Below are 72,089 nucleotides of genomic sequence, written 5' to 3' on the forward strand. Positions count from 1 at the left end.
TTTTTATAGCTAAGGAGAAAAAGACACAGATAATGAGATAGAAATCTTCCCCTAGAAATAGCCTTTCACCACTTCTGGTTCACTTTTGTAAGCTGAAGTAAGTCACATGACCCATCTTGACACTGCAGAGTAGAGGTAAATCTCACCTACAGGAAGCTGATTCAGGACATAGAGTAATATGCCAAGATATGCAACACTTGAGATAAAGAGGGAAAAAAAGAGAACCATAATACAATCAATCATACTTGCCATCACATGTGTCTGCAGGAAGGATGCTATTACGTTCCTTATTTTCTGAAACTACTGATATCTTCAAATCATGTCTTTTATGTTTGGATGTTACAGAAATTAGAGAACATTTTGATACTGAAACAGCATAAAATTTCAAAGAAAGTTGGAGTAATCACTTCAATACTACCTTTTGTTCTCCAAAAAAAAGAAACCATTTTATAGACAAAAATTTGTAATTTCTTACCTAGTATCTTATTTTTCCAGAAATGGATTTTGTTAATATATGTGACTATCCACCAGAATAAATGTCTTTATTTATCTGCATCTTGTGCAAACAGCAAGTCAATTAGATGTAAGTGGGAGTTCATCAGTAGCACTTTTTAAAAATGCAAAAATGTGGACAGGGAGCCAATATACATATTTTTCCACCATCACTTACTTCATCCTCCTTCTTCCTTCCTAAGAAACACACCCAATCAATAAAAAGGCATACATATTTGGTTCTTGACCTGGAAAGTGGAAGCAGAATGTTATGGATGTCTGGGATGACAGTTAATAGTGTTTTACATAATAATATCACATACAACAGCCCTAAGAGTCCAGCAGGTCTTAACACTACTTCCTTAGTGATGTGATCGGAATGTCAGCCTTACTGGACTTAGTATTGTTTTTCACTTCCTTTTCTACCACTTGGCCAAAATTGTAATACATATTAACCGAATGAAAAAGTAATGTCATCTTAAGAAATTCTTATTGCAACAAGACATTATGTCGAAAAAACAACTTTACAACTTTGGCGGTGGTTGGGGGGGAATCAGAGGGCAGGGATGGTAAGGGGAAACAAAGGAGGAGGCAAAAATGTTTGATAAGAAATGTACTCATTACCTTGCTCATGTAATTATAACCTCTCTGTACTGTATTTTCACACAAAAAACTTATGAATATAAAAAAAGAAAGTCATTTAGGGCTCTGGGAATGTGGTTTCATGGAACAGTTATTGCTTAGCATGCATGAAACCACATAAACAGAAAAAGAAACACTGGAAGTGGTGTTTTGCCTCAAGTGGTATAATGCTAGCCTCGATAAAAAAAAAAAAAGAAGCTCAAGAACAGATCCCTGGCCCTGAGTTCAAGCCCCAGGACTGTCAAAAGAGTCAGTTAGCTAGGAAATGCAAAATAAAGAACCCATACTTGGAATATATAATTGCTCCTTCCAACTGATACCTATCAATAGTCCTTAATTCATGTACTTTACCTATATTAGAATACTGTGTTGAACAAAAAAAAACGTTTTGTTAATAGGTCATGGCAATTAATACCAAGAATGTGCTTAGATATCAGTGAAGATTAATCCTGGAAATTTAAAGATTCCAGGCTCTTGAGTGGCCACTGCTAATCACAATCAGAAGGGTAGTATAAGTGAGATTTGAAAATCTTTTTGGTAAGTTATGGCACCAAAAAGGCAGAGGTTAATTGATAGTTTTGACAGAAGGAATAACTCCAGATGGAAGGAATAAATGATAATAATAACTAAGTTGTACCATAAACTGTTCTAGAGAACCATTTTTGATTATAAATAATCAAATAACTTAGGCTAGTTCGTAATCTCTGTGTGATAAGTTGTATATACTTCTATGCTGCTCTTTCATACTTGATCTCCTTTGCTTTCTACAAATCTGTCTTTCTCTATTTCTCTATGAACAATTTCTCATACTAAGTCCACATATGCAGACAACAGAGGATGCTAATGTAAGAGTCCCATAGGTCATGAGTCATTAATGTAAGAACATGGAAAAAGAGGACATATTTTTTGCTACCTTCATTTTATTGAAAAGCTGCAATGTCACACCATTTGATTCAAATTTCCATTCTTTGTCAACATAGTGTCATTAAGTGTACATAAATGCAAATATGAGCTGGGTGCTGGTGACTCACACTTGTAATACTAGCTACTCAGGAGGTTGAAACCAGAGGATTGTGGTTCAAAGCCAGCCTGGTCAGGAAAATCCATGAGAATCTTATCTTCAATTACCACCAGAAATCTGGAAGTGGTGCTGTAACTAAAGTGGTAGAGCCCTCAACTTGAGCTGAAATGCTGAGGGACAGTGCCCAGGATCAGAGTTCAAGCCCCATGACCAACAGAAAAAGTTCCTCAAAAGGCACGACGAAGTCAATACTAATCTTCCCAAGCAGAGAACATAATTCCAAAATAATTCAGTGCACCTACTTTTGCTGAGTTAAGTTATGGTTTCTTTGCTGAACATATCTCTTCTTTTAAAAATTTGTCGAATACTAGCTTTATAATAAACTTCATCTAACATGTCTTGGTTCAAAAGAGAAATCCATACAGTTGATCTCACTTGGATTTATTACAGTCTCAAAGCCAACAGACAGAAGAGTCTGTCAAACTCTTATCTTTAATTAAACACCAAAAAAGCCAGAAGTGGAGTTTTGGCTCAAGCAGTAGTGTACTAGCTATGGTGGCAGGAGGGCAGGAAGGACAACTGTTCAGGGACAGGGTCCAGACTCTGAGTTCAAGCCCCAGAACCAGCACAAACTAAACAAACAAGCAAGCAAAAAACGTCCACATATTTATTTTGGACCATCCTTAAAGCACTGGTTTGAAAAGAGGCTCCTTTTGCTGATCATACTCACTGGATCCTGCTTTTTGGAATCCTTATTGCTATGGTGAACTCAGGACCAGATTAAAGTAATGGATAACTGACTCCTGCAACAAGACAATCATGTCAGGAGTGAAATATCTAGGCACAAGTTACCTTTAAACCTACATGTCTTTGTTTCTTTGCAGCAGAACACTTTTAAAACAACGTTATTTCCTTTTTACTATGTTGGCCTTCAAATGACATATTGTTTCCTTTTGTAATACTCTCAACTAGAAATTTACAGACAAGTTTTATGTGAGTAAAAAACACACTCGAAAAAGTCAGGGACAGAGTTTCCTTCAAGCTTTGAATTCTTTTCTTGTACAGTAAAGCGAGCACACAAATTAAGTTGAACTTGTCATTGCTCTATGTTCAATTCCTCTCTTGGAATCAGTTTCCACTTCCAGTAACAGTTCCTTCCAGTTACTTCAAGTAACAATCTATGGTGCTGCTCCAGGTAAAATGAACGTTTTGTGGCTTCATTGAAATAGCACAAGTACATCTTTGTACATGAGATAAAGTGCTTCAGAAACAACTTAGTCATGAGAAAATACGGAATTTAAATCACTTATAAAACATTGTACATGTACATATAGCCATATAAAATGATGTTAAGTGAAATGGACTCCAAGATAGGACACAACTTGATTTTTCTTTATTGTTACCTAACAGGTACTATGTGATTTTTTTTCTCTTCTATTTTCTACCACCATGGTATAACCCCTGTTTTTACTGTATTTGATGTCAGTGATCTGCATCTTGCATATGCCTTTTTCTAATGTGTGTGGGGGGGAAGGGAAATAATAAAATGCTGAAACAAGGGTACAGTATGACCCATTGTAACAATGAGTTCTACAAGACACTATGTAGAAAATGAACTTTATAACTTGGGGAGGGGAAGGGGGATTTGGGGCGGCGAGGAGGAAAGGGAAGACGGGAAAAACAAAAGAAGAGGTAACAATTCTTGATAGATTATGTACTAATTAACTTACATATATAATTCTAACCCTTCTGAACAACATTTTTACAATAAAAAACATGAAAAACCATTATCCTGGAGTACATTAAGTTCAAATTTCCTAAGTGCTCTATAAATTAAGACCAATTTTAAGTGAGAAGAAGGTTCTCAGAAATATGTGTGTGTGTTGTACATTTTTTCACAAGTGTACATAAGTTAACAGTAGGAGAAACAATATGAATAATAGGAGAAAAAGAAGTTCTGTGTTTAAGTATGGTTGTTCAATACAGTATAGAAGACTCTGCAAATAAGACAAATTTGAAACAATAAAGCCAAGGCTAGTATGTATATCTATGGGAGTGATGTAGAGAAAGCATTACTACTCAGTGGAACATGAAGGATGAGGCCACTCTGTTTCTTCTTCTATCTTTAAATCATGGCAAATAATCATGCAAATTTGTAAAAACTAGAAAGGAAGAATAATTCTAGTTTCAAAGCAAGTCATATATAAGAGCATGGACTTAACTGGAAAAAGAAAGCCATGTGGAGAGAGCAGGAATTATACTAGCAATGAACTGGTGGCTAAGTTCACATATCTTTTATTTCTTTACTTTTCTTTTTCTTTGGTATTTGTGGGGCTTGAAGTCTGGGCCTGGGCACACTTCCTCTACTCTTCACCTTAAGGCTAGCAGTCTACCGCTTGATCCACAGTGCCACTTCCAGTTTTCTGGTGGTTAATTGGAGATAAGTGCTAGAAACGTTCCTACTTGTGCTTGATTTGAATTGCAATCCTCAGATCTCAGCCTCCTGAGTAGCTAGGATTATAGGCGTGAGCCACTGTCATCCGGCTTAAGATCACATATCTAGCAGTGTACACTCAATGTATGTAATGTGTATGGTCATCTATCTTTATATGAATTCTTAAGTTAAAAATCTGGGCTACAGGTTACACTTTACACTCACAAAACTGTTTCAAGTTTAAAAAATGATACTCCTGGAAAGATAAAACCTAAGAATGTAAAGGATTCTGGGAAGTTCAGTTTGCATCCAGCCTGGGAAAAAAAAGTATTTGCCACAATACCTATAATTAACCAGCCTAAACCTGCATTGTAAGAATGGCTGAAGTGATGGAATACTAGGTAGGAGCAAGACTGCTGAATAAGAGCTTGAGGTTTTGGCGTACATACACGCAAGCATGCACATACACAGAGGCACTTATATGTGTAAACACACATATGAAACAACTCTCAGAATGTGTAGAAAAAGTTGGAAAATAACAGTAAATATGTCCCGAGTAAGACTAAGACAAGTGATAATTTTAAATATTAGAAAGTCCTCAAGTGAACTTTCCCCCAAAAAGCTTGAGAATATTACAAAGATAGGGACCAGAGATATTAAGAAAGTCAAGTAATCATTATTAAAGGGATCAGATCCATGGAGGAATGAATCAGAGAACCCTGTAGGTGCCTCTGAAAATGTTCATATCCTGTGTCAAATGTTAGAACATCTTTGAAAATTGTACATAAACAGTCAAAGCAGTCAGTGTAGTGGATAAGATCATCGGAGAAGTTCAGAATTGCTAGCCTGTTTCTAGATTAAATAAACCAACAAACTATGGCAGGGCAATGTGATACAAGCCTGGAATTCTAGCACTCAGACTAAGATAGGAGATTAGAGAGTGGAATTACATAGAGATACCTTCCCTGGACCAGGTAGTATAATTTGTCTCAATAAAACAAGCCAAACAACAAGAAAGGAATACCCAGTTGGAAGTTTCGGCTAATTTTTTCACTATGTTTTGATAAGTCAAGTTTCCTAGTGAAATGCAACTCATATATCATCCTCACTTCTGTTTTACATGCTCTCTTCATTACAGAACATTGCTAGATGCAAAATAGCTCATGATTCCCAATCAAAGATTTGAGAAAGTAAGCACCATTCTGTTGGATTCTAAAGAAATGATGAAGGATTACAAAAGCTTAAGCCTGGAGAAATAGCAAAGTTCATCTAATGTAGGACTTTGGAGACCTGCCTAAATTAGAATTTAGATTTGAAATAAATGCTTTTTGTTTGTAATTTCATATTCTCTAGGATACTACAAAAATGTTTTCAAGTAGAAGATTTAATTTAGAAATTCACAAATGATTCTGGCATTCTAATTACCTAGAATATTCTTTCAAGTGAGATATAATTAGAAATTAGTTAATACATAATTCCAACAGTTCATGTATAACATGATAATCTGAATAATCTAGACAAAGTTGCCAACAAATGGATGCTATTAATATATAAATTTAGAAAAAGAGCAATTTTTTGAGGCTTTGGTGTAACATTGTATGAAGAGAGTAATTGTATGACATTTTTTTTCTTCTACCTATACATAACACAGGAAGAAATTTCCTTAAGTACCTCTTAATTACTCATACAATGAGGGAAAAAAGCTAGGTTTAATGCTTGTTTATATTTTGTTTTTGTTGTTTAGTTTATGCTAGGGCTTGACCTCTAGGTCTGGGCAGTGTCCCTGAGCCTGTTTTTGCTCATGGCTACTGCTCTACCACTTGAACTTCAGTGCCACTTGTGTCTGGCTATTCCTTATGAGTTTATTGGAAATAAGAATCTAAGGAAACTTGCTACCTAGGTGGGTTTGATCCATAATCTTCAGATCTTAGTGTTCAGATATTCTGATCTCCTGAATATCTATGATAGATAAAAATAATACATAATAAAATTAATATAAAATAATAATATAAATACTATTTGCAAGTGTTCTGATCTCAAGAATACCACTGGAGGGAAAATCATGCAGAAAAGTTTAGTGTAGTGTTCTTTGCACAATTGGGAGGGCATCACAGCAGAAGTGTAGTATTTTTTTCACAATAGTGATAAGCTAGTCATGATGTGAATTTAGGCAATTTTAAGGTGCGCCTTACAAGTTGCAAACTGTTGGGCTAGGATAAAAACTTGGGATTGATTGTCATAGAAACAATAGCATATTCTGATGAACAAATGTTTACTCTTCAGGAATTAATTATTATAGATAGGTCATAGTTTTATCTTCTACCAGAATGTGGCTATTTTTTCTATTCACTTTTACATATGTAACATCACATTGGAAATTTCATCTATTGCAGAATTAATTAAAATGCAAACAGATACTGTTTTAAATGTCTCTGGCATGGCATGATCAGAATTTGAAAATGATTAGTTAGTAGTCATCTGAATTTTGAAGAATACGTATATTCTGTCGTCGTAACAATTATTCAGTTTTAAAAGTTAGGAGTTTCCGTAGAATTAAACTTTTCTGCTTTAGTGTGAGGTAATGGTTTTTTCAACATAAAGGCAAATATATTGTGAAGATATTGTATAGTTTGATAACATTCAAGTTGATGACCCTCTGATAAAGAAAGGGGGAATAGAATGGTATTTACTGTACCAATACAGTGAAATTATATTTTATGTAAGTTATTTTTTAATTTAATTTTATTGTCATGGTGATATATAGAAGAGGTTGCCGTAATTGTAAGATGGTGAATACATAACATGTAGGACTTTTTATCCACTACCTCACTTTTCTAACAGTTTTCCTTCACCCCAATACCCTTCACAAGTTGTAATGTAAATTTCCATTATGTTGTCTTGTGAGCATTGCTATTACATTGGTTTATACTTTGTCCTTTGTCACACCATGTTGTTGTTCCTCTTCCCTTCCCTAATTAAGATAAATATATATACAATAACACATGATACTGAAATCAAATACAGCAGGGGACAAACCATAGGGGAAAACACAAAAGAAAAAAGAATCACAGAGTACATTAAAAACAACAACCACGAAGAAAACCTTTTTTTCCATATGTAGGAGTTCATTTTGTTCATCATCATCTTATACATAGCTACTAAGCCATTCTCCTCATCTGCTAGGATTATCCTAGATATTTCCTACTTGGTGCAAATTAGGGAAACCATGGAATCTCTTTCTTTGTGTCTTGTTTATTTTACTTAGTAGGATTTTTCCATTTCCATATGATATATTTACCACATTTTGTCAATTCGTTCATCTCCTGAGAGGCATATTGATTTAAAACATGATTGCATGTAAGTATCACTTAGGGTCATTCAAAAATGACTGATGCCACCTCCTCAGATATTCTAAAATCATGATTTTTATGAAGATAGGATTTCATGGTGGTACAAGTGTTGAGATATCTGGATGAGTCTAATGTATATCTTGCACTGAATTATGCAGGAAGATATCCAATATCATATGGGTTAAAATGGTAGTGACAAAATATTCCCTTGAGAAAGATAGAGGAGGCTTCCAGAAGTATGAATTAGTTCAGATAATTTTGAAGGATTTAGAAATGCAAGCTCAAGTATGTCTCTTGAAATAAAAATTATGTAATTGTTAGGGCAAAAGATGGGGAGGGGAAAGAAAACGACTGAGAGTAGATCATTTTCCCAAGTTAGAGTATAAAAAGACGTAATCTACAACTTCCCATTTAAAAAGAGAGTAATATACTATGTCCCACTTAATTTAGGTACATGCAAAAAATTTACTTGGGTTTTTCCTACTTTAACCCACCAAAATAAGTGAAGTCTTATAAGAAAAATTATGTTATTTCCATTACTTCAACCTGAACACTAACTGTGATGAGCCCTCTTTTTCTCACTTTGCACTTGGAAAATAGTCCCTAAGTTGATGATGATGTGGCTGATTAGAGTCAGAGTTAGGGGCTTCTACTTGTACAATTATCCCCGAAGATTTTAAAGCAGTTTTTCCCCAAGATACCCAACTACATTTTCTTAAGCTGTACTTTGAACACACCCTCACACCTGAGCACATAATTTGAAATTATAATTCAGCATTTCCTTGGCACATTCTACTTTGTGCCTTTCGCTTTTTTGCACATTCCTTTTGAGTTCATAGTTGCTCTTTCCATTTCATCTATACAAACTGCTAAGAACATTGTTCAACTACCACTTCTTGTTTGCACAAGACCAGTCTATGTATGAAAGTACTTTGTCCATATTAAGCAATAGGGTAGTACTCACTCTTTGAGGAGAAAAGTTCCACAGTGTAACCCTATGCCCACATTAGAGAATGTAGAATTTAAAGCATTTTGAGAAAAACTGATATTAGAATTGAAAATCTCCTTAGGTCAATTTCCATGGGGCTCATTATGTTTCCCATGAGAAATATAAATAGCCACAAAATCTAAAGCTAATTAGTAAGTATCCGAATTAACACTAGATCCAAGATGTTGTGTTAGTACAAGTCAGCATTGTAGGTGAATCCTTCCCTACTTGCCAATGGGTATGAGAAAATGAAAGGAAGGCATTACAGCAAAATGTCTTACCTTTTTAGGCATTCAGTCGTACTGGTGAGGGTAAAGTCTGAACTCTCCAATTCAATAAAAGCTTGAAGTTTATAAAAGCATTCCCTACATATAAGAATTTGTGGCAGGATGATTGACAGGGTTATTTCACCATGGAGATATTCCTAACAAGAACTAGAGTTAAATGGAGCATATGGCAGTTATGATGTGTCAATGACTATTGAGGCATTTTCTATTCTAAAGAAGAATCAATTCGAGGAGTCTTCAGTCACATTAGTAATGCTGTTTGTTCAACCTAATACTTAGTGTTACTTGGCTTACATTTATAACGAATAGGCTGATAAGACATCCAAACATATCTAAAAATATTTCAATAAAATCCAAAACTGATGTGGATACATGGGCCACACATTGGAACTGTAGGACAAATTAGGCTTGTCTGTGCTGTAGTTCAATCTACAATCTCCTGAATAAACAAAGTCTTCAAAAATGTTCACACAATACCTATGAGTAAAGTTCATGACAGTTATATCTGTATAATTTTTCTAAGTTCAGGATAAAAGCATTGGTTCTAAACATTTAAAATCAACAGGATCTGTTGAATTTATGGATCCAGAATTTTATGGCTTCATATTCATATCCCAAAATTTTATCAATATGACTTTCACCAAAACAATGATCTTATTGAACTTGTCTATGTCCTTTTACTTTTCAAATCCAAACAGCATATTTCTTTCTATATCTTCTTGCAAATTCCTTCCTTTACTTTTGTAAATCTGTGTTTGTTACTTTTTTATTTCCTTATTTATCTCTTTCTTCCAATCTTGTCTACAGTGTTGCCCACATTGCTCACACCTGTGTCAGAACTTTCCTTTTCCTTTTCCTTTCAATAATGCCCCCAATTTTATTATTCTTTTTCATATTCATGGTCGTGGATATTTTGATGATGTCTAAACTGACCCATCTTTGCAACTAAACTTTAGAACTATCAGATTTTTTTCCCTTAAATCCATCATTTCCACCTGTGGTCCTTATAACTAAGAGTATCACTAACAGAGTTGCCAGCCAAACGTGTGGAAGCACATTAGATTTCTTCTTACCCTTCTAGTCCCTCCCATTAGATAAGATGAATGATACAGATTTTCTCAGTTTCTGTCACTGAAATGATTTCTATTTTTTGGGTGGGTGCATTCGTGGGGCCTGACCTCTGGGCCTGGGCGCTGTCCCTAAGTTCTTCAGCTCAAGACTAGCACTCTTACCACTTGAGCCACAGCACCACTTCTGGCTTTTTTCTCTGCTTATGTGGTGCTGAGAAATCGAATCCAGGACCTCATGCATGCAAGGCAAGCGCTTTACTACTGAGCCACCTTCCCAGCCCCCACTCAAATGATTTCTATATACTACTTTTTATGCCCCTGACACCAGCCTGTTTCATTTACTCAACACTGTCACCTATGCCTAAAACAACCATATCCAAAGTATGCTTTTTCCCCATAGTCTTTTCATATTGGTCCCCTCCATCACCAAATTACTCTCTCTGTAAGCACACAGAGTGAAGAACTCAGACACAAATTCTAGTATCATTATTTACTCACTACATTGACTGTTGGCCTTACATTTCTCATCTATAAATGGATGTAATCTACCAGAAATAATGAATATATGGGTTGACTTCTAGAGCAGGAAAAAAGAAAAGTGAAGAGTCCTTACATTTTCCACCTTACCTTACAAATAAGGAAAGACTCAAATTCAGTTTGTTGGTATAAAGTCACAAATTGTTTCCTGCAGAAATAAAAATAAATTTTACCTCCTGGCTCTAAGGTCTATGTCATTTTAAGGTAACTACAGATATGTAAGTGGTACTATGTAAAAATAAATAGTGTCATGTTTTTTCAGATGTATTGAAGAACATACCCTTAGTATATCATTGGAAACATTGGTTATTGAATAGTATCTATAGGAGAATGTTTTTGAACTAATCACACTAAGCAGAAAACTATACCTTAGTCCATCAAAATGTGGAAATAAATAATTTTATTTATAAGAAAATAATACCACCAAGAAAAGCGTGTATACATTAGAGAGACTTCAGGAATAACATTAGGGATTTACTGTCTCTACCCATTTATGTGATAGTATTTCTTGATATTGAAACTCTCTTCTTGTTATTCTTATTGTATGTAATGCAACGCTATTTTTTACTATATATTTAATATGGGAAATATAGCTTCAAAAATTTGTAAAGTTTTTTCCTTTTCAATCACAATATTGTCATTATCAGGGTACTCTGTGATCATCATTATCCTCATCAAAATTTTTATTAGAATCATAAGTGGTAACTATTGAAACTCTGATATGCATCTATGATTTTGCGATTATTCATTTTGTCTTTTGATTAATAATTTTAATGTTACCACTGTGCATGCATCCATATTAAAATTTTGAACAAAGAAACAAAAAAACTAAACTATAACAGGTAGCTTGGCTATGTGCTTATAACATATTATAGAATAGATTTTTGAGGTATTGCAATTTCCTAACAGGTATGAATTAACTTCCTCTCTCCTCACCACTACACACAAATATTTAAGAGTTTGAACAGAATTATTTCAAGTAATATACTACAATATCATGTGTATATCTAAAATTCCCTTAAAAGTAATAAACGCTATATTCTATTGAAATATTAGATATTTTATGCTAGGAAACTTTTGGAAAAACATACTGTATATCTTTGAAATAAAAAGGTAAAAAAATAGTAGCATAAGAAGTTTTAGAAAGAGTCTGTCTTCAGAAATGTATTTGTATATATATATATATATATATATATATATATATATATATTATGTGTAGAAAGACATACATTTTAAAGATTGTCATCAGAAATATATACATATATCTAAATTTATGTGTAGAACGATATACATTATAATGAAACAAAAATCTTGAAACATAATTAAAATTAAAAAATACATTAAACCAAGTGCCAGTGACTCACACCTATAATTCGAGCTATTCTGGGTAATGAGGTCTTAGAATTGTTTTTGAAACTAGCCCAGACAGAAAAGTACTTGTTAGATTCTCCAATTAACCACTAAAACCAGGAATTAGCTCTATATCTCAAGTTGTAGAGTGCTGGTTTTGAACACAAAATGGCTTAGGGACAATGCATAACCTTGCAAACAACATCTAGAAAAACAACAAAATATATCACATTAATTTCACAGAAGCATCTTTTACCTGCTGTAAACATTTCTTAGAAACATGAATACAAGCCCATGGAAAATGTTAGGTAAAAAGTATAGAATATTTACGTCTATGTTAAAGACATGACTATTTAGATTGTTTAAGATATTTAGGAAATGATTAAAATTAAGAATAATGATAATATATTGGGACTGTCTTTTATTCTATTTTACATTAGTAATAAAATATTTGTAATTATTCTGTAAAATTACTCTTGCTTGGTATTTGAATTATAATAAGTGATAAACATTTTTAAATGATTTCCATAGGAAAGGATAATTTTAATGGTATTCTTTTGTAATTTCAAAACAATTAGGAAAATTATTCCAAGGCTGGTTTTCTCTAAAACTATATTTGTTTTCTTATTCTAATTTTCATATGTTCGTAGAAATTAAAATTTCAAAAATTCAATGGATGTTGGCATTCAGGATCATCTTCATAGATACTAATAATGGAGTCGCTTAAGTGGAATTGTTTTATTTCATTTGTTTTTGTCACAAATAAATCAAGATGACTGCATGTTTTATTTCTTTTCACGTTATTGGCTCTTATCCTGAGAATACTTTTTTTCTAGCAAAGTAGAGAAAAGCAATTGGATTGAGCAAGTAACTTATGGCTATCAAAAAATGCAGATGCATAGATTTGTGTTTTCTATCATTTGCTAAAAGTTTCTTCCAGAAAAGGTTATCAATTACGTATAAGTGACGTATAATTCCTAGATATTCCAGTTATCACATACATTTTTTGATTGGGTTATCTCTGCATAAAGTATAAAAACAGACAAAAAAACTCAAAATAAACAGAAATCACATCTTTGTTTTAGAAACTGCAGTTTACAAAGAATTTTTAGCCAACACCAAAAACATTAGGTATTTTGCATTTTGTAGGAAGAAATTTTAACTATAGTTTTATTTTTTTGCTGACATGAAATTCACATACAATATATTATCTCCTTTCATTGTATACATTTTAGTGCTTTGGAAGTGAATTGTACACTCATAGATATTCCAAGCCTAATTTTCACAAACTTGGATTTCTTCAAATAGAAATGCTATAAATTTTAGAACAGATATTAAAATAGATATAAAATTGAGTTACAAGAATTTGTCGCGCATACATCTTCTATAGGGTGTCTTTTCAAAATTTGTTTTGAGGAATTATTTCAGGTTCTCACTCATACTGTCCAAGTGCACAGTCAATGAACTACATTCCCGATCCATACAAGTTTTTTACTTCTCTTTAATACATACATAGAAGTGTAATTGCTAGAACATATACAATTCTCTTTGACCTTTTGAAGACTTGAAAAATTGCTTAATAAAATGACTGCAGTATTACACAAATCATTCTACTATGCGAAGTATATCAATTTCTCCACAAATGCATTACTATATTTTGTGTCATCTTTTTATATTATGGTCATACTACTGAATTTTCTTTTTCTTATTTCTTAGATACTAAAGAGGAGTTTAATTCATATGCTCCTCCTATTGACTATTAATTTACATATGTTCTTTATAGAAATACCCTGTTCGGGAAAAATTTATACAGAATTAGAAGATATAATAGTACTTAAGATTCAGGATCACTGTAGCATTAACATTGTAGCATTAACAAATATGTGCCCTCTATCTGTTGGATATGTTTTCACTACTTTCATAGAATTAAGAAAGATCATCAGTTGATATTAGTTAATTCTTGCTTTTCTTTAGCCACTAATGCTTTCCATGTCAAATTTTTGGAAACCGTTACTGATCCATGGTCATAAATTTTTACATGTATGTTTTGTAAGATTTTACAACTCACATTTAGTTTGATAATCATTTTTCATTTAAAAATTTTTGTATAAGGTTTGAGGTAGTAGTCTAAGATCATTCTTTAAAACTAGAGAGGCAGTAGTGCCAATATACCCATTTAATATTCTATTTTTATTTCATTAAGTCATGGCATCCTTTTCAAATCTATTGACAATAAAACTAAGAATTTATTTTTGATAAATCTGTTACATTCTTCTATGTGTCGGTTCTTTCACTAATAAACATGGTAATAAGATTCAAATCTAGTTAGAGTGCTCAAGCTACACCATTTTACAAGATTGTTCTGATTGACCTGTATTCCTTGAATTTACATACAAGTTTATTGAGCAGGTGGACCAACATTCTATAGATATCTAGATTTTTGATAGTCACTCATATTTGCACCTTGTGAAAACACAAGACCCCAGATATTATATAGTGAAAAACGTCTTTAGAGAATGCTTCAAACAACTAAAATTAATTTAGGAATGAGTTAAGATTTAGATAACACTATAGAATAATATAGTTGAATGATAACGACTACAGAGAAGAGTGAAAGGGGATAGAATGATGGACCATCTAGGAGCTGTATGTCATTGTTATTGTGTTTCAAAAACAGAAAGACTTCAGAGAAGAGAAGGAGGAAAATAATCAAAGGGTCCTTAATCAAGTTCTTTTTAATCCACCTAATAGTGTGGACTGAGAGTAAGAGAAGATAGGAAAAATAAAATAGAAACTAAAGCATTATATAGACCTCTTACAATGTAAATAAATTGTAATAGCAATATGATAATTAATTTCCAAAGAAATAAAGGAAACAATAGCTAAACTCTAAAGGCAAAAAAATGAAGAGAGAAAAGAAGCAAAGTAAAACCTTTATCAATAACAAACACAAGAATTTGGAAGTGAAAAAGCAGTGGAAATAACAATACAAATTGCTAACGTGGATAGAAAATGTATCACATTTAATCATATACAATTTTGAAAAAACATACTAGGAATGAAAATTTTAAAGTCATAATTTAAAACATTATTTACATTATAACTACACAGTATAGTTCAGTGGTAAAATCTTGACCTAACATATGTGAAATAATGGTGTGATCTCCCAAGCATTACAAAGGTACACACAAAGCACACACACACAAAAACCATATAAACACACACACACACACACACACACACACATACACACACATACCACATACACACATTTGGAATATTGATATTATAATATTAAATAGAGGAAATATCACAAATATTAAAAATTGATTAACATATGAAATCATAATATTGCTCATACTATTTAAACATTTAGTAGAAATCAAATAATCACAATATACTTGGATTCTTGTAGATTAAGTAAATGGAAAATTAAGAAATAGAAGATATGAGAACCTTTGTAAATAAGTTTTAAATAATAAACATTTTGAAACATGTATCCTTTAATTTTGACAAAAGATTAATGTTACTGGTGTTTAAGTCTCAAGATTTAGAATATGATAAGCAGGTGCTCTATATCTCGCTATGGGTGGCTATATCTCAAATCATTTCACTCTGGATATTTTTATGATAAAGTCTCATAGTTTCTCAGGCTCTCCCGAATTAGAAACCCTATTCACAGTTCCTACCATAGGTAGAAAATGGAAGACCCAAATCACCATGCCCAGCTCAAACTTTTTTTTTTTAATTCAAGTACAAATATTTACAAAAAAGTGACCAGGAAATGAAGCCTTTCTTAATATAGTATGTGAGTCTTGAAAACACAGTAATTATTTGTTACCTGGAAAAATATGTTTAGAACTATAATAAAACCAATTTATGTAAATTCACCAACCATATAATAATTAAGAAAATAATATTAAATATTCACATGTTAAATGTTTTAAAAGTAACATATATGTGAATAATTCACATGTGTAAAAATCATGCAAAATTAAATGAACTAATCCTACAACTCTGAAAAAAGAATTATCTTAAAAAACAAGAAAATAATTAATTAAGACCAAAATTTGAAATATAGAAAATAAAATGAAGTGTACCTTTTAGTTGACTTAAGTAACTGTAAGCCCTTTTTATATCAATTTTATAATAAAAAAGTATGAACAAAGAAAGCAAAAGTACATTTGAACAATACCAACAGCAAAAGCATCAGTAATTGAGTGTCCAAAAAAAATCGATGGAGGAGATAACAATATTCCTTCCAAAAGAAATGTACTCATTACCTTAATTATGTACCAGTAACCCCTCTGTACATTACCTTTAAATAAAATTATATTGAAATTAAAAATAAAACAGATAATATAGCAATTAAGAATTCTTAGAAGCCATTAGTTAAAAACTTTATAAAAAACTGCCCCAAGTAACCAAGGAATATATTTTGATGATACTATTTAAATACTTCAACGTCAGCACAAAAGCAAAATGTTTAAAATCTTTTACAAATAAAGTAATAAATCAGAATATATTACTATAATAATCATTGAATGGATTTTTAGTGGCAGTCAAATATGTAAGAATGAGGCAATATGCCATTCGTTTGCACTTAATAAGTGAGAAAGAATTTTTTAGGTCTTTTAAAATATATCATAAGTTTAATGAAGAAGCTATTCTGTCACATCATATGATAATTAGATAAAGATGATATTGGAGCAAAGAACAGATTGTACTAAGTTTTGGGATGTTAATGTATGTACTTATTTTGGTTTTGGAAAATTGTGAGGATTTCAACTTGTTCTTGTGGAAAGGGAACCCCTATCCTAAAATTAACCACTGATATAATTCCAGCCTAACAAGAACAATAATGCTAGGCTTGCATTATATCAGTGGTTAATTTTAGGATAGGGGTTCCCTTTCCACAAGGACATGCACCTGATGCATCAATGGCATCCGAGTTGCACACCAACTTGTCTAGTTTCCTGGATCCTGCAGTCCTTCCAATTTTAGTCTCTAGATGGTGCAGGATGGTGGAAATGATCCAATGCACCCAGGTATAGATTGGGAAGGAACTCCCCTAAAATTTGTCCTGCTTTTTGTTCTCAAGCCTCCTAAGTAGTTAAGAGTATAGATTGGAGCCCCTGGTGCCAAGCAGTAACAGTATTTTTAAAGCAATTAGACACATAGATGACAGGCTTGTGATTACCTCAGGAAAAGGATAAAAAAGCAGTGAAGCATAGAGGACAAACAGAATTTTAACTAGCTACTCAGAGGGTGAATTAGCTTAGCTAGCTACTCGGGAGGCCGATATCTGTAGACCACTGTTCAAAGCCAGTCCAATCATGAAAAAACATGTGATTATCTCCAAAAAACCAGAAGTGCAGCAGTGGCTCAAGTGGTAGACCACTATCCTGGGGCACAGATGCTTAGAGCAGGAATGATGAATGCATGCATGAGCACATGAACATGCACGTGTGTGTACACACACAAATGAGTATTTCAATGTAGAGTTCTTTATTTTTTTTTACCTTGCTGTACTTTATTTCCCTGTATTAGTTCACAAATTAAGAAAATTAGCAAAGCAACTATTTACATACAACTCATCATGTTTCTCTAAAGTCTACTCTCTTCATGGCAGCCTGCTTTTATTTGACCCAAAAGTAAATTATTCAGGAGATCAATTCATCTCCCTCAACTCTGTAATGTTGGATGATTGTTTAAGTTCTTCCTAGTAATGTAGTTTTGTGAATTCCTGCATCAAGTGGCATATTTCTTTCATGAACAGGGAAGCCTCTGGGAAAAAAAGTAACTATAGGTTTTACTCCTCCTGGCAAGCATCTGGAAATTTATTATCTTCATATAACCCATGATCTGTCTGTGTATGCCAAAGACGGCTGTGAATATAAAAAGACCCTTCTAAGCACATAGAATTCATATACCATTAATAGGTATGAAGGGTTTTTTTTATTATTCTGAAAATACCATACAGAGGAGTTACAATTACATGGGCAAGATAATGAGTACATTTCTTATCTAGCATTGTTGCCTCCTCCTTTGTTTCCCCTTTCTATCCCTTGCCATCTCACCCCTTCTGCCCCTCCCCGTTATTCCCCGCCTTGCAAAAGTTTTAAAGTTCGTTTTTCGACATAACATCTTGTAAATCTCATTGTTACAATGGGTCCAACTCTATTCCTTCTTAAACGATTTTTTTCCCCTTCCCCTCCACAAATTATACCAACATAAAATACAGTGAAAACAGGAGTTATATCGTGGGGGAGGGACATACAAAGCAACAAAAATTCATCTTATAAATATATCACAAACAATCGCATGAAAGAAAAAAATATTTGAATAATTATGTTGGGGTACATTTCACATAACATCAATGAATCTTACCTTTTCTGCTTGTCTCAGACATATACTATTTACTACCAATAAGGGAAACTATGGCGCCTATGTGCATTTGGGCCTGGCTTACTTCACTTAATATAATTTTTTCCTAGACTTTCATTTTCCTGACAATGGGGAAATATCATTCTTTCTGATGGAGGCAAAGAGTTCCATTGTGTATATATACCACAATTACTTGATCCATTCATCTACTGAGGGGCATTTGGGTTGGTTCTAAGCTTAGCTATGGTAAATAATGTTGCCATAAACATAGCTGTGCTGGGAGCTTTAGCGTGGTCTTCTTTGTGATCATTTGGGTAAATGCCCAAAAGTAGGATTGCTCGGTCATAGGGGAGCTCTATGTAGAGTCTTTTGAGGAACCTCCATACCACTTGCCAAAGTTGTTGACCAAGTTTACACTACCACCAACAATGCAGTAGGGTTCCCCTATCCACATCTCCTCCTGAATCTGTTGTTATTACAGTTCTTGATTTTAGCCATTCTAACTGAGGTGAGGTGGTATCTCAATGCTGTTTTGATTTGCATTTTCTATGGCTAGGGAGGTTGAGCATTTCTTCATGTGTCTATTGGCCATCCTTCTTTCTTCTTCAGAGAAGTTTCTCTTTAGCCCACTTATTTATTGGGCAGTTGTTTCTTTTAGGATTTGTTGTTGGGGGATTTAATTTTTTGGAGTTCCAAGTATATTTTAGATATGAGACCCTTGTCCGTTGTATGGATAGTGAAGATCTTCTCCCAATCCGTAGGCTTTCTATTGATCTTGCTAGCTTTGTCTTTGCCATGCATAAGCTCTGCAACTTCATGCAATCCCATTTGTCCAACCTTTCTATGATTTGTTGTTTCCGGGTCTCTATTAAGAAAATTTCGTCCTTTGCCAAGGAGAGCTAGGGTTTCTCCTATTCCATCCTGTAAAGTTTTCAGAGTGTCTGTTTTGACTCCGAGGACTTTGATCCATTTAGAGTTGATTCTGGTGCAGGGTGATATATAAGGATCTAGCTTTAGTTTTCTACAAGTAGTTAACCAATTTTTCCAGCACCATTTACTGAAGAGACTGTCTTCCTTCCATTCTATTTTTTTTAGCTGCCTTATCAAGATAAGATGTCTGTAGTTCTTTAGGTTCATTTCTGGGTTTTCAATTCTATTCCATTGTTCCTGAGGTCTGTTCTTGTGCACTGGCACAAGTACCAAGCTGTTTTGATTACTATGGCTTTCTAGAAGAGTTTGAAATTTGTTATTGATTTTCATCCAGCACTGTTCTTTCTGTTAAGGATCGTTTTTGCTATACGTGGTCTTTTATTGTTCCATATATATTTTTGGATTGCCTTTTCTATTTCCTTGAAGAATGAGGTTGGAATATTGATAGGTATCACATTCAATTTATAGATAGCATTGGGAAGTATTGCCATTTTTATGGTGTTGATCTTTCCAATCTAAGAACATAGGGTTTTTTTTGCCACTTTCTAAGTCTGTTTTGATTTCCTTTTTTAGGTATTTAAAGTTTTCATCATAGAGGTCCTTCACTCATTTGGTTAAGTTAATTCCTAGGTATTTCATTTTTTTGTGGGGCTATTAGGAATAGAGTTGCTTTCCTAATTTCAGCCACAATTTTCTCGTTGTTGGCATACAGAAAAGCCATTAATTTTTGAGGATTAATTTCATACACTGCTACTTTGCCAAAGATTTGTATCACCTTGAGTAACTTGGGAGTGGATTCTTTAAATACAAGATCATGTCATCTGCAAAGAGGGGGAGTTTTACTTCTTCTTACCCTATTGGGATCCCCTTTATGTTCGCATCTTGTCTTATTGGTGTAGATAGGCATTCTAAAACTAGATTGAAGAGCAGAAGAGAGAGTGGGCATCCTTGTCTCATTCCTGAGTTTAGAGGAAATAGCTTTGTTTTTCACCATTGAGTACAATGCTTTCTGTAGTCTTGTCATACACAGCCTTTATTGTATTGAGGAATGTTCCATGGTTTCCTAATTTTTCCAGGACCTTCACCATAAAGGGGTGTTGGATCTTGTCAAAAGCTTTTTCTGCATCTATTGAGATAACCCTGTGGTTCTTATCCTTGCTCTTTTTGATGTGATGAATTATGTTAATTGATTTGCGTATATTGAAGCAGCTTTGTATCGCTGAAATGAATCCTGTTTGCTCGTGGTGTATGATTTTTTGGATGAATTGTTGAAATCGATTAGCCAAAATTTTGTTGAGAGGCTTTGCATCTATGTTCATGAAAGAAATGGGTCTATAGTGCTCTTTCTTTGATGAGGGTTTTGGTATGAGGGTAATGATGGCTTCATAGAAAGCGTTCGCTTTATTGGGGAGTTACATCCGTTAATATTGAGAGATAAGACTGAGAGGTATTTGGATGTTCCTGCCATTTTATCCTCCTTCTTGGTAGCTACTCCTACTGGATTCTTCCTATGGTTCTTGGATTCTGTTTGCGTGTGGTTTCTTGGCCTTTATTGTGGTCTTGTGGTTTTCTATGTGTAGGACATTAAGAATCCTTTGTAGAGTTGATTTGATGGACATATATTGTTTGTTTTTCTTTGCTATGGAAGATTTTTATTTTACCTTCAGTTATGAAGGAGAGTTTAGCTGGGTACACTATTCTTGGTTGATAGTTGTTTGTCTTTAGGGCATGGCATACATCATTCCAGGCTCTTCTTGCTTTAATTGTCTCTGTTGAGAAATCTGAGGTGATTCTAATTGGTTTTCCTTTATAGGTGACTGATCTTTTCTCCTTGGCAGCTTTAAGGATCTTTTCCTTGATCTGAATTGATCCCGTGTGGATTATAATGTGATGATGGGATGTCCTGTCCTTGTCTGGTCTATTTGGAGTTCTAAAAGCTTCTTGTATCTGAATATGCCTATCTTTTTGCGTGTTGGGAAGTTTTCTGCTGGGATCCTGTTAAACAAATTTTCTAGACCATTAACTTCTGTCTCTATGTGCTCCTCTACACCCATTTCCCTCAGATAAGACCTTCTGATGGTGTCTTCCAAGTGTTGAATAGATTTATCATATTTCTTGAATTTGTCTTGGATAGTTGTATGTTCTTTCTCTATAATACCTAGGCTATCTTCAATGCCGGAGATTCAATCTTCTGCATGGTCTAACCTACTGTCAAGACTTTCTACTACATTTTTTTCATTTCTTTTGCTTCTGATTGGTCGGTTTTTATGGCTTCAAAATCTTTGTTGGAGCTTTGTTTTAGATCTTGTATGAAATTCTTTCCTTCCTTAACTTGTGTTGTGTTTATTCTCAAATCACTTAGTTGAATGGTGATGGTTTCCTTGGACTCCCATTGCTTCTGTTGGGCTCCATTCAGCATTCTCTTTGTGGTCTCCCTGACTCCTTTCAGGTGCCTGTTTATGGATTCCATGAATGCCTTTATTGATCTTTGTCTATGCTCATCCCGCTCTTGCAATTCTTGTATTACTCTTTGATTAGATTTCTCACGTTCATGCAATTCCTGTAGTTCTCTTTGTCTGATCTCAGCCTGCTCATGCAATTCCTTTATTTCTCTTTGAGTATTCTCAACCTGCTCAGACAATTCCAGTATCAACCTTTTAGTATCTTCCTCAAGCCCATGAGCTTCCTGTTTTGATCTTTGGTTTGCCTCCTCTCTCTCCCTATCACGCTCACACTGAGTCCTTTGCAGGGTTTCAATCATTTCATTCACCATGTTTACCAGTAATGTTTGTAGAGCTTTTTGGGAACTCTCCTCTGGATTATTCATTATCTGTTCTATCACCTGATTATCTTGAGTGGGAATTGAGATACCCGGACTTGCCATTTTTCCTTGTGTTTTTCTGGTTTGTTCTGCCCATTTGGGATGAAAGTAATGCTAGTTTTGTGCTAGAACACCATTTTAAGGCAAGCATCAACCAAAGTCCTGTAATTGCATAGTCAAAATCTGCAGATACAATCTATTTCAAGAGATACAGTCTATTCAACATTAAACAACTATGTATTAATGGGGTAAGAATAGCAAAGAAGAATTTGACAAACCAGAAATTATTATGTTTAGGGAGAAAGGTGTGGAAAAATAGGGATAGAGGGATGTGGATAGGTAAAAGGAGAGTGAAATTAACCAAGTCCTACTCTCAAGAGGGAAATGGATTGGAAAGAATGAAAGGAGAGAGAGAAAAAAATTAAAAGAAGAGACAAGAAAAAAATGGAAAGACAAATATTTAAATTTAAAAAGGGAAACTCTTAAAAGTAATGAAAATTTAAAGAAGTGACATTGAGAGATGAATGGGGATAGGATGAGAGGAGGGGAGGGATAGAAAGGAGACCTGAAAAAATAAAAAAATAATTATTTGTGGAGGGGAAGAGGAAAAACAAGTCGTTTAAATAAGATACCCGTTGCAACAATGAGAAGTACAAGTTGTCATGTCGAAAACGAACTTTACAACTTTGGTAGGGGGGGGTTTAAATGGGGGGCAGTGGGAGGCTGGGAAGGAATGGGAAGGGGAAACAAAGGAGGAGGCTACAATGCTTGATAAGAAATGTTCTCATTATCTTGCCCATGTAATTTTAACCCATATGTACAGTATTTTCACAATAAAAAAATAAATTAAAAAATACTTCAAATATTGTATAGGTATAAATAGATAATACTGCTATTAAGGAATTTAATCCTAAGAAGTTTTGAATTGAGGAATACATTTATGAATTAAGTATGTACACAATGGGGGATAAGGTCTTATAATCAATGACAGGTATATATGAGGATAAGCAGAACAACAAATAATTCATGCAAAAAGAACAAAAGATGAAAAAGTAAAATCAATGAGAAAGAAAGAACAAAAAATACCTAAAGGTCAGTAGAGATTTTTTTTAAAAAGCACATATACACCTAAAATAGGAGTTATATGAGGAAGAAAAAAAGATTAATAAAAACAATTTTTTATAATTAAAAAGTAAATATTTTAAAAGATATAAAAAAAGACTTCTTTGATTTTGTTTTTGGGGTGTTGATGGGAAGATCCTGTATCTCCCTTGTGTCAGTAACCAGACTCTTGGTGGAGTCTCTGCTTTGCTTATGGTGTTTCGTTTTCTGTGGCTTGATTGGTTTTTTTAAGTCAGTTTGTTTGGGCAGGCAGAAAAAATTCTGTTGGTTTACCCAGAAGTTTGTGATCTTCCTCTGAGGCTAGTTCAGTGGGAGGGAGATCTGCTTTGAGTATCACAAAAGAGGGAGATGGCTGTTTCCTCTAGTTTGGAGTTGCTGTGAAAAGGCTGGGTTCTGGGAAAAGTTGAGGCCTTTCAGAAAACAGTAGCTTTTCCCTGAGGGGCTAGCTTCTGAGACATTCACAGAGCCCAGCCTGGAGCCATTCTCAGGGTTTATGTTTACTGAGTTTCAATTGATTGTCAGGGCTGCTGTAGAGAGGAGCAGCCTCTGGCTCTTTTTACCCAGTGAAGAAAGCCACTCCTTCATGGGTGTAGCTTTCTCTGCCTGGTTGTGGAGTTCAGAATGGCAGGTCAGGGTAGGTACTTGTGACTCGCTAAATGACTCTTTTGTTTTCATCAAAGGACTGAGTTGGAGCTAGCTGCTTAGCCAGGCCTTTGTCTGTATCAAAGATGGATATCTCCGCTGTTGGGGGGAGGAGTGGCCTTCCCTCCTCTGCTTCCTTTGAGAAGCAGTGAGAATGTCAGTTTTGTACTTACGAGGGAGTGTTGGTTCCTGGGTAGCCTATGTTCTGCTATCTGCAGGATGAAGATAACTGCTATTTGTCAGTTCTTGTTGGTGTTGAGTAAAATCTGCTCACCTGCTGCATCTGGCACATTTGTCCCAAAATCTCTGGGTTGTAGGTATGGTGGCTATGGACGCCACCACAGCCGCCACAGCCGCTGCAGCCATGGCTGCTGGAAAATGCTCACATCTGTCTCCTTACCTGGATTTTCCCTCTTTGGCCAAACTCTCTGTACTGTGATGCACACTTGGTGTGCCTAGGACTGTTCACTGGAACATTAGAACTGCTTTCTCTGCGAGAACTTGTTTAGCCACCAGGTTCTCCTCTGCCATCTTCTCGAAATTCCTGAAGGTGTTTAAATGTTACTGGAATTGTTTTGGAATAAATATTTTTTACCTTGACTATCTTGAGAAAGAAGATTTGGTTTCTCAGCACTATTGGTAAGAACTTGAGTGAAAGAAACAAAAGGAAAAATGAGGAACAACTCAACACATACATTCAAAAGAAACAAAACAACCCAAGCAAACCCAAATTAACTCAGTACTCAAGAATCTGCAGGAAATTCAAAGGTTTTTAAAAAATAGCTATGATAGGGGCTGGGAAGATGGCTCAGTGGTAGAGCGCTTGCCTTGCATGCATGAGGTCCTGGGTTCGATTCCTCAGCACTACATAAGCAAAAAGAAAAAAGCCGGAAGTGGCGCTATGGCTCAAGTGGTAGAGTGGTAACCTTGAGCTGAAGAGCTGAGGGACAGCGCCCAGGCCCAGAGTTCAGGCCCCACGACCGGACTCAAAAAAAATAGCTATGATAAGCTTATGAAAATCCTGACTACATGGGAGCCTACTGTGTTGAGGATAGTGGTTAAAGCTCAGACTGGACCGAAAGATCTGTACACAATGCCAGGAACCTGTTATTCTAAATTCCAGGAAGAATAACACGAAGTAGACTGAGCCCACGATCATACACAAGTAGGAAGCGATATTCAATCTGAAAGTTAATCAGGATAATTTAGGGCTGGGGGCATGCCAAAGTGGTAAGAACATCCATTTAGAAGACACAAGACACTCAATTGAAATTCTAATATTATGGGTATTAAAGAACAAAAGCTATGACTTTAAATAATTGGAATAATTGCAAGATTTGAATATTGAGTGGAGAAAAATCCATGAGAGAGATAGAGTTTACCCATGTTGCAATGCTTTCTACTTATGTGGTAATATTATGTGGTACTCCAGGTACAACAGAGTTACCTTGCAATGAGCATGGATGTGCATTTGGGTGAAAGAAATACTCTACTTACACAGGTGTAAATTGAATACATTTTGAGGGTAGATTTTAGTTCTTGAACTAAGAGCCTGGGTGATATCTCTGAGTCTTTTCTCTCAAGGCTATCACTCTACTACTTTGAGCCACAGTTCCAATTCTGATTTTCTGTTGGTTGTTTGGAGATAAGAGGCTCATGGACTTTCCTGCCCAGGATGGCTTCAAACCAAGATCGTCAGATCTCAGCCTCCTGAGTAACCAGGATTCCAGGCCTGAGTCGTCCATGTTTTTAATAATTTAGTAAATTGTAGTTACAGAAGTTAAAATGTATCATTATAACTTTTATAATATATGTGTGTATATTTATATCAATGCATACATATAGAAATATTTTAATGTGTTTTTGTATCTACAGTAGATTTATGAAATCATCCTTCATTACAAAATAACATGGAAACAAGTTTAATGAGGAGCAAAGCATAGGGAATAGTCACGTTTCTTGTTGAATGAAATATGAATTGTGAGAATCAGTTTGAGAAAACCATTTAACAAAATGGATAATGGCTATTAATTCCAATCCCTTTATTTGCCCATATTTTGCATCCTCACACATGAGTGTCAAAGTCAAACCACACATTTTTGCCTTTGTAGTTAAATCATGCTATAATTTAGGGGATAGGTGAAGTAATCAAATAAAAGATTAAAATAATAGTAAGTGATGCTATGAGAGCTGAAAATTATTTTAAATATGATAGGAGCTAATTAAATTCCATATCTCTTACTTTTACTCTATTGTCATATCCCTCATTACCACATTAGGAAAGTACATATAAGATTCTCACTAAATTATGTGTAAAATTATGAAAAATGTATTAAAAGAATATGGGCACATCGGGGCTAGGAAAGTGGCTCAGTGGTAGAGCTCTTGCCTTGCATGCATGAGGCCCTGGGTTTGATTCCTCAGCACCACATAAGCAAAAAGAAGAAAGCTGGAAGTGGCGCTGTGGCTCCAATGGTAGACTGCAAGCCTTGAGCAGAAAAGCTGAGGGCCAGCGCCCAGGCCGGGAGTTCAGGCCCCTCGTCTGGACAGAAAACAACAACAACAACAACAAGAATATGGGCACAGTGTGGTTTTAGCTGATTCAGACCTGTAGGGGGTAGAGTGTTTTTGAGAACTTGAAAAACCTTGTGATGGAGATGAAGGATGTGCTTATTCTGGAAAATTGGCTAGAGGGTTGCTCCCAGAAAAACAGTGGTGAATTCTTCCCAAAGGTTACAGTAAAATCAATCTCACAATTATGTTCTCTACTGCACTATTCACCATAGAGAACTTATGGAATCAGCCCAGATGCCCTTTAGCGGAGGGATGGTTGGAGAAAGTGTTGCACATATACACAATTGGATTGCACCCATCCATTATAAAGACCGTTACAGCATTTGCAAACAAATGGATAGATCTAAAATTATGTTAAGTAAACGACGTCAGAGCCAGACACACAAAGGACGCGTATTTGGAAGCCAGAATTTTATGCAAGTTAAACAACAGTATTAATCAAAGCATGCTATTTGCAGAGGAGTATTTAAAAGGTGTAATTTCTTATAAAATTGAACTTTTAATCCAACAAAATGAATACCAGGAAACTATCACTTGGAAAATGTGAGGGGAAGTCAAAAGGAAGGATTAAAGAGACTTAGGGAAGTAGAGAGTGAAGCCATAATATTCAATGCAGATAGTATGAAACTAGGAAAAAATGAAAGTGGGGTGAGGTTTGGAAGGATGTGAGAAATTTATGTAAAGATCCATCATACTTAAAAACTGATTCATTGAATGGAAAACCCTTCGTACAACTATTTACTAAAAATATAATGAAAAACAATGGAGACATCTGATCTTAACCCATGAGTCAATATGATAATTTTCTTCTCAGAAATTTTCTTTGCAGGTATTATCCTCATAATAACAGAAAAGTGAACAACGCAATGAATATCAATACATCACTTTGCCTATCCTAAATAGACACAATATAAAAATCACAGTACAAATATTTGAATATATCACATGATAAAATAACAAGTAGAAAATATCAAACTATGATTGTTTTTCCAAGTACTTTACCTTTGGTATCTAATTTAATCCTCACAATAATCCCATAAAGTAGAACTACTTCTATTTTTAATTCTAAGATGAGGATATGTAAGTCTTCTGAGTTGGAATTACTAGTACAACATTGTACACACGGTAAGTGTTAGGCTGCGGTCCATTCCCACCATATCAAATAACCTCATTCTATTTTATAACTAAATACCAGCACTCAGTCTACTAATTCTAGGAAAATTTCCCAAAATTATTGTGCACACTCTAATAATATTTCACTTTATCTTTGTTAGAAAATAGGTAACTAAGCCGGACACCGGTGGATCACCCCTGTAATACTAGCTACTCAGGAGGCTGAGATCTGCGGATTGTGGTTCAGAGCCAGCTCGGGCAGGACAGACTGTGAGACTCTTATCTCTAATAAACCACTAGTAAACTGGAAGTGGCACTGTGGTCCAAGTGGTAGAGACCAGGGACAACACCCAAGCCCAGAGGTCAAGCCCCATGACCAACAACAACAACAAAAGAAAATAAGTAACTGTAATATGAAAACTCCAAGTTCATAATCAATTTATACCTCCCTGGTGAAAGGAACTGCTAAACTATAACATTCTTGATTTCTAGCTCAAAATACTATAAATCATATTTTATCCCTTCACTCAACATTGCACTGCCTGGGGACCCCATCTCTGGTTAACACAGTCTTACTGAAAGAATGACCTGCCCAATTCCTGATGGAAACAGACTGCAGGTCTTTTGGAGCAATTGTTTCCATATTGTAGCTCACCTAAATTGTTTACCATTAGAAGTATTTTGATTGCTTTTGATACCCAACATTTTGAGAGAAATGTACTACTTTATAATGTTATTAAAGAAAGACTGATATAAAAATCACTTTTCACCCCAGATAAATATTTTACCTTTCATATACACAAAAATGCAGTCTGACATATTAATGTTAGGAATGAGAGGTTAAAAATCATAAGCACCAAGACCTAAGTATGAATTAAAGATTCTCCAACTTGTGAATACAATTGGTTTAAAAAGACATCAATACTACTGCATTTTTTAATTCCCTATGATAATGATAATGATTCCCTATGATAATGATAATGAAAATGATAAACTCTTAACACTTAAAAATAACTCATTTTCTTGGGAGTAGGACACATAACACAAGGTTAATTCTAATCATTTAAAAAGACCTTTATTTATACTAAACATTCACTCATAACTATAAAGATTCTAAAACTAACTGAAGTACAGAGACACAAAGGAAATAATTTAACTGCATCATGTACATTCAATGGACTGTTAATAGAAAACAAAGTTATACTAATAATTAGCTTACCCAATTCACTTACATTCTTTTATTCTATTCCATTTACTTTCATAAAAACTGGGTTTTCATAAAATGATGCATGAAAAAGCCTATATGCCCACTTACATTTTCAGATCTTAACAATATTTATTTCAGAAATTTTAGCTCTATAGTCAATGAACTGAAGTAATACTAAAATATTCAAAGGACTTTCAGAAATTGCAAGACTTCCTCTGGGATGTTATGTATATTGGAAAAGATATTCAAAAAGCCTTATTTGTTAAAGTTGCCATAGTTACTCCCACAAAAGAGCCATTGGTAAAGATCCCTGTGCATGTACAAAACACCTTCAAATGCATACACAATCTGGACATGACACATCCTTTTTGTTTGTTCGTTTTTGGAAGGAATATCTAACAAGCATATCGACAATACTTATTTTGTCAATAAGATGGGATATTCAAACGTAATATGGGTTTGATTAACTCTTAGTGCGAATAGATATGGTCTTGCAAAGAAAGTGATTTTCTACAGAAAACCGGAAAGAGTTTATCCAACTTGTGTTTCACAGGAATAACCAGAGAGTAACACCTGTTTGGTCATGTCGGTCCAAATCACTCCATGAGTGTATATTAAAAGTATAACCAATTTAAGAGGTCAAATATGAATTTTGTACTGACAATCATCTTACAGCAATATCTTACTACCTAATTATGTCTGTATCTTCTTACCTCACATACAATAAGAGCTGAAAGCGGTCTCTTTATCTAACTTAATGCTGTAAATGCTTTGATTATGATGACTTTTTTAGTAGACAAATAATATGTACAGAAGGGTGGTTCCACTGAAATGACATGACAGAACACTGATAAATAAAACATTGCAAGACAGTTAGCTCTTTTCAGCCTCACTCTGTCCAGATTGGCAAGCAACATTGCAACAGCACACGCACACATATACATGTATACACATGTTCGCACATGTACACACACATGTACATGCATGCTAAATTCAGGGTTTATTGTACAAAAAAGTTCAAATAAAATATTAGTGATTAGGACAAATGATAATATGCCTTATTACAAAATAATACATGAACCATCACCACCCATGTTACATTTTACCTGACTTTCCAAATGTGACCACTTAATTTATTTTTAATTAATTGATTACCTTATTAATTCGTTTGGTGCTAATACTAGGGCTTGAACTCAGAGCCTGGCTTTGTCCCAGAATTTATTTTTTGTTTCAGTTTTCTCAAGGCTAGCATTTTACTGCTTGTACCATAGCTCCATTTCTAGCTTTTTCTGGTTACTTTCAAATCAGAATCTAATGGACTTTTTTTTTCTTGGCCTGCTTTCAAACCACAATCCTCAGATTTCATCTTTCTGATTCACTACTACTAAAGACAGAAGACATCAGTGTGGCTTCTAATTTTTCCTCTGTAGTTATCAAATGCACATACTTAAATAGTAATTTAAAACTGAGAGTATAGAAGCAAGATGTACAGTGATGATACTGTCCTGTCAGAAATTCAAGTTAGTAATGTAAATTATTCTTAAGACCATACACAAAAAATATCATATTATAGTGTAAGAGAACTCACTATTGAACATATGAGCCTTAAGAGCTTTCTAATAGATCCATTATTTATTGTTATCCAACATTAGAAAAATGTATGAGGCACTGGTAAAATAGAAGTCCTTTGCATGACTACATATATTCCTTGTTTTTTTTTTTTTTAAAGACACTTGCTTTCATTTAAAAAGTAGGCCTGTCTATTGTCTTCATGTGATTTCAATAATTGAAAGTGCTTAGTGAGAAGGTCAAAATGTATTAGTAGTCCTTAACTATCAATTCTCATTTTTCTTCTTGGAGAATATAATGATCAAATCAATAATTCAGAATCAGAAATCAATATTTCAGAATCATGCTTCCAGTGCAAGTGGATCACCAGTAAGAAATCCTCAATACCAATTTCCACAAAGTTTTGTCACAGATACAATCTCCCTGCCTTCTGTAGCTGCTTTACTACCTTACTATTTCTTCATTATACAGGAAAAGTGTGATTCACCTGGTTTCAGTCAGATATGTTGCTAGAATTATCAAGGAATTAGTTTATTGTCTGTAATTTGGTCAAAGTTATGTCTCATTATGTAGGCTACTATAAATGTATTTACTAATTTCAAGTAAATACATAAATTCTATTCCCATCTTTTTTATAAAATAAAATTTTGTTTGCTCTATAAATTGATCAGAGGCATGGATTTTGTGGCTAGCTAGGTCATTGCACATCATCTGTCTCTCTCTCCCTTTCTTGGTTCTCATAGATAATATGATTGCTCCATAATTATCCTAATTTATTTTGCTTTCATATTTTTGGTTGCATCATTTCAGTTTTTGCTCTGCCATTTCCCAAATCATTTATATAGAAGGCGTTATTTCCTAATTTCTCATTCCTAGAATAAGCTGCACATGAAGACATCACTGGTCCTCATTTTCAGTGTGTACATTTGAATACGGAGGAACACCTTTCCTCTGCTCTCCATCAATTCCCTACTCTCCAGTGAGAATAATTTCGAATAGTAAAATTGGAAAAAGAGAAAATAATTCATGGTGAATAAACAGTTGCGGAAAATTCACTGGATATTTCTGACCAGTTCAACCAATGTGAACTATTAGGAAAATACATGGACACCTCATTCCCACTGGCACTCAAAGTTTCTGGTTAGGCAATTCTTAGGAATATGAAGAACAAGATGAAAAAATAAGGAATGATAACAATTGCAAGAAAAAAAATGAAGAAGGATCCAAGCAAATTTCTTCATTGGGCTGCCAAAAATATTCGACTTACTACAGTGCGGAGACTTCTTTCCCAAAAGGCCACTCATGTGAATAGTAGGGATGACGATGAGTATACCCATCTTCATCGAGAAGCGTACAGTGGACAATTAGACATTGTCAGTGAGTTGGTGTCTCAAGCGGCACATGCAATAACTGTAGATGACTGGACACCCCTGCACAGTGCATATACGTGGAATAATACCAGAGTGACTTCTTTATTACTTCATCATGATGCAGATACCAATGCCCAACTAAAGGCCACTTGTCCCCCTTACATCTTGCTGCTGAGAATTGAGCTAGCAAATATATGCTTGATTTCCTTCTGTTGAACCATTATATAAAACCAGGCCTGGAGAACAACATAGAAAAAATTGCATTTGATATTGCCAAAAGGATAAGTATGTATCACTACCTCTATGAAGTTGTGGAAGGCTGTACAAATTGTTCACCTATGTCCTAATGGTCGGGTTAAGTTTCTTAAATTTCAAAAATGCAAGTCGATCTTTTGTGTCCCTACAAAATATTTTCACAATCCAAATAAGAGCAATATATTCTATTTTGGTCTGTCATGGGGCTTGAACTCTGGGCCTGGGAGCTATTTCTGTGCTCTTCAGCTCAAGGTGAGTGCTCTACTACTTGAGTCTCAGCTCCACTTCCAGTTTTCTAGTGGTTTATTGGAGATAAGAGTACCACAGACTTTCCTTCCCAGGCTGCCTTGGAACCATGATCCTCAGATCTCAGCCTCTTGTGTAGCTAGCATTATAGGCATAAGCCACATGTGCCCAGCAACACCAATATTTTACTGTAAAAATTCATGGATTCCGCAGAATTCTTCCAAGTGAATTGCCTGCATTGGATGTCAAAATGTATTCAATAGTTTTTGTATACATGTATAATGATTTCTTCAGAGTTTGTGATTTTTTAATCAGAAACAATTTTAACTTACCTGTTGAAATGAGTAGTACAGAAACTAAAATATTTCTGGTGCTTGTCTGAAAAAGTATATTTTAAAATATTCTATATTCTATGTTTGCATAATGTTCATAATTTATTTTATTTTCTCCTAGATATACTTTGAATTCTACATTATTTTATAATATTGAGGTTCATTAATGTGTTCTTTCTGATTGTATTCCATATAGAAACAGTTTGATTCCTTTTTTTCTAGGTCTTAATATTATTTTGCTTTGGGATAAAATGACAATGTTGTCTAATTTGAAAAGTTTTGTAAAGTTTATCCTATGTAAACGCCTTTCTGAGGTGAATATTTAATACACTGATGTCAAACTGAATTTAATTATATGAATTACGTGTATTGTTACAGTTGTAATTTTGTTTTAATAACTGTTTTTCATTTCTTGCATCTGAAGAATGAAACATATGGAATACTTCTCAAATTTTCATGTTATCCTTGTGCAAGTGCCATGTTAATCTCTGCATTGTAATTTGAGTATTAGTGCTGCTGAAGCATGTAGTATCCTCTAAATTTAAGTAGTTAATGATGCAATCTTTATACAAGCCTATATCTATGGGTGCCTACTTGTAACAAGGAAACCGTATTGTTCCTAACAATGCTATCGATCTTATTTCCCTAAAATTCTGTGAATAGTAGAAAAAATTATATTGATCAATCAATTGCTCACATTTGCAAATTTTTTTGTCAATGACTATCTTAAGTCTTTTTATTTGGAATTTGATCATACTCTCAATTATTTATAGATAGGTCCAAAGGTGATGGCTTTTTCAAGTACTTATTTATTCAACTGTGTTAGCTATGTGGACCTAATGGATTCAAAGTAAGCATTGCTTAAGAGCTACTTCTAAACTTCTTCAGCTGATATTTTCCCAAATGAGGTGTTACTGGCACAAATGTCTACCTGAGCCTTTACCCTTCTTCCATGTGGGAACAGACCAACCAGAATATCTTACCCTGACAGCATAGATTGTCTTACTAGAACAAAACTAATCTTGGTTACAAGGGATCATAGAGAGATGAACAGTTCAAACAGAACTGTTCAGACTAGAATGTATTTTATCAAAATATAATTGTTTATTATACCTTCCATTTCAAAAGTAGCTAAAGCCAAGAAGGTGAAAAAATTGTTCATATGCATGATTACTTAATGTCCTGGCCTGTCTATCATCCAACCAGGCAGGAACTTACACTACTGCCTTTTTATCACCAAATATTTTCATAGTTGCGGGAGAAGTCCATATGTTTCTCCTAGTTATTAGGCATTAAATTGATACTGTTTTAATCACAGTGTTTCCTCTTGCCTCCATGCTGTAAATCTACAAATGGTAAATCTTTAGGTCTAACTCTATCAAACACTAAGGTAGAGATAATGGAATAATACTTTAAAACAGAGTTGCCTTTGATACAGTAACTAAAACAGAACAATGCAAACCTGTGCCTTTTAATTATATTATATATAATTATATATTTTATATTTATATGTGCTGATTTTATATTTCACACAGTAAAACTTACTAGAATTAGTTGACAATTTGACAAATAAATTGATATTTATTTATTCCAATAAATAGAATTGGAATATAAATAATTAGGTTTAAAATATATATTAGATATAAAAAGTATCAATGCAATGTCTTTAGTATAAACTTGTGATACATTCTAACTGTTCTTGGTCTTCTGAATCCACATGGTAAAAAACAATGTTTTCCTCTAATCTATAATGCATTTTACTCTGCTGCTCTGTTTATTGTTTTAACTGTCTTGTCCCAAACTGTTTTTCTCCATATTTCGGAAGCATTCCTATTGATTATACCCAAATTTTGCTAAGATGTCTAAAAAAACATTATCCTTCTGCAGTCCCCATGGGTCCTAGGATCCCAGGTCCCAGTTACCTGCATCATCAGATAACAGGGGCAAGACTTCTCACCAAGGCCCATGCAACATGTCAGCACATAGTAATTGAAGACCAACCTCAATTTCTCATTTCCTATATTTCAGGGTCCCAATTCCTTGAGATGCAGGTATTAGCAGTAAGCAACTGTGGAATGCAAGGCAACTTAAAATGAAGAATGAAATAAAAAAATTTGAGAGAAAGTACTGTAATTAAAACATTCAACTTATAGATGACCAGCCCATATGAGTGAACAAGTTCACAAAGTGTCATAAGATTATTTTTAATACCCCTCCCCTATGATTAATGAAAGATTTTATTCCAACATAAGTGGGCCAAAAAATAGTTCCTTGAAGGATAGATCCATAATTGGTCTACCAAAGCCCGGAAAACTTGACTTAGAGGTCAAATGTAATTCAGAAAAATATTTGAAGCACTAAGGAGTGCTTCAAAACACTGGGACTTCAGTACAACATGGTTCTGTGGTATAAAAATGTCACTCTCAAACCAATGATAATCTACATTTAATCTTCTGAAAGTGTATTCCTTTTCAAATAAACTTTTTAAAATCACATTCGTCAAAATGACATTTTACAAGTTGATGATACTTAGTGACATTACAAGATTTTTAAGTGTAGGGAGCAAGTTACAATAGAGTTGAATTATTTACACAGCACTAATGCCAAACACGTTCAACCATTCATTAAAGTGTAGAAATAGTACAACCCACAATTTGTGTTTTTCAGTAAGGGCCTTCCAGAAATGTGTTAAATAGGTTAGCCTCCTAAATTTCAAACCCAAACGTGAGCTAATAAATTTCATCATTTAATAAGGTACACTTTAAAAAGTCACAAATAGTTGCCTTATCATATGTTATTTTATGTTTTCCCTCTATCTAACATAGTAAGAAATATGACTTTAAGTCTTGAATATGGGTATTCATCAGAGATATGACAAACATAATATCTGTCTTCTATTTTTATCATATTCCTCTTTTGGAATAAATTTTAATTTTCTTCTTTTTCCAAAACTTATAGGCAGTAGAAAATATTATTCCATGTAAAATAAAAGAATCACTCCATTGTACAAAGCCATTTATAAAAATTCGTAGTTAGGAATACATTCTAAGCCATTTTTGTAACTTTCTTTTTGACTAAAGATTAATCTTCCAAATGGATGAGAATAAAATCTTGTTTAGGTGATTCACCTCTCCAGTCTCCAGCAAATTGTTGCTGCAGATGAATCAATTATGGAAATATAAGCTGACATCAGTTCAAGAATATGCAGGATTGAAAGTCCATGGAATGCATATAAACCATTCAAAGTATTAATAGACAGTTTAACACAATGACTATCAGGAAGTTGAAACCAGAGAGGAATTATAGTAAAGACATAGAATGAATGAAAAATGAACAAGGGGCAAGTACAGCTAGAATATTCAATGTACACATATGATAAAGGAAGTGGTAAATTGGAAATAAATCTTGAAGAAAGGGTTGGTTGAGAATGATGGAAGGAGTGACTCCGATCTAGGAGCATTGGACAATTAGATGGATATATTTAATTGTAAAACAATTGCATAACCTTTTAAAATTCAGTTAAAAAACACAAGAAACAAAAAACAGAAAAATCACAACCAAACAGCAATCTCCAGAGAGTATTAATATGACCTCTCAAAATTTTAATCAATTAATGAAGGGCAGTCTTGGGAAAAGCAAACAAAACTGTTCAAAGAGAGAAGTTTGGGATAGGGGAGAATTTTGAACAGAATTAGATAGATTGTCTAAGATTATAAATCACCTCCATCTGCTGCAAATAGTATCTTTCTTCTACGAGTTTTCTGTCTGAACTGGATAATCCAGTCCTGAGACACACTTGGTAGCTTGTGAGGTTAGAGTGGAAGAAACAAGATCATGAACCCATTACTCCACTGGAGAGAAAACAATACTCTATATTTTCTCTAATATCTCTTCACTACTCTTTCTTCATACTTTTAAGTCAATTGATTTTGAATTATATTTTTCCTTCTTTCTTCTGGCAAAGTAATTCATTAAATATTATTTGCCATTTTCTTCTTTCATGCTGTTTAATTGGCCATTGATATTTAATGAGTCCATTAAATATCCCTCTTGCATTTGGTTGCCATGAAACAACATTTATGTTAATGAGGAGAAATCTAATGTAAAACTTTGTCTCCAGAATACAGCCCTAGAAGCTGTGATCACAAATATTCGGCTATTTTTTTTCTTTTACCTTAAAAGACTTCTTGTGTATAAAGTGACCACAAAAATAAGTACTCCATCACTTGTTGGTTCAATCAGAATTGTCTAAGCTCAAAAATATATTTTCCTAACAAGATGCTGATAGGAAACAAAAAATACTGCACTTTTATCTTCTCTTTTAAGGTTCTCCTTAGATACTATATCAGGAACAGTGAAGTTATTCTAGGCAAAATTATTTCAATAGATTTTTTTCTCTTGGTCTTGCATTTGTTCACCAAGATGTATGGAGGAGAATAGAGTTGAATGACCCATACCTTGGAAGACAGTGTCTGTTACAAAAGGACAATGCTTCTATGTCCTACTTCTATGTCTTCCTCTTAGCTCTTGCCGGAGTTCCAATTAATCACAGCTTCTTGGCTTCATGTCTAGTGAAGCTGAAGGACTAGATGGGCTCCACCACTGTTAAATCTTCATTATTTCTCTTTTAAAACTCTTTAAGTTGCCTCATTTGGACGTTGAATTCATTTTCATGTCTTCATTCAATCAGTTCTGCATTGTAGTGAGCCAAATAGGCTCTGTAAACTCACTTTAGGGAGTAAAAATACTAACACAATTTATATCAAAAAGTTTTGGCATTCCTTCACTGCTGAATACAATATGCTTAGCTAAGTCTTCTATGAAAATTTTTTTTATTAACTTTTCCATTTGCTCAATTCTCTTCTGAACTTTTTGGCATATGTAATAACAGAAGTCTTCACTATCTCATATTAATAAGGATATCACTTTTGTGAGCCACATAGAAATGTGAAATTATTGGTTGGAAGTATCCAATCAGATTTTTTTCTGTGTTTCACTGCTTCACATCCAAAGACATTGTGGAAAGTGTTACAAACAAAAATGTGTAATCCCAACACCTTCTTTCATTGTGAAGGGCACTTTCTCCCTAAATATTTTGACTCAAATTATCTTTTTCAGAGAATTACTCTTTGGTAATTAAAGGTAAATTCACAAATTTTGATGCCTTATTTTTTTAAGTACTTTGAATTTAAATTCCAATACAACCTTGTGTCAAACAGTGAAAATATATTTCCTGGGTAAGGAAAATTCCAAGGGACCCTACAGGATTTACAAGTTTGTTTGTTTAGTGTGAAAAAGAGACATCTTCATCCACATTGCTCCCTCTCTACTAAGTCTCCTTGGATTTCTTTGCATGAAAACTATTCTTCCAGGCAATTTAAATTTTTGTAATAGGCTAAGTTGTTAAAATTTTGAACAATTAAAATTTACCTGTCATAACTTTAAAACTCTTGAAAATCCTTTATCAGAACCGCGAATTCACCAATCTTAATTCCACCATTACCATCAAAAAGTTAACATGCTATTTTCATGATATAGTATCCATGCAGCTATTATATTCCAGTGGCTTTGTTATGCATATATATAACCATATTAGCTGATGCTAAGCAAAATTAATACCAAGATATGTAACCAGATTTTTTCATTTGTGGTTGTTGTTTTTGATGAACTATGTGATTTCTGTTTTCTTTGGGTTTTCCTCCTATGGTTTATCCTTCTGGTATATCATTTTGTATTGTATACACATTTACCTTAATTAGCGAAGGGAAGAGGAAAAGCATAATGGTGAGACAAAGGACAAAAGGCAAACCAATGCAATAGCAATACTCACAAGACAATATATTGGAAATGCACATTACAACTTGTGAGGGATGAAGGAGTGAAGGAAAACTGTGAGAAAATGAGAGAAGGTTAACAAATTTGAAAAGTTATGATTTAATACCTTACAATTACTGTAACCCCACTGTACATCACTTTGATAATAAAATTGAAAAATAAGTTGCATAAAATATAATTTCACTGTATTGGCACAGGAAATAATATTCTTTATGTAATAATATTTTAAAAATCAATACTATTTGGCATCTAATTTGAATTAATTACCCCTTATTTATCAGAGGGTCATCAACTTGAATGTTATCCAACTAGACAATATTTTCACAATATACTTGCCAAATTTTTCAAAAAAGAATAACTTTAGTATTTTCTCATTCTAAAACAGAAAACCGTTTAATGCTATGGAAACCCATAACTTTTAAAAGTAAGTAAGTTGTTAAGAGGACAGAATATATGCGTTCTTCAAAATTCCTATGACTAATAACTACTCATTTTTAAATTCTCAACATTTCTGGGAGATTCCAAACAGTACCTGTTCGCATGTTATATAATTTTGCAATAGATGTTGTTTCCAATGGGGTGTTACAGACTGAGAAGTCAACAGAAAAATAGCCACATTCTGGTAGAGGATAAAACTATGAAGCATGTGTAATAATTAATTCTTCAAGAGTAAGCTATTGTTTATCAGAGTAAGCTATTATTTCTATGACCATCAATCCCAAGATTTATGCCATAAAGTCATCCTAGCCCAACAGTTTCCAACTTTTAAGGGGCACCTTAAAATTCCTTAATTCACATCATGAATACCTTATCACTATTTTGAAAAAATACTACACCTCTGCTAATATGACGCCCTCCTAGTTCTGAAAAGAACACCACAATACATTGAGCTGCATCATTTTTCCTCCACTAGTATTCTTGAGATCAGAATATTATTTATATTTATACTTTTTTAACTATCATAGATATTCAGGATGCTAAGATAAAAAAATTATGGTTCAAAGCCCACCCAGGCAGGAAGGTTTCTTAGAATCTTATCTCCAAAAAAATTCTCCACAAAAGCAAGACTCAAGTGGCACTGAGGTTGAAGTGGTAGGGCATGAGACTTGAGCATCAACAGGCTCAGAGACACTGTCCAGGCCAAGAGTTCAAGCTCTAGGATGAACCAATAAAACAAAAACAAAATTGAAAACAACCCCAAACCTAGCATTTTTCTCCATGTATACAGAGGCACGTAAATAAGGAAATGACTTCCTGTGTTACATATAGGGAGAAGAAAGAAGATGTCACACAATTACTCTCTTCATACCATATTAAACCAAACCCTTAAAAAATTGGTTTTTCTAAATGTATAAATTAATGTCATCCATTTTTTGGCAACTCTGTCTAGATTATTCACATTAACATACATGAACTGTGGGAAATATCTATTAACTATGTTCTAATTATAACTCTCTTGAAAGAATATATAGACAAATAGAATGCCAGAATCATTTGTGAATTTTTCAATTAATCCCTCTACTTAAAAAGAATTTTGTAGTATACTATAGAATATGAAATTACAAACAAAACCAAAAAATATATTTTAAATCTAAATTCTAATTTAACAAGGTCTACAAAGTCCTACATTAGACGAACTTTGTTATTTCTCCAGGTTTAAGCTTTTGTAATCCTTCAACATTAATTTGGAATCCAACAGAATGAGGCTTACTTACTTTTGCAAATTTTTGGATGGGAATCATGAGCTATTTTTCATCTAGGAATGTTCTGTAATAAAGAGAGCATTTAAACCACAAGTGAGGATATATATGAGTTGCATTCAATAGGAAACTTGACTTCTCAAAACATAATGACAAAATTAGCCCAAACACCCAACTGTGTATTCCTTTTTTGTTGTTTGATTTGTTCTACTGAGACAAAATTATTCTACCTGGTCCAGGGAAGGTATCATTATGTAATTCCACTCTCTAATCTCCTGTTTGAGTGCTAGAATTCCAAGCTTGTAGCACTTTGCCCTGCCATAGTTTGTTTATTTAATCTAGAAACAGACTAGCAATTCTGAACTTCTCCTATGATCTTATCCACTAGACTGAATGCTCAGACTGTTTATGTACTATTTTCAAAGATGTTTTAACATTTGACACAGGATATGAACATTTTCAGATGCACCTGCCGGGTTCCCTGATTCATTCTACCATGGATCCTATAATAATAATGATTACTTGACTCTCTTACTATCTCTGGTCCCTACCTATGTAATATTCTCAACTTCTGGGGGAAAGTTCACTTGAAGGCTTTCTAATATTTAAAATTATCATTTGATTCTAATCTTACACAGGACTTATTTTCTATTGTTTTCTAACTTTTCTACATATTCTGAGAGTTGTTTCATTTGTATCTTTTTGTGTGCACCTATAAGTGCCTCTGTGTGTATGTGTATGTTCGTATGTATGTATGCAAAAACCTAAAGCTGTTATTCAGCAATGTTGCTCATGACTGGTATTCCAGCTTTTGGCTGATTAATTATAGGTAGTGTCTCAAAGCCTATACTGTCCAAGCTGGATGCAAATTGAACTTCCCAGACTCCTTTACATTTTTAGGTTTTATTTTTCCAGGAGTATCAACTTTTAAACTTCAAACACTTTTGTGAGTGTAAAGTGTAACCTGTAGCCCAGATTTTTAACTCAAGAATTCATATAAAGATAGACGAACATATACATTACATATCCTGAGTGTACACTGTTAGAAATGTGATCATAAACCAAGTTGTTGTGAAATCTGAGGATTGGGGTTTAAAGCCAGCACGGGTAGGAAAGTCCTGGAGACTCTTTTCTCCAATAATTACTAGAAAATTAGAAGTGGCACTGTGGCTCAAGTGGAAGAGCCCTAGCCTTGAGCTGTGTTTCAGAGGGACAGCAACCTGTCCTATATTTCAAGTGCCACAAACAACAACAACAACAACAACAAAAAGAATATAAGAAAAGGAAAGAAAAAGAAATGTGATCTTAGCCACCAGGTTCATTGCTAGTATAATTCCTGTTCTCTCAAGATGGATTCTTTTTTTCCAGTTATGTCGACTCTCCTATATCTGACTTGCATTGGAAACAGAATCATTCTTCCATTCTCCTTTTTGCACATTTACTTGATTAGCAAGCGTGATTTAGAAAGGCAGTGGCCTCATGCTTCATGTTCCACTTAGGAGTAATGCTTTCTCTATATCACTCCCATAAATCTACATATTGGATTTGGCTTTATTTTTTCAATGTTTTCTTATTTGTTGAGTCTTCTATATTTTATTGAACACTTATACATAAACACAGAACTTCTTTTTCTCCTATAATTGCTATTGTTTCTCTTACTCTTAACTCATGTATACTTGGGAAATTAATGTACAGCACATAGACTCACAAAAATGATCTGAGAACCTTCTTCCCATTTAAAATTCACCTTAATTTACAGAGCACATAGGAAGTTTGAACAAAATGTTCTCATGGATAATGTATTTGTAAGCAATTTAAATTTCATTTCTCTTTACTAAGTTGTCTCTGAAACACGTGTTACCTCATGGCCAAAATTATCCTTGTGCTATTTCAATGAAGCCAGAAAACATTCATTTTTTTCTGGAGCAGCACTATAGATTGTTACTGGAAGTAAGTGGAAGTAACTGTTACTGGATGTGGAAACTGATCCTAGGAGAGGAACTGAACATGGAGAAATGACAAAGTTCAAGTTAACTCTTGCTTTCCTTTTTACTGTATAAGAAAAGGATCCTAGGCTGGAAGGAAACTCTGTCCTTGACTTTTGTGAGTGTGTCTTTTACTCATATAAAACTTGTCTGTGAACTTCTGGTTGAGAGTATTACAAAAGGAAACAATATGTCATTTGAAGGCCAGTATAGAACAAAAGGAAGTCACTTTATTTTAAAAATGTTCTACTGCAAAGAAGCAAAGATATGGAGGTTTTAAAGTGTCTTATGGATGGATGTTTCACTCCTGAGATGAGTCTCTTTTTGCAGGAATCAGTTATCAATTCCTTTAGTCAAGTCCTGTGTTTTCCATAGCAATAAGGATTCCAAAAAAGCAGGATCCAGTGAGTATGATCAGCAAAAGCAGCCTATTTTCGGACCACCACTATTTTAAGGAGAGTCCCAAAGAAATACCCAGGGTTTGTTTTGTTTCCTTGTTTATTTAGTTTGTGCTGGTTCTGGGGCTTGAACTTAGAGACTGGACCCTGTCCCTGAACAGTTGTCTTTCTTTCCCACCTGGCCCAAAGCTAGTACTCCGCTGCTTGAGCCAAACCTCCACTTCTGGCTTTTTTGGTGTTTAATTACAGATAAGGGTTGACAGACTCTCTTGCCTGGGTTGGCTTTGAACTAAGACAGTAAGAAAGCTAAGTGACATCAACTGTATGTACTTCTCTTTTGAACCAAGAAATATTAGATGAAGTTTATTATAAAGTTACTATTTGACAATTTTTAAAGAAGAAAATATGTTTAGCAAAGAAGCCATAACAAATAACTCAGCAAAAGTAGGTGCACTACTAAATCATTTGGGAAGATTACTATTGACTTCATCATTCCTTTGAGGGAAACTTAAAGCCATATTTGTAATTTTTTGTTGGTTGTGATGATTGAATATTGATCCTGGGCATTGTCTCTCAGCTCTTCAGCACAAATTGAGCACTCTACCACTTTAGCTCCAGCACCACTTCCGAGTTTCTGGAGTTAATTGAAGGTAAGTGTTTCATGGACTTTCCTGACCGCTGGCTTTGAACCACAATCCTCTGGTCTCAACCTCCTGAGTAGCTAGGATTACAGGCATGAGCCACCAACACCCGGCTCATATTTGCATTTATGTGCACTTAATGTCACTATGTAGACAAAGAACGGAAATCTGAACCAAATGATGTGACATTGAAGCTTGTCAGAATGATTGAATTAGCAATAAATATGTCCTCCTTTCCCATTTTGTTACATTAATGACCCATGAGCTATGGGACTCTTACATTAGCATCCTCTTTCATCTTTGTAGGTGTATTTAGTAACAGAAAATGTTCACAGAGAAATATAGAAAGACAGATTTTTAGAAAGCAAAGGAGATCAGGTATGAAAGAACAGCATAGAAGGAGATACATTTATCACACAGAGATTAAGAACTAGCCTAGGAGATTTTGAATGCTAAAGGCAACGAGGAATAAGCCTAGTTGATAACTAGTTCTTCAATATCCAAAAATGGTTTCCTAGAACGGTTTCTGCTATACCTTAGTTGCTATCATTTTTTCTTTCCATCTGGAGTTATTCCTTCTCTTTTGTCACAACTATTAATTAGCCTCTGCCCTTTTGGTGCGATGACTTGCCCAAAGAGTTTCCAAATCTCACTTAGACTGTTGTTGTTGTTGTTGCTGTTGTTGCTTTGGCAGTCCTGGAGCTAAAACTCAGCGCTTGGGAATTATTCCTGAGCTTTTTTTTTTTTTCCCCCTCAAGGCTAACCATCCACCATTTGAGGCACAGGACCACTTCCAGTGTTTCCTTTTCAATTTATGTGGTACTGAGGAATTGAACCCAGGGTTTCATGCATGCTAGGCAATCACCATACCATGAAGCCACATTCCCAGAACCCTAAATGACTTTCTTAAGATGGCATTACATTTTCATTCTGTAACTATGTATCATAATTTTAACCAGAAATTTTTGCTAGAAAAGAGCATTGAACACAGTACTGAGTCCAGTAAGGCTAGTTGGATAATGGATTACTGTCACAGTGTAGTCAGGGCACAGAGGGAATTACCTCATGGAGCTGGTACAACAGAGTGAGCAAGACAGAGCCTGACCCACAGTCTACCTCCAGAATGAGAGGGCCACCTTGGTTCCAACCATATGGGGATGCTGGGCCACCTCCTCCAGCACCCATTGAATCAGTTCCTGAGAGAGAAAGAGAAAGAAAGAAGGTCAGAATTACACTTAAGCCAGGTGCCGGTGGCTCAGGCCTATAATCCTAAGTACAATGGAGGCTGAGGTATGAAGATCGTGGTTTATAGCCAGCCCGGCAGGAACACCTGTGAAACTCTTATCTCCAAAAACCACCAGAAAACTGGAAGTGGTGCTGTGACGCAAGTGGTAGCATGCTAGCTTTGAGCTGAGGAGCTCGGGGAGCTGCCCCAGGCCCAAAGTTCAAGCCCCATGATTGAAAAGAAGTGGACTTCCCACCACAAGAAGTGGACTGAATAGCACCCATTGTCCTAAGGAGCATGGCAGAGAAGTCAGGCCGAGCTTCCTGTCAGCTAGGAGTCATTAGTAGGTCACCTGGCTTCTCTGTGCCTCAGTTTCCCCAGCTTCAAAAGTGAACAAAATGAAGGATCCCGTTACTCATGGGGATAGGGTAATAAAGAAAGAGAGCCATGTTTTGTTTCATAATCCTATACCTGTTTCACCATTAATAACACACACCATCTGAGATCTTTCTGGGAATCTTCCTATCATATGGTCACAGAATTGCCAAGAACAGGATCAGATGTCCCCTCCCTCTGTGCCTGTCCCTGCTCCAGAGATCCCTCTGTATTAATCCCTTGTTTCCTCAACTGTACCATGAGGAGATTTAAGTCCAATGGTTGAGGCCCAACCCAGAGCTTCACCTCTGGTCAAGAATCAGCTGCCGTGGACTGAGTTTGGGACAATCCATCTAAACTAATGACTGAGCGTGGTGCTACATGTCTACCATCCCAACTACAGAAGACCGTGCCTGGTGGCTCATGCCTGTCACAGATAGGAGGATCATGATCCAGCCCAGCCTGAACATATATTAATTCTCCATCTCAGAAATGCCCAAGACAGAAATGCTTGACTCGCATGGTAGAAGTCCTGACTGGCAAGCTTAAGGTCTTTAGGTCTAACCCTAATATACCAAAAAGAACCAGAGTCCCAGTGCCAGAGGCTCATGCCTATAATCCTAGGTACTCAGGAGGCTGAGATCTGAAGATCACAGCTCAAGATTTAAGATAGGGTTGGACTCGCCCATCAGACGTCATGATGAGAAGACCCAGAGTCTGGCCTATGCTGTTGCGCTCCATACTAGCAGAACCCATATCCTTACTAAGTGTTGGTCATGCTCTCTGTCACCCTGGGAAGCCATGCCCTGCAGGCTACACTCCCAGGTCCTCCAAATCTCCCACTGCCACCAATCAGGCTCAAGGGAGTACCCAGCTCCATTGCACACAGATCCCTTGTTCTTGTAATTTAACAGTGCTGTGTCCCCTTCAAGCCTCTCACCTTTCCAGGCCCCCAGACCTCAGCTGTGAAGCCCACACATGCCTCAAAGATAGCAGGTAGAAGTTACCAAAGCATTCTGCCTCCTTGTTACAACCCAATTCTACACACACACACACACAAACACACACACACACACACACACACACACACACACACACACACACACACACACACACATCCAGACCGGTGACAGAAGACTCATCCATGCAGCACCTGCAATTTGCCAACTGATCACTCACCTGAGCACAGTCAGGCTGTACAAGGAAAAAGATTCTCTCTCTCTCTCTGTCTCTCTGTCTATGTCTCTCTCTATGTCTCTCTCTGTCTCTCTGTCTTCAGGTGAAAGGTTGACCGAACACAGAACACAAGGGCTCACACAGCAAGGGTGTCTATCTTCTGCATCCAACACCTCCCATCTCCAGAAAAAAAGAAAAAGACCCCAGAAGGCAGGTGTAGACATGCTCCTCCCCACCTCTGACTAAAGCCACCGGGTTTTCACCAGGGAGAGGAAGGGTGCAGATTTGCGGCACTGTGGCTCCCACTACTCCAGGCCAGGGGATCTGTGGCACCCACTCCTCACCCAGCCATATATCTCCCCATTTCCTGGGACACTAGCCGCTAGAGATGGGGGTGAGATCCTCGGGTCAACACCCACCCCCACCCCTGGGGCACATTTGTGGCAGGGCGTGGGCCAGACTGTGGGGCACAGGGGAGGCGCCGGTCTGGGTCAGAGAGGAGGGGATATGTGGTGCAGGGTGCAGGGATTTGTGGCAGCCACTCACATTTGTTGCTGGCAGAAGCTGTTGGCAGCTGCTACAGGTGGGGCAAGCAGCAATGGCAGAGGCATGACAAACACTCAGGCCCTGAGCAGAGGACAGGGCAGCCAGGACCAGGTCAGGGCCGCAAGCTGGCTTGTGGCACACCATTGCACCATTGCCTGAGGAAACCATGGGTCTGAGCCCACAGCACCAGGTTAGAAATGCTGCTCCATGGGGAAGGGGGGGAGGGGGCCATGGCTCAGGCAGGCACATGATGGGCCTGAGGAAGGCCTTTCCTCCTAGGCCTCGAGTATCTTGCTCACCATTCAGCCACCTCTACCTTCCTCAACTGCTGGTAGTGGTGTCAACAAACAGAGGGAATCATGGTGCTACTGGTCGGCATGGAATGTGGGCGTGGCCACCATTCTTGTATCCTATTGGTCAGAAAGAACCATGAAACAATGGGGGTGTGGCTGGAATCGTGTGATGCAGGCAGAATGGGCGGAGTCAAAATGACGCAGTCCATTTCCCAGGTAACTCTGTCCATGCCAGTTGGGGACAAGAGGGTGACCTGCTTTAGCCGGATGGCTGCACAGATTATTGTCTATGTCTGTTTGTTCCCAGACCTTGAACTCAGGATCTGGGCACAATCTGTGAGTTGCTTTTGATCAAAGTTAGCTCTCTACCACTGGAGCCACATGGCTTTACTTCTGGCTTTGTTGGCACTAGTTCGACAGGAGTCTCAAGGGCTTTCCTGTCTAGGGTGACTTTGACCATGATCCTCCTTTCACAACCTTGTAAGTTTTAAGGAGGACTGCTGAGAGCCACTGATGCCTGGCTAATCATTGGTTTTGCTGACGTTCTTGTACAGACCTGTGAGTTCCCTATCCTCAGGTTGAAGTGGTAGGAGCTGGAGCCCACAGTTTGAATCCTGGTCCAACCACCAACAAATGGCAGGAGATCCTATGAAACTCATTCCTATTCATATGACTACCAAAGGAATGTGATGTATATCATGATTAAATGGGCAGTACTTGAATGATTTGAGGATAAAACTATACACAATTACATTATAGGACTCTGGTCGATATTAATACTTTATGAAGCATTTAAACTATCACATTCATTAAATGGAGGCCAAATGAAATACCTACGAATTGGGCATCACATAGCATGGAGATGCTATTTTTTTTTCTGCCAGGACTGGAATTTGAACTGATGGCCTAGGTATCCCTGCTGTTGCACTGTGTAGAAAGGGAAAGCTTGCCTCCTTGAATTCAAGAAATTCAAAGTCTGTTCCTTAGGCCTGAAATCGATGCCCACCACTAGAAAACATCCTATTTGTGTACATTTTAAATATATGATTTATATTTATATACATATGTTGATTCTATATTGCATTCAGTGTAGTTATGTATTTTATTTTTTGTTTTATTCATGTATTGACTTCTCATTTTATTGACTATTATGACTCATAGAACAGTGATTACATTGATTACATAGGATATAGGTTTGCATATGTATTGCACGTCCTTCCTGACACCCAGGACTTTCACAGAAAAGGAAAACGTGTCAGCATCAACTTCTTACTACATGATTCATTTTTTGGGAGTGCTGGCATCTGAACTCACAGCCTACAAGGCCCAATTCATGAATGGGTGAGTGTCAGCCTGGCATCCTGTGGCAAATTGAGCTGACAGGCAGTTCTGAGTACCTGAGATCGAGCCCCAGTGGTTGACATGCAGATGGTAGTACACTAATAAATATATATCTTTATAGAGAGCCAGAGATGTCTATACATTATTCGTTTATATAGACTACATTCCTACCAATTCTTGGGTATTTATAATGCCTCCATATAATTAATGTTATTGTTTTCATTCTTAACAAACTATTAAGTAAATCAATCAATATCCTGAAATTATTACATTCTGTAAGTAATAGTATTATCTTAATGCTTCATAAATATTAAATAAAATCAGTCTTCTGAAATGATGCTGTCTAATTTTATAGGAGCATTATTCACCATCAACTCATTCAACTGTGACATTGATAATATTACCTTGTTATTCCCATGGATGGGAACGAGTCTCTTAGTATCTCCTGCCATTGATTGGTGTCAGGACTAGGATTTGAAATCAAGGCCTACATTGCCAGGTGGACCTATGACTTCCTCAATAGTCTGACAACCTTCAGCAATGCAAGGTGAAGTACCCTTTGCAAAAGTGTCATTCAGACCCAGGAGTGTCACCGTGCAAAGGAAGAAAACATAAAAAGGCCATCTCACTGCATTTTTTCCATACATTTTTGCCACACAAGGCTTTGGGGTCTAGGATCTCAGGATCTACTGTATGTCCAGTGGCTGCACCCCAGCATAGGGTGTCGAAGCTGAGGCAGAGTTACCACAACCTGAGTTCAAACCCCCTACTGAGCAAAAAATAATTAAAAGAATTTAGCTCCCTGGCTTGCAATTCACCCCGTTTATTCTGCCAGGCTTTGGATTTGAACTCAAGTTCTGGGTAAATCTGCAGCACTGTGTTAGAAGGGCAAGCTCACCGAACTTGAAGATAAGAAAGTCAGGCCTGTACTCTAAGCCAAAATTCAAGCCCCAGCCTTGGAAAACATACTATTTATATACATTGAAAATGCAGGATTTGTACTTACCTATGGATGTTCAGTCCATACACGTTTGGTGTGGTTGTTCCTTGTACTTTTTGTTTTATTCATTTATTTACCATTGATTTTACTATGATGACACCCATTCCCTTTATTTATATTGATGACATCCTATCACATGGAATCTAAATTTGTAGACGTGTTCTCCATCATGCCTAACACCCAGGACTCTCAAAGAAAAGGAAAAATGTTTCACACTTGGTTTCTTACTGCATGATCCAATTGTTGCTAGTGCTGGGATCTGAACTCAGGGCCTAGCAGGAACAATTGGTGAATAGTTCAAAGTGACCACACCAGCCTGTGAGCAACAAAGGAGTTAGGCCATTCCCAGGATCTGACATTGATCCCCAGTGTGGGTCACGATAGTCATAAATTAATAATTAAAACATATGATCAATATTTACATATATGTTTGGACAGCATCTTGCCTTTGGAGTACTTTTTCTCCTTATTTTCTGTCTTATGTAAGTATTGTGTATTTTACTGAATAAGGTAACAAATATAACAGTGCTTACATGGAAGACAACCTATTGCCCTGGCTATAGGGTTTCCTATGCATTCTCCATCCAAGCTGAGACTCAGGACTCTCACAGGACAGGAAAATAGGTGAATCGATGGGTTTCTCACATCAGGATTCATCTTTTGGCAGTGTTGGGATTTGAACTCAAAGCCTATCAGGCCCAACTGGGGAAAGGGTCAAGGTAAGGACACCAGCTTGTGAGCAACGAAGCAGATAGGCCATTCCCAGGACCTGACGTCAAGTCCCAGGGAGGTCCAGATAGTCATGAATTCATAATTTAAACATAGGGTCTATATTTACTTACATGTGTGGACAGCATCTTGCATTTGGTGCACTTCTTAATTTGTGTCGAATTCATGGAGTTATTTTGTATTTTACTGAGTATGGTGACAGGTATAACTATGCGGACATGGATGACAACCTGTTCCCATAGTTATAGGGTTGCCTATGCATTCTACATCCTAGTGGAAGCTCAGGACTTTCACAGGAGAGGAAAACATGTTCAACGACTGGCTTCTGACAACAGAATGAATCTTTTGTCAGTGTTGGGATTTGAACTGACGTCTGGGTAGCTCTGTTGCACTTTAGGGGAAGGGAAATCTCACCATCCTTGAATACTACAATGTCAGGCCTGATCCAGGGCCTGATTTGAAGCCCCAGCACTGGACAAAATAACAAGCCCGCCTTTTTAAAACATAGGATCTCTCTTTACCTACAAGTGTGGTATGCATCTTGCATTCAGTGTAGTTATTCTTTTTATTTTGTGTCTTATTCATGGATGTATTGTGTATTTTATTGAGTATGGTGATAGATGTAACTATGCTGACATGGATAACAACCCATTCGAATGGTTATAGAGTTATCTATATAGAATTCTCCATCCTCATTGAGACCCAGTACTTTCATTGGACAGGAAAACAGGTGGATCGATTGGCTTCTCAAATCAAGGTAAATCTTTTGGCAGTGTTGGGATTTGAACTCAAGGCCTAGCAGAATCAGTTGGTGAATGGGTCACGGTGAACACACCAGCCTGTGAGGCACTAAGGAGGTAGGCCATTCCTAGGACCTGAGATGAAGCCCTGGTTGGGGCCAATATAGTCATAAATTCATCATTTAAACAGAGGATCTATATTTCCATACATGGATGGGCAGCATCTTGCATTCGGTGTAGTCATTCTTTTATTTTGTGTCTTATTCATTGATGTATTGTGTATTTTATTGAGTATAGGATAACAGATATAACTGTGGTGACCTGGATGACAAACTATTCCCATGAGTATAGAGTTCTGTATACATTCTCCATCCTAGCTGAGACCCAGGACTTGCACAGCACAGGAAAACTGGTGCAATGACTGGCTTCTCACATCAGGGTGAATTTTGACAGTGCTGGGATTTGAACTTTGGGCCTAGGAGGCCCAACTGCCCAATGGGTCCACGTGATCACACCAGACTGTGAGCCACTAAGGAGCTGGTCGGTTCCCAGGAACAGAGATCGAGCACCAGGGGGGGCCACAATTGTCCTGAATGCATCATTTAAACATGGGATGTATACTCAAATCTATGTGTGGACTGCATTGTGCATTTAGTGTAGTTATTCTATTTTGTATGCTATTCATGGATGTATTGTGTATTTTCTTCAGTATATGATGACAGGTATAACTGGGCTCACATGAAAACAACCTATTTCCGTGGCCACAGGGTGGCCCATGCATTCTCCATCCTAGCTGAGACCCAGGACTTGCACAGGAAAGGAACACAGGTGCAACAATTGGCTTCTGACATCAGGATGAATCTTTTGGCACTGCTGGGATCTCAACTCGGGGACCAGCAGACCCAATTGACGAATGGGTCCATGTGAGCACACCAGTCTGTGAGCCACTAAGGAGTAAGGCCGTTCCCAGGACCTGAGATGGACCCCCAGGTGAGGGTGTGGGGGGAGGGCACACAGCAGTCATCCATTCATAAGTTGAAGGTAGTATGCAAATAAGTACACAATTGTATAGAGTAGGAGAGATGATAACCTGTGATGGAATCCAATCTACCATGTGTCTACTGATTTTTGTATCTTTCCAGATGCCTTCATTTCATGACTGTGATGATTATTGTCATGCTTAATCAACACTGCTTTACAAATAAGTGATACCCCATGAGCCTTGCCTATCATTTCCTAGTCACATGATGCATTAACTACTTATTCGATGATATCAATCGCATTCCATGACTTTTCCTGTATCTCAGGATTTCCCGCCATTGTATTTCTCATGGGGGTGGGCTGAATTCAAGCCTCAGGCATGGAAAACATACTCCGTATATACATTTTAAAGATAGGATTTATACTTCCATACAGATGGTCAGTAGATACCGTGTTTGGTGTGGTAGGATTTATACTTCCATACAGATGTTCAGTCCATATCACGTTTAGTGTGGTCATTCATTTTATTTCTTTTTTATTCATTTATTTACGATTTATTTCATTGACTTTCATGACACCTATACCATTTATTACATTGTTTACATCATATCACATACCATCTAGATTTGTAGATGTGTTCTCCATCATGCCTGACACCCTGGACATTCCCAGAAAAGTAAAACATATATCACACTCAGCTTCTTACTCAAAGATTAAATTTTTGGCAGTGCTGGGATCTGAACTCAGGGCCTAGCAGGCCCAATTCAGGATTGGATGAGTGTGAGCACAGAAGCCTCTAGCCTATGAAGCTATCAGGTGGTTCCCATGCACTGAGATCAAGCCCCAAGTTTAGCCAAAACAGCAATACATGGATAGGCAGAAGGTTTTATACAAGTAAATATATATTGTTGAAGAGCTCCAGAGCTGTCTATCTATGACAGAATAACATCTACTACGTTCCTACCAACTTTTAGGTATTTATTATATCTCCATTGAAAAAATATTATTCTTTTCATGCTTAATAAACTATTAATTAAGGTCAATCAACATCCTAGGATTATTGCATCCAATTTTAGACTAGACAAATGCATGAACTACTCTTTCAATCTGTATTCTTATGCATATGAATGAATCTCTTGTGATCTCCTGCCATTAGTGTGTAAGGATTAGGATTTGAACCCAGAGCCTATGTTGACATGTTGGCTTATGGCTTCCCTGATAGCCTGCCAGCCATCAGCAATGGCAGGGCAGGTCCACTTTGAAACCATGTCATTCAGACCCAGGATGGTCACCATGCAAGGAAAAACTTGTAAAACCCTGAGCCCTCTACAGCTCCCCACTTTTTGTGCTTTTTTTTTCTTCCTGCAAACCTTCTGGGCCGAGGGTCCCAGGATCAGCTTTGGGTCCCGAGGCTGCACCCCATCCTAGGGCGAGTGAAGCTGAGTCAGAGTTGTCATGACCTGAGTTCAAGCCCCGTAGTTGGCAAAATTAATTAACTAATTAATTCATTAATTAACCAACTAACTAACTAAATTGAAATAATAAAGCTCCTTGGTTTGGAATTTCTTCCAGTTTTCTTTCCTAGCCTGGGATTTGAACTCAGAGTCTTGATGAATCCGTAGCAATGTGATGGAAAGCTCAGAGTTGCCATTACTTGAGTTCAAACCCCATGCCAAGCCAAAAATAAATAATTAAGTCACTGACCTCAGCAGGGAAGTTAGTTGTGAAGATGGGAGGGAAGGGATGGTAGGGGAAAAACAAATGAGGAGGCAACAATGCTCAATAGGAAATGTACTCATTACTTTGCTCATGTAACTGTGACCCCTCTGTACAACATTTTTAAATGAAAAACGTACAAAAAATGATGTAGTGCACAAGAAGCACTTTGGGGGTAAGGGATGGATGTCTGAATAGCTGTACAAAATTCTACACTGATTTTTTTCAGTGTTCAGTTTGGAACTGAATAAACGTAACTGTTTCTGTTACAAATATTAAGTCACTGTCTTGGAACTGGGGCCAGTATTTCTGCCATTGCTGGGATTTGAGCTCACTGTCTAAGTAACTCTTTTGCACCTTGGGTGAATGCTAATCTCCTTGTCCTTGAGGGAAAGATTTTCAAGCTACTGTTCCCAGGGCCTGAGTTAAGGCCCTGCAATTGAAAAAAATATTTGTATACATGTATAATATAAGATATATAAGTACATATGTATGTTTATTTCATAGTATGATTATTATTGATTTTGTATTTAATTTTTTTATTCATTTAATTGTTTATTTATTTAGTATTATTATACACATAATATTTATTATGTTGTGTACATATATTATAAAACTATACACAATAATTCAGTACATTGACTCATTTTCATTAATACTTTATTAAGTGTTGAAACATGATACATAATTAAATGGAGGCATTTGTCAAGTCATCACATGGTTAGAGTATGTCCCTAGTATGAGTTTTGTCTTATTTATCTTGGACAGCTTCCTATAGGGATTTGTTTAGATGATTTATACTCAGAAGCCTTTTCTTGTGGACAGGCAAGTTGAGGGATAAAATCGTAAGGTTGGGGCTGGGAATGTAACTTAGTGTTAGAGAGCTTGCTCAGCATGCTTGAATGCCAGGGTTTGAATCCTCAGTGCCACATACTCAGAAAAAGCCAGAAGCTGTGGTGTGGTTCAAGTGGTAGAGTGCTAGCATTGAGAAAAAGAAGCTCAAAGACAGTACCCAGGCCCTAATTTGAAGCCCCAGGTCTGGCAAAACAATACGCCAGATTCCAGTGGCACTGGAAACCTACTTTCTCAGGAGGCTGAGATCTTAAGATCACAGTTTGAAGACAGCCTAGGGAAGGAAAGCCTGTTAGACTCTTACCTCCAATGAACCATCAAAAAACCCCATGTGGCACTGTGGGTCAAGTGGTAGAGTGTTTGCCTTGAGCTGAAGGGCTCACGGACAGCGCCCAGGCTTCAGTTTGAGACACACACTGGAAAAAGAGTGAGGGATAATCAAAGTAATTTACCTATTTGCTATTTATGAGAATATGGTTTGGAAAATGAATGCTGATGTACACCAGAATTGGAGTCAGCCCTCAAGGTTCAAGTGTAGCAATCCATAATCCCAGCCTCTCAGATTCTAGCATTATAAACTTGTGTCCTACAAGGTTCTGAAAGGCACATTGTTGAAAGGCTTAATATGCTCCCCAAGCCCTTTGTGATAAGCAGTTGACTTGTATTGTCAAGATCATTACAGTTCTGACCCTAGCAGAGAACCAATAGCTTACACCCATCACCCTAACTCAGGAGGCTGAGGTCTCTATCACAGGGGGAAACCAGCCAAGGCAGGGAAGTCTAGGACATTCTGGCTTCCTGTTCTGAAAGGTCAGATGCTCAAGAAATTCCTGTGTTTCGATTGGTGATGAGAAGTTACTTGCACTGTAAATGTTCTTGGAGTTCTTGAGCTACAGAAGAAGGAAAGAAATATTATTGACCCAATTGGGGTTCAAATGAAATTCTCAGGATCCAAGCCCTAGCTCTGTTAGCAGGAAGAATTCGAGAGTAACACTGTATTTGAAGCACAGCAAACAGTTTCAAAAGCCAGGCCAGGTGCAGAGAACTAGGCCTGCAGGATTAGGAGGCCGAATGTACACACTCAACAGGGAAGTGAGCTGCAAAACCACTTCATTCATTCCAGGCACAGCCAGCAATGGGAGAAACCTGAAACATTTGTTAGAGTTACAGCAGGGTCAGGCTTCTCTCAGTCTCTTCAAACGATGACTAATTAAATTTCCTCCCTCAGGTGAAGGGAGCCTCAGGCTATCTTTAGGTTACCTATAGAGAGCCAGTTTAGTGGGGAAGAGGAGAGTAACAGAATTGAAAACCCTGCTCTCTGGTCTTAAGGTATGGGTTTTTGACTCTCCATTTTTCAGGTTTGAAGGCCCTTCTATCTCTGCCAGTCCATTCTCCTTACTACATTCTCCACATCATTAATGCAAACCCACAGTCCAAGGAGGAGCAGGGCCATTTCTCTTCTGTCTCCAAGCATCTGAGTTAGAACCTGGCTCTGCCCTCTTGACTCTGGGGCTCTTGGCTGCCTGAGAAGTGGGACAGAGACAGTCATCCTGATCTGCGTTTGTGTGAAGGTGATTCTGGAGTCCTGGAACACTGCAGAAAGACTCGTGACTGGGAAGTGGTCCCTTCTTTCCTTCTGATGTCAAAAACAGATTCATCTATCAGCTTTCTTCCTTCTTTCTTCCTTTCCTTCCTTCCTTCCTTCCTTCCTTCCTTCCTTCCTTCCTTCCTTCCTTCCTTCCTTCCTTCCTTCCTTCCTTCCTTCCTTCCTTCCTTCCTTCTTTCTTTCTTTCTTTCTTTCTTTCTTTCTTCCTTCCTTCCTTCCTTCCTTCCTTCCTTCCTTCCTTCCTTCCTTCCTTCCTTCCTTCCTTCCTTCCTTCCTTTCTTTCTTTCTTTCTTTCTTTCTTTCTTTCTTTCTTTCTTTCTTTCTTTCTTTCTTTCTTTCTTTCCTTCTTTCCTTCTTTCCTTCTTTCTCTCTCTCTCTCCCTCTCTCTCTCTTTCTCTTTTTTTCTTTCTATCTACCTACCTTCCTGACTAGGTACCTATCTCTTTGCCAGTTGTTGGGTTGAACTCAAGGCCTGGGCACTGTCTCTAGCACTCTGCTACTTGAGCCACAGCACATATTTGGCTTTGTCTGTGTACGGGTGTCTGAAGAATCGAACCCAGGCCTTCTTGCATGCTAGGCAAGCACTCTCTCGTTAATCCATATTCCTAGCCCCTTCATTTTTTTCTAATGGTAGTTTTTGCATAAGTATGCTACGATTTTATGTTCTCAAGTTTAATTTTCTGAATACCGGTTACTTCCAAGAGACCTGATCTCTTCCCCTGCCTGATTTGTGATTGTTCCTGCATTGCCCTCATGATAAAATGTAAATAAAGGCTGCTGAAAGCTTCAGTGTGCATCATATAAAGACACAGGCCTAGAACCCTGGAAGAGAAAAGCAATGGGCCTGAAATGAAGAGAATGATGCAGTATGCACAATTAGCATATCTGAAAAATAAACCAGTAAATAAAAGCAGAGTTTGCACTATGGGGGAGGTAATTTACATACACACATAAGTAGGTAGGGCACTGATACATAAACTTGGCTTTCTCTTTTTGAATTTTTTTGTGGCCATCCCAGGGCTTAAACTCAGGGGCCGATGTGTTCCTGAGCTGCTTTGCTCAAGGCTGAGGCTCTACCACCACCACAGCTCCACTTCCCGCCAGCTGGTAGTTAATTGGACATAAGCAATTCCCAGGCTTTCCTGACTGTCTGGATTGTATCTCCTGCTCAGTTTTCTCTCTCAAAGCTGGAGCTCTACCCTCTGGGCCACTGCTCTACTTCTGGTTCTCTGGTGGTTTATTGGAGAAAATAGTCTCAGAGACTCTCCTGCTCAGCTGACTTGAAAGGCTTTCTCCTGAGGAGGCTTCAAGTGGTTTCCTCAGGGATTCACCAAGGAGCCTCTCCACACAAACCCTTAGTCTAAATTTCGAGGAGTACTAGAGAAAAATGGAAATATTGTTATACCGCAGTCGCAGGACCCCCACCAAAAAGACCACCGAGAATCAGACTTTACAGCTGTTGTAAGGTTTTATTTAAACTTGCTGCATCTCAGGCCTTGTCCTACACTCCTACACAGTAGCACCTAGGAGGAGCGCCCCAAGGTAAAGATTTACAGGGTATATAAAGTCACACAACCAACCAGGTGTTTGTAGTACCACCATGTGTTGCTCTGCTAGAAATAAGCAACAAGTGGTCACTGCCTCAAAACTTTAACCCTTCATTCCCCCCCTTGACTTATGGTCCTGGAACATAATCTTGTGGCTCCAGCCTTAAACTGAACTCCAACAGCTCTTGATCTTGAACGGGTTAGCCATATTATTAAACAACTATACCAATAACAATCAGTTCATTTTTCTTTTCTTGAGGTGTATGCAGACTGGTTGGGTAAGATGCTTGGAGACTTCCCATGTTTCCCCATGCTTGTCCAGGGCAAAGGGGTCAGCCAGTCTGGCATGGGAGCAGTGGATCCAAGCAGCAATGCCACAGTAGCAGCAAGGCTACACACCAGTAGCACCATGTAAGGGTGGAACCATGTAAAGTCCCTTCCACAGTGGCTCCAGAGATCTCAGGTTTTGCCTTCGAACAAACACCCAGTGCCCTGGTTTAAGCAAATGGGGGTAGGAATAGAAGCAGAATCATATAATGCTCTAAGCTGGGGCCACATCCTCTTTATGCCCCAGCTGTAAATAGACAAGCTTACACAGAAATTCAATATCATCCAAATCAGCAAGCAATTCAGCCTGAAGGATAGGGATAATGGGTTGAAGGTGTCCATACATTATTTCAAAAGGAGTAAAGCCAAGCTGATAGGGTGAATTTCCTACTCTAAACAGGGTAAAAGGAAGCAGCGATACCCAGTCTGCGCCAGTCTCAAAGGCCAATTTAGTTAAGGTCACTTTTAGAGTCTGATTCATTCTTTCTACCTGCCCTGAACTCTGGGGTCTATAAGCACAGTGCAATTTCCAATCCATCCCCAGTGCCGCGGCTATTCCCTGACTTACTTTTGGGACGAAGGCTGGTTCATTGTCTTACCAGATGGTGGATGGGAAGCCATACCTTAGTAGGATTTCTTCCAGGATTTCTTCCATATCTTCTTAGATATGACGTGCCCAGTCTCATGCTTTGTTGGGTAGGCTTTAACCCATCCTGAAAAGGTGTCTACAAAAACTAGCAAATATTTATATCCAAATTTTCCAGTTTTAATTTCTGTGAAGTCTACTTCCCAATACACACCTGGCCTATCTTCATGGAGGCGAGCTCCTTTTGTAACCAGTTGATTAGGGGCATTGGTAAGCTGACAGGCTTTAAAATTTTTAACAATGTCCTCATTGAGTTGATTTCCTTGCCTGATTTTTACTTCTGAGTGTAGGAACAAGTCTTCCATTCTTTGGGTTCCCATGTGAGAGACCCGATGGATTCTCATAAGAATCCTCTTGCCCAATCTTTGTGGCAAGATAAGTTTTCTCTCACCAGTTTTCCCCCAGTCTTTATTTCTTTCTCTGTTTGGGGGTTTATAGGCCATTGAATTTTTCTTTATCCACTCCAAGTCTTCTTGGGAGTACTGAGGCTCAGGAGGCAAAGCTTGGGGCCCTAGGTCTACTTCTGCTTTGGGCTGGAGATCCACCTCCTTAGCTGCCTGATCAGCCAAGTTATTTCCTTTGGTTATTGAATCAGTTACCTTTCGATGGCCAGGACAGTAGATAATGGCAATATTTGCTGGTTCCCATAAGGCACGGATGAGCCTTAAAATTTCTTGTTCGTTTTTAATAGCCTTTCCCTAGGCTGTCAACACCCCCTCTCTTGGTAAATGGCTCCATGGACATACACAGTGGCAAATGCATACCGACTGTCCATGTAAATGTTTAGTCTCTTCCCTTTTCCCATCTGTAGGGCTTTTGTTAGTGCCACTAGTTCTTCTCTTTGTGCAGACATTCCCTGGAGGAGTTCTTCTGCCCACACTATCTCAGTGTCTGTGGTAACTGCTCCACCAGCGTACCTTTTTCCATCTCAAATGAAACTGCTGCCGTCTGTGAACCAGGTATGCTCGGTGTGCGATAGTGGTGAGTCCAACAAGTCTGGCCTCTTTTCTTTGGCCTGGTCACTCTTTTCACACTCAATTTCACATTCTCTGTCCTTCCTTTCCTGTCTTTGGTACTCTCTCTCTCTTATTGTAAACCTTTTCCGCTGTTGCTACTAGATCCCTAATAGACTTTTCACCAAGTCTGTCTAGAGCCTGCAACTTCTGCTTTATGTCTGGTGCGGCTTGATTTATATAGGCAAACATAATCATCTGAGCCGACTCCTGGGTCTCAAGATCATATGGGTATATTGACTAAAAGCTTCCCTGAGCTGCTCAAGATATGCTGCGGGACTTTCACTTCCTCCCTGTATAACATCATAAACTTTGGCCATATTAGTAGGTTGGGAAGTCTCTTCCTTGAGACCTGCCAACAGAGCCTGATGATAGACGAAGTGTCGCTCCCTACTTTCAACTGTATTGTAGTCCCATGTTGGTCAGATCTCAGGAAAATAGACAGTGATCAGGGCAGGATCCGTAATAGGTGCTCTTTTGGGGCCAGGGATATGTTTCCGGGCTGCTTCTTGTATACAGTCTCTCTCTTCGGTGGTAAAAATGACCTGTAAAAGCGGACTAAAATCATCCCAAGTGGGCTGATGAGTAAAGAGAACAAATTCAAGCAAACGAATTAAATCCTGGGGTTTCTCAGAAAAGGGGGCATTTTGGGTGTGCCAATTGTATAGATCACTGGTAGAAAATGGCCAATATTAGAGTTGCTGTTGACCATCCACATCCACAGGACCTATGGAGCATAAGGGAAAAACAGCTGCATTAGAAGGGGGATTGATCCCACAGCATCTTCGAGTGACTGGCTCCTCAGAAACGTTAAGGGCAGGTGCCGAGTGTTCTATAGCTCCCTCCTCCTCTTGATCATTCTCAGGTTCTGCAAAAGGAACCTGGAAAGGAGAGTATGGGGGAAGAAACATTTCTTCTTTCAAGTTATCTCCCTGAAAACCCAGGGGGTACCTTTTCTTTCCCTGTGTCTCAGTTTCTTTTTGTAAGTTTGGGGGCTAGATGGAGTGGTGCCTATGGTTTCCAGTCCTGTCAGACATACAGTCCAAAAAACAATAAACAGTACAAACAAAGCACATGCAGGCCTGACAGTTACAAAAAAAGCTTACAAAGTGGAGATCTCCCAAATTGGTCCACTGACTACTGTCATGGTGGGGTTCCACACCCACACCACACAGCAGAAGGAGCAGAGCCACAGTGGGCGAGTTGGGCCTCTCTTAGGAGGCCCTCTTGGTCAGTTCTGGCCCAACACTGATCCAACCTCCGCCGCCCCACAATTCACACGGTGGTGTTCCAAGGGCCTCCCCCCCTGCCCCACACAGCGGGGTTCCAAGGACCCCTGACCCACATGGCAGGGTTCCAAGGACCCCTGCCCCACAAGAGGATCTTGGACATCTCCTAGTTCCTCCAGGGTTGTGGTGAAAGGGCACCTGCTTCAACAACCCTTTACAAATCAGAGTGGCCATCCTCACAAAGGAAAATGAAAGTAAAACTGACAAATGACAGGACAAGACAAATTAATAAAGACAGCGCTGTTTTACCTTTGGAGTCTGAGATCTCGGAGGTCTTTGGGGGGATCCTGGACGAGCCCCCACTATTATGTTATACCCAGGTGGCAGGATCCCCACCAAGAAGACCATCAAGAGTCAGACTTTACAGCTGTTTTAAGGTTTTATTTAAATGGGCAGCAGCTCGGGTCTCATCCTACACTCCAACACAGTGGAGCCTAGGAGGAGAACCCCGAGCTAAAGATTTGCAGGGTTTATAAAGGCACACAACCAACCAGGTGTTTGGATTACCACCATATGTTGCTCTGCTAGAAACAAGCAACAAGCGGTCACTGCCTCAAAACTTTAACCCTTCACATGAAGAGGCTACTAGTGTGTTCTAGACACTTAAGGTTGGAGACACAAAGCACTCATAATTATTAGATTACTTTATAGGCTAAAGGAGCAATGCAGACTGTATGAGGATTGCTCCAGCTTTCGGTCCTCATATCCTGAGACAGTAAATTCACAGCAGCTCAATGCTAAGTAACAGAACTGGCATGTACTGTGGATATTTGCTCCCAAATCTTGTGACACTCATTTCTCACTTTTGGCTTCAAACCTGTGACCAGAAGGGAAGATGAGGAGGGAAAATCCTTCTCAGGGAAAGCAGCTGTAAAGAACATTGGGTAGTTTACTTATAAATTAAAACCTTGGGAATGACCATTAAGAAGTCAGATTGTCCAGATTAAAAAATGAAAAAGAGAAGAAAAAAGGTTCTAGTGGCTGCTGTCTGTAATCCTAGGTCCTCAGGAGGCTGAGATGTAGAGAAACTTAGTTTGAATCCAACCAGTGTAGGAAAATCCATAACACAGTTATTTCTAAGAGATCACAGAAATAACCAGAAGTGGGGCTGTGACTCAAGCTTATTGCATTACCCTTGAGCAAGAGGAGCTCAGGGACCGTGTATAGGCTCACACTTCTACCCTAGGACCTGCCCCCTCAAAAAGAGCCTGTCTTTATCTCTGTATTGTATTCTTATAGGTGAAAATCCAGAGTAGCTATGATGATTCGCACCAACCTAGGAAATTTGTATTCACTACAATGAGTTCATAACAGACTTCTTTCAAGATAGTGCATGTTCCAGGGCTCCCTTCACTGTTCACATTGTAACTTAAGGGTTTCTCTGCATCACAGGCCTGCTGGAGGAAGACTATCTCATTGTCTGGACAGGCACAAAAAAGCCCTCACTCCTGTACAGCTGGGTAACAAACAACTCCATCAGGGCCAGTTAGTGAGTCTGAGTGTGGGCGGGCTCTGAAGGTCACAAAAAATAATTCCTCTTTATACCCTTAGCTATCTCTCTCCCAAGTGCTCTGTTTTAACAGGAGACTTTCATTTGTGCCACCTCCCATGGCAGGCCAAGTTCTGTGCACTTATCCTGCCTTTGTGAGACTATAGTATGGTGATCAGTTACAGTGCTCAATATAATTCAGTTGTCTGATGAAGGGCAGACAACTAGGGCACTGAACATAATGACACGATTCATTGCAGGCAATGTTGGGCCTATGATGCCTCTCCTATGTTTCCAGAAGCTTGGGAAATCCAAGCACATGTTGGATATCACAAAGCTTCCTGTCATGTAGGACTGGTGAAGCTCATCAGGTTTTGAAACCTTTGACTTCTCCTACTTGGGCCCTGGGTGGCTAGGTTTTGGGATTGAACACAGGGCTGGGTGCTGACCATGAGCTCAGTGCAGAAGCCCAGTACTTTACCATTTTGTGTAACAACATCACATCTGGTCTGTGAATGTATGTGTGTGTGTGTATGTGTGCACACCACGTTGTGTGTGTGCATGGGTGTGAGTGTGCATGCACACATATACATGAATCTTGAAGCTTGACCTCCTGATCTGAGCACTATACCTCTTGTATAATGATATTCCTCTCCCACTTGAGCCACAGAGCCACTTCAGGCTTTGTCCTAGTAATGTGGTCCTGAGAAATGAAGCCCACGATTTCATATATGAAAAGCATTCTACCACTAAGGCACATTCCCAGCCCTCTACTTCAGCTTTGTTAGTTTATTTCTGTCTTTTTTTATTGTTGTTGTTGTCGATTAAAGGAGTTGAAGTCTTGGCCTTGGTGCTGTCCCTGTCCTCTTCAGCTCAATTCTTGTGTTCTACCACTTGAGTCATAGAGTTTCTTCCGGTTTTCTGGTGGTTCATTGGAGCTAAGTTTCTCAAGGACTTTCCTGCTTAGGCTAGCTTTGAACTATGATCCTCAGATCTCATCCTCCTGAGTAGGTAGGATAACCGACATGACCTCAAGCACCCAGCTTCCCCTTCAGGTTCTTAGTAGTGAATTGGAGATAATAGTCTCATGGTACCTTTTGTGTGTGAGATAGTTTGGAACCCAGACCTTTAGAACTCAGCTTCCCAAGAAGGCAGGATGACAGACTTCAGATACTGACCCCTTGGCCATGGCCTCTGCTGCAAGGGGGTCCATGGATCCACGTGGTGGAGTGCTAGCCATGAGCCCAAGAGGTAAGGGTCAGTGCCTCAGCCCCAAGTTCAAGGTTCATGACCAAGAAAAAACCAAACCAAGCCATTGTCTGCTGTAGACAACTCACGAGTCTTCAGTAATACATAATTTTGTCCCTGACATGGGGACCTATTTGAGCCTCAATATTCTTGTCTGTATAATTATCTGTTATGGGGCTGTTACATAGAAAAGATGTAAGAATGCACCCGGTTAAGTACATAGCACATGGCACTCTTTGTACCACTCAGCACACAACATCCTGTGAAAGACTCGGCACCCAACACCCAATGCAGGACTCAGCACACTGCATCCTGTGAAAGACTCAGCACATAGCACCCTGTGCAGGACTCAGAACAGAGCAACCTATGGAGGACTCAGCACATAGCTCCAGTCCACAAGCTGTCATTAGAATTATGGTGCTTTCATCAGTATCACCATTCTTTGAGGAAAATTTACAAACCATACAAGTTCACATCTAATGGTTTAGAGGGGTGTTTATCTGGGGTGTTAGCCATGGGGCTTGAACTCAAAGCTCTACCACTTGGAGCCACATTTTGAGGTGTCTCTCAGACTTCCTGCCAGGACTGGGTTTTAAAGTCCCTGAGCAGCTAGGGTGACAGGCATAAGCCAGGATGACCTGGGTAACTCGTGGAGCTTGGTTGCAGAGGTTTACATGTGGCTAAGTCAGGTTACGTGGCAGCTGTCAGCACCAGACTCCTAGATTGCTCTGTAATGAGCAATAAGTGTAGGATGTGCACTAAGTTTAATTAATATTTTATTAAGCAGTTAGAGTATCCTACCTTTTTTTGGCATCAGACCTGTGGCTTGAGTAAGAGCTTAGACACTGTCCCTAAACGTTTGTGCTCAAGGCTAACACTCAATTGATTGAAAGACAGCAGAACATCTGAATTTTCTGTTTTGTGGCACTGAGGAATCGAACCCAGGGCTTTGTGCTTACCATGAGAGCACTCAACCCTCGAGCCTCTGGAGGGAACGAGGTGTAAATAGAGATTGCTATATATAAATATTATATACAGAAAAAGAGATTTCTTCATATTATTAAATTATAGATAATATTGCTACCAATTCTTAGGTATTAAATTATGTCTCCATTTAATGATGTGTCCCAGTTAACAATTAATAAAGCATTAATTAATAATTACCCAATATCCTATAATTGTTTATCATATATGTACATATATCCATACATATAATTAGATATTTCATAGAATGAGACCAGTGTCTATATATTATTAAATTATGCATCATGTGTTACTCCCAATTATTAGTTATTTAATTATGTCTCCATGTAATTTTTATTCTGTTCATGCTTAATAAAATACTAAACTTAGTGCACATCCTACACTTATTGCGTCTAATTTTATCCTAGAATGATTCACTACTAATTCAATCTGTTTATCATTTACTGTAGTGGCAATTCTTCTACCTATGATGTTTTTTAACTTTATTACATCATATTCCATAGCATATAGATTAATATCCAAATTATATATCCTACCTGACACCGAGCACTTTCACAGAAAGGGAAAACATGTGTCATGTTCGGCTTCTCACTACAAGATTACATTTTTGGGAGTGCTTGGATCTACACTCAGGGCAAAGAAGTCTCAGTTCATGAATGGGTGACTGCCAGCACAGCAGCCACTAGCCAATTCAGCTGCCAGGTAGTGCCCAGGCCCTGAGATTGAGCCCCGTATGTTGACTCCAAATTGTGCTTAATGTAGTTATTCATTTTATTTTTTTATTCATTTACCATTTATTTTATTGACTGCTATAACACATGGAATATTTACTACATTTATTACATAGGATATAGAATTGCCTATGTATGAAACTTCACACTTGACACCCAGGACTTTCACAGAAAAAGAAAACATGTGTCACCCTGTGTCTTACTGCATGATTCAATTTTTGTTAGTGCTGGCATCTGAACTTACAGCCTACAAGGCCCAATTCATGAATGAGTGAGTGTGAGCACGCCAGCCTGGGGCATATGGAGCCAACAAGCAGTTCCCAGTACCTGAGATTGAGCCCCAGGGGTTTACAAAACAAGAAGAGATGGACATGCAGATGGTAGTACACAAATAAATATAGATCTTTATAGAGTGCCAGAGATGTCTATACATTATTTACTTATATAGGCTACATTCGTACCAATTCTTGGGTATTTATTATGCCTCCGTGTAATTAATATTACTGTTTTCATCCTTAATGAATTATTAATTATATCGACCACTGTCCCGAAACTATTGTGTCCATGTAATTAATAGTATTTTTTAATGTGTCAAAAATATTCATTAAAATCCATCAGCCTCCTAAAATCCCTCTCTAATTTTATGCTAGTATCATTCAGGAACAAGTAATTCAACCTTGACATTCATATCTTTCCATCGGTATTCCTATGAAAAGGAACGAGACTCTTAAGATCTCCCTCCATTGGTTGGGGTCAGGACCCGACTTCGAACACAAGGCCTATGTTGTCGTGTTGTCCCATGGCTTCTCTGGAAGTCCGACAGCCTTCATCAATGCCAGGTTACCAACACTTTTTTCAGCCCTGTCATTTAGACCCAGGATGGTCACCTTGAAAAGAAAAAAAATGTAAAACCGGCAGCCATTGCAAGTTACTGGTTTTTTTTCTGTGTCGTTTTATTTATTTATTTTTCCTGTCATCCTTTGAGGCCCACAACCGAGGTTCGGCTGTGGGTCCAGTGGCTGCAACCCAGCCTAGAGTGATCAAAACTTAGGCAGAGTTGCCATGCCCTGAGTTCAAGCCCTGTGCTTGACAAAATAAAAATATGTAATACATAAATGAATACGTACATATATACATTAAAAATATTTAAACAATTATTAGGCTACTTGGTGTTGTATACACGCCATTTTTTCTGCCGGGCCTGGTATTTGAACTCAGGGGCTGGGTAAATCTGCAGTACTGTGGGGGAAGGGAAAGCTCACAATGCTGGAAGACAAGAAAGAAGGCCTGTTCCTAGCACTTGCTAAAATAATATTCATATACATTTTAAATACATGATTTATATTTACATATACATGTTTATTGCATATTGCAGTTAGTGTAGTTATTCATTTTATTTTGTTTTTTATTTAGTTATTATATATTTTAGAGGGTCAATTATATATTTTAGTGGGTCAATGTTAGCCCACCAGGCTGACGCAAGTGAAGTTGTCAGGCAAAATTGAGGACCTGAGATGAAGCCCTAGGAGTGGCCAATATATAAACAGATAGATGTGTAGATTGCAGCGTGTGTGTGTATTTACATATGTATATGAATCTATAAATAAAGTTATAGAGAGAGATAGATAGACATTTATGTAGATTCTAGTGTGTAACTCTATATAAAGAATGATGACCTATATCTTATTTTTATATATTCTATTACTATGAATTATTTGGTCTAAAATTATGCCACCATTAATTAATCACAGTAGAGACTTAATAAAGTGTTAATTAAGTTAATCAATGACCTATATTTATTGCGTACAATCTTATAATACAATGACTAGCTAATTAGTAGTTCAATTGGAACATTACAAAGATTCTATTATTGTTCCTATAGATAGGAACGAGTAGGTGGAAGTCCCAGCATCAAACTCAGGGCCTAGGTGTCTTTGTTTGGCTCAGGCTTCACTGACAGCTCGCCCGCCTTCGGCCAGGCAAGGACATGTGCAATTTTCAAGCCGAGTCATTGAGAGCCAGGATGGTCATAGTGCAAAGGAAACAAGGGTAAAACTGTTGTCTAAAATTTCCTGGTTTTTCCTCCTCCATCTTGGTTGCTTTACTTTTTTTGCCAGAGCTGGGAGTTGAACACGGGTCCTAAGATCCCTGGATCATCTGTGGGTGTAAAAGCTGCACCCCAGCCTAGGGTAGTCAAGGCTGAGTCAGAGTTGTGGCGACCTGAGTTCAAGCCCCGTTCTTGCCCACACAAAAAAGTTAAGGTCCTGGCTAGGAGTTTGGGCCACTTTATCTGCCATACCTAGAATTTGAACTCAAAGACTAGGTAACACTATTGTGCTCTGGGTGAAGTGAAAGCTAACCTAGAAGAAAAAAAAATCCGGAGCATTTCCCAGTGTGTGAATTCCAGCCCTAGAACTGGCAAAAATAATATTTATATACATGTATAATATATATCATACATATGTATTTGCATAGATATTACATATTGTACCTAGGGCACAATATTTCCACAGAAAGAAAATTAGGTCAACATTGGCTACTTACTCCACCAATTGACTTCATCACTCCTGGGATTTGAACTCAGGGCCTGGAATGTCCAATTCATCAAGGGGTCAGTTTAAGCACAGCAGACTCAAACAAATTCAATGCCAGGCAGTTCCCAGGACCTGAGTTCTAGCCCCAGGAGTGGCCAATATATAAATAGATAGATGTGTAAATTGCTGCAAATAACTGTACATTTAAATATAAATATATTTATAGAAAATATAAATATATTTATAGAATGTGAGATGTCTATATATTATTAAATTACATGTAAAATATTAGTAATAATTATTAGGTATTAAATTATGCCTCCATTTAATGAAGTATCATGGATTAAGGCACAATAAAGTGCTTCCTTGTGTAAATGGAGCTCAGGGACTATTTCTAGGCTCAGTTCAAGCCTCAGGATCTGCACTAAAAAAAAAGAACCGGTAACTGCATGTGTCTGCGTATATATGCATATATTTCTTTCAGTGAACATCAATAGTCGTTGTGAAGAATAGCACCCAGCTAACAAATTTGCTTTGCATAGAATGATATCATAGCACAGAGAGTGATTTCAAGACAGTGCATGTTCCTGGTCAAAAAAAAATTAAGACCCTGGGTTCAAATTCTCACCATTTTTCTGAAAGGCCTGGGATTTCAACTCAAGGTCTGATTAACTCTCTGGCACTGTGGGGGAGGGGAAACCCACCATCGTTGAAGACAAGAATTTCAGACCAATTTCCAGGGCCTGAATTCAAGCCCCAGCACTGGAAAAAATATTATTCATACATGAGATCTATTTACATACACGTCTTTACTCCATATGACATTTATTACCTTTATTTTTTATTTATTTTATTTAGTATTATTACATATATAACATTTATTTCATTTATTACATCTTATGACATGGATTTATTTGCATATAGATTATACATAATACAGAGACCCAGGACTTTCACAGAGAAAGAAAAAAATGAGTCAAAATTGGCTCCTGACTCCACATATAAACTTTTGGCCATGCTGGGATTTGAACTCACAGCACACAGTGCACAAATCATGAATGGGTAAGTTGTAAAACAAAAGCCTTTGTAAACTGAACTGCCAGACATTTCTGAGAACCTGTGATCAAGCAATATTAGTGGCGGACAGATAGATAGATAGATAGATAGATAGATAGATAGATAGATAGATAGATAGATAGATAGATAGATAGATAGATGTGTAGTTTGCTATGTATATGAGAGAGAGAATGTGAGGATATTAAATTACATATACTATGAATTATTAGTTATTAAATTATGCCTCCTTCTAATGAAATGAATATCATGGTTGAATACTTATTAAAGCGTTAATGTAAAAGTAGTCAGTATTCCTTAATTTGGAGAATCATACCATGGTGCTAGAATGGAAGACAGTATCCAATACTTTTTGTGTGGCATTCTATAAGGGAATCATGAACTAACTGCAAATTTAATTGTTACTTTTATAACATTCCATTAGGCATTCCCATGGATAGGAATGATTTTCTCAAGATCTCCCTCCATTTATAGGTGGCAGTCCAGGCACTTCAATTCCAGGTCTGGGTATTTTACTTCAAAATGCAAACCATTGGAATGACACTGTGAAGATTTCAGACTGTCAGGATGAAAGAAAAGAATGAGAAGAAAAGAAAGCCAAGTGTCAGTAGATCCTTCCTGTAATCCTAGCTCTTCAGGAGGCTGAGAGGTAGAGAATACCAGTTTGAATTCAGCCAGGACACGAAATTCCACCACACTCTTATTTCTGAGGGGTTACAGGAATAAAAAATTCCCATGAAAGGGGCTATGACTCAAGGGCAGAGTGCTACCCTTGAGCAAAAGGAGCTCAGGAACATTGCCTATGCTCTTAGTAAAACACCCAGACCTGCCAAAAAAAAAAAAGCCAGTAACAACATGTCTCCCCATGTATGTATGTATTTCTATTGGTGAAGGTCTAGAGTTCCTACGATGAAAGGTATCCAGCTAGGAAATTTGCTTTGAATAGAATGATTTCATAGAACAGAGAGAGTTTTCAAGACAGTGCATCTTCCGGGGCTCCTCTCGCTGTTTCCATTGTAGGCTGAGGTTTTCTCCACATTGGGGACTCCTGGAAAAAGTCTTTCTCATTGTTGGAACATGCTTCACTCCTGTACAGCTGAGTGATTAAAAAAACTCCTTCTAGGCCAATTAGTGAGGAGTGTAGGTGGGCTCTGAAGTCCAGGAGAAAAAGGCCTCTATGTACCTCAAGCTATTTCTCTGCCGAGAGCTCTGTTGTGACAGGAAGATTTCATTTGTGAACCTCCCGTGCCCAAGTTCCCGGCACTTATCCTGTCTTTGTTAGACTATGTTTCAGTGTTGAAATAACCTGCTACAATTAATTCAAGGGTCCTTCTGGCAGACAACTAGCGAGCTGAACCTAATGAAATGATTCATTATTGGCAATGATGCCTCCTTGGGTTTCCAGAAACTTGCTAAATCATAGCACATGTGTATTATCACTATGCTTCCTGTCACCTAGGGCTTGTGAAACTCATCAGATTTTGAAACTTCGACCTATCTTAGTTGGGCCCTGGGTGGCTGTGTTTCAGAGTTGAACACAGGACCTGGGTACTGACCATGAGCTCAGAGCAGAAACTCAGTTCTTTATCATTTGGTGTCAGCGCTTCACTTCTGGTATTGGTGTGTGTATGTGTGTTCATATACTTGTCCTGGAGCTTCAACTCAGGACCTGAACACTGCACCTGAGTTTCCCCTGTACAAGTATAGCACTCTACCACTTGAGGCACACAGCCACTTCAGGCTTTTTTCTAGAGATGTAGTACTAAGAAATCAAACCCAGGGATTCATAAATGCAACGCACTCTACTCTTAAGACACATTCTCAGCACTCTACTTCAGGTTTCTTTCTTTCTTTTGTTGGAAGTTGGAGGAATTTAAGTCTAGGCCTGGGTACTGTCCTTGAGCTCTTTAGCTGAAGCCAATCATTCTACCACTTGAAAAACAACACCCCTTGAGGTTTTGGGTGGGTCACTGGAGAGAAGCATCTCAAGGAATTTCTTGCCCAGCTTGGCTTTGGATCATGATCCTCAGCTCTCAGCGTCCTGAGTACCTAGAATGACAGACACGAGTCATCAGCGACTAATTTCCACTTCAAGTTTCTAAGTGGTGAATAGGAGATAATAGTCTCATGGGACCTTTTTTCTGGGATAGTTTTGAACCCAGATCGTCAGATCTCAGCTTCCTGAGTAGGCAGGATGACAGACCTCAGCTACTACACGTCTAGACTGTAACACTCTGTTGCAAGGGGGTCCTTGGCTCCACGTGGTAGGGTGCTACCCATGATCCCCACTGGTAAGTGTCAGTGGCTAGGCCCTGAATTCAAGGTTCATGATCAAGAAACATAAACCAAAACAATTGTCTGCAGGAGACAACTCACTATAGTGAGGTACATACATAAGTTTGGCCCTGACATGAGGACATATCTGAGTCACAAATTTCTCATCTGCACAATCATCTTACTTGAGCTCTTACAAGAACCAGATGAAAAAAATGAAAAAATGTACCCCATGAAGGACTCAGCACACAACAACTCATGAAAGACTTATCACATAGCTGTAACCCACATAATATCATTAGAATTAGGGTGCTTTCATCAGTATCACCATTCTTTCAGAAACAAACCACAAACAATCCAAATTTAGACTTTAGAGGAGTGAGGTTTTTTTGGGGGGGAGGGGAGTCAGCCACGGGGATTGCACTGAAATGTTGGGGCTACTGTCCTAAGGTCTTTTGATCAGGTTAGAACTCTACCACTTTAAGCCACACCTCAGAGTTTCACAGACTTCCTGCCAGGGCTGGGTTTTAAACCCACCAGTGTCAGATCTCAGCCCCCGAGTATATTGGATGAAAGGATGAGCAAGCCAGCAGCATCTAGTCCATGGAACTGGTTGCAGCGGTTTGCCTCTGGCTAATTCAGGTTAGATGGCAAATGTCAGCACTAGACCCCCAGCTTGCACTGTGATGAGGTATTTGCAGCCCTATCCTTATATGGTTGCAGTCAGAAAATTCTATCTTTTCTTTTTTTGTTGTTTGTTTTGTTTTGTTTTGGTGCCAGTCCTGGGTCTTGAGTAAGGGTCTAGACACAGTCTCTAAGCCTTTATGCTCAAAGCTAGTGCTTGAGTATTTGAACTACAGCACAACTTCTGGATTTTTCTATGCACATAGTAGTGAGGAATCGAACCAAGGGCGTCGTACTTACTAGGCGAGCACTCTTACCACTGAGCCCCAGTAGTGACAAGTGTATAAACAGATAAATGTGTAGATTGGTAGATAGAAAGATAGATAGATAGATAGATAGATAGATAGATAGATAGATAGATAGATAGATAG

At 37.5% G+C, this 72,089-nt stretch overlaps 1 pseudogene; it reads right to left on the reverse strand.

Annotated features, from left to right (window-relative positions):
• Positions 1-33,167: 33,167 nt before the first annotated feature.
• On the reverse strand, positions 33,168-33,264 carry LOC122101332 (annotated as a pseudogene).
• Positions 33,265-72,089: the final 38,825 nt, after the last annotated feature.

The sequence above is a fragment of the Dipodomys spectabilis genome, unplaced genomic scaffold, assembly GCF_019054845.1.
Source record: "Dipodomys spectabilis isolate Male_0828 unplaced genomic scaffold, ASM1905484v1 ptg000653l, whole genome shotgun sequence".
Lineage (NCBI taxonomy): Eukaryota > Metazoa > Chordata > Mammalia > Rodentia > Heteromyidae > Dipodomys > Dipodomys spectabilis.